The 72,089-nt window shown below is 40.4% G+C and overlaps 2 protein-coding genes, 1 long non-coding RNA gene and 1 pseudogene across 4 annotated transcripts; 2 read left to right on the top strand and 2 right to left on the bottom strand.

The window, feature by feature from the left end:
- Positions 1-19,667: 19,667 nt before the first annotated feature.
- On the top strand, positions 19,668-69,799 carry LOC127655076 (uncharacterized). Of its 2 annotated transcripts, XM_052142683.1 has the most exons (6): positions 19,668-19,815; positions 65,660-65,866; positions 65,975-66,966; positions 67,041-67,107; positions 68,337-68,505; positions 69,469-69,799. In XM_052142683.1, the coding sequence occupies exons 2-6, from the start codon at positions 65,662-65,664 to the stop codon at positions 69,602-69,604; spliced, it is 1,569 nt and encodes a 522-aa protein (XP_051998643.1). In that variant the 5' UTR covers positions 19,668-19,815; positions 65,660-65,661; the 3' UTR covers positions 69,605-69,799. The 2 variants fall into 2 exon arrangements, with proteins under 2 accessions (XP_051998643.1, XP_051998644.1); XM_052142684.1 differs by lacking the exon at positions 19,668-19,815 and having other exon boundaries at positions 64,752-65,866.
- On the bottom strand, positions 31,462-43,439 carry LOC127654569 (uncharacterized). The gene is made up of 10 exons (XM_052141773.1): positions 42,870-43,439; positions 42,193-42,333; positions 41,818-41,960; positions 41,005-41,089; positions 40,558-40,726; positions 39,529-39,719; positions 39,282-39,426; positions 37,331-37,458; positions 36,242-36,390; positions 31,462-31,522 (listed from the first exon to the last, which is right to left on the bottom strand). The coding sequence occupies exons 2-10, from the start codon at positions 42,220-42,222 to the stop codon at positions 31,462-31,464; spliced, it is 1,101 nt and encodes a 366-aa protein (XP_051997733.1). The 5' UTR covers positions 42,223-42,333; positions 42,870-43,439.
- LOC127655083 (uncharacterized) lies at positions 45,613-49,580 on the bottom strand. Its single transcript, XR_007972013.1, has 3 exons — positions 48,782-49,580; positions 47,112-47,188; positions 45,613-45,743 (listed from the first exon to the last, which is right to left on the bottom strand). It is a non-coding gene; the product is annotated as an uncharacterized LOC127655083 (long non-coding RNA).
- On the top strand, positions 53,118-55,964 carry LOC127654568 (uncharacterized protein K02A2.6-like; annotated as a pseudogene).
- Positions 69,800-72,089: the final 2,290 nt, after the last annotated feature.

Below are 72,089 nucleotides of genomic sequence, written 5' to 3'. Positions count from 1 at the left end.
TCAGTAAGAGAATGAAGGGAGGGTCAGCACTTCTCTGAACATTCCTTTGGAGGTCGTAAAGGCCTCCATTACTCTGGGCAGGAGAATGATTCCTTTGTTCCGTCACGGCTCATTTGCATGTTTCTGGCTGGGTTTATGACGGTAAGAGATTTTGGGCTGAATGACTCAAAAGATGGCAAAACATAACGTAATATCATTCTACTGAAGATCTTATATTCGAATTTAGCTAGGCCAAATTGTAAGGTTTAATTTGATACCAAGAAAAGTATGTTTGGTACACTTAATAAGGGAATATACACTGAGGCTATTAAATATGAGGCCTCAGAGTTTAAAACACACAACGAAACAGTTCTAACGAGTTTGATATACCTCAGAAATACACAACATACAGGGATTACACGTATTTCATTAGCAATATGCAGTTCTGTGTTTAACTGAAAAACAGACACACACACATTGTTGCGTTCAAAGTTTCCCCCTTCCTGTCCACACGATAAGCACGTGGTGAGCATGCGGATGTCACATGCGGTTCTCTGTCAATAGTTCATTGTCTCTTTGTCAATACATTTATTGTGCTTGTGAAGCTGGTTGGTGCTATTTCAGTAATTAGGGGGGTTTTTAACAGTAAGTTCTTGTTTGTTCGGGAATCTGTTAAGGCCACTGATCCTCCGCCATACCTTACAGTCCCCCTTTTTCGCCAGGTGGTGTCCCTGTTGGAGACATCATCGGACGACAATCATCACAATGGCGGATGGCAGGTGAATCATGAGGGTTTTGTAGCAGGTGGTTGTTCCACAGTGGGTGATGTAGACAGTAGCCACATCCAGGTCTCTGCAGCAGGTGCAGAGGCAGCAGGTGCCTTGACAGTGTGTCACCTGTCATTATGAAGTCAGTTCGTTTGAGGCAGGTGCTTGTCTTGTGGCTGCAGGAAGTGGTTATGGGCATTGTGTAGTGTGGAGAGAGTTTCAGACTGACCTAGTACTGGTAGCAAAAGGGCAGCAGGTGGCCGTTCAGCCCTTGGTTCGGCACCCAGTCACCAGGTGTCTGAAGTCTGCAGTGTTACTCTGCTCTGGCAGCAGTGCTGACTTGAGCTTGCCTGAGTGGTGTTGGGCAAGAGTCAGAGGTTTGTTCTTCCCAGTACTCCTCAGGGGAGTTCTGTTCCAGGAGCTCTTTTGCTAGTGCTAGCAGCTCTTGTAACTCAGTAACAGGCGTTTCTAGCTGTCTTTGTGCAGCCTCTGTTTGGCACCTGTTTGAAAGGTGTACAGGAGGATGTTGTTGTAGACTGCTGTGGGACGTCCTGTGGTGTTTGCTGGGTGAGGCCTTGTGTTTGTTAAAGGCCTTCTGTGTCAGGTCACGCAGTTGTTGGATAGGCATTGTGTGGGGCAGGCCATAATGCCTAAATGGTGACTTACCATAGGATGGAGGTTTCGGAGGAAAAGGCACTTGAAGCTGGCGTCCTCCTCCATCCCAGGTTTGTTGCGAGCTCGAAGTAAGCTCGTCTGAGTCTGTGGTAGTAAACATAGGGAGTTTCATGCCGACCCTGTTTGGTGTCTAGGGCAGCGATCAGTCCGCTTTTAGACTCTGAGAATTCCCTTATGATGGCTTGTTTCAGCTGCTGGTAGTTAGACTGGATGTTTTCTGGCTGTCGAGCCAGAAAGCGTCGCAACTCTGGGCTGGACGTGATCCAGATCAGATGGAGTCTATCTTGATGGTTCACACTCATCAAAGACTGCAGGTGAAAGTCAATGTCTCGCAGGTAAGCGTGGACGTCGTGGTCTCCTGCAAGCTCTGGTGTAAATGCAGGGATATGTCTGGCCATTCGGTTGAGGTCTTTGAGTGTCGCTACACGTGTCGTTTCAAGATTCGTCTGAATCAATCCTTTTCCTTCCGTGGCTGCAGAAGCTTTAAGGAAACTGTCCGATGACGTGTTAAGCATAGGGGTTTGTCTCCTCCCTTTGTAAATCTGTGCTTGGCTGGGGGAGGTTTCTCTGCTGATTGCAAGTGGGAGAGTGAGATGTCTCTCCTGCTGTGGTTCCTTTTGCAGCAGGTAAGAGTGTCTCAGTTCTCGTTGGACCATGTCAAGTTCATCTTTGGTGTTGTCCAGCTGCTGAGTCAGCACTTTAACTCCAGCTCTGGACACATTCAGTTGACCTTCACAGGCCATGATTCTGGCATCTTTGTCCAAGAGTTCAGAATTTGCTGTTTTTAACAGTGAATCTTTGTGAAAGAGTACCTTTTCCAGGTGCTCTCTGGCTGTCTTTTCCAGCTGCTCTTGTTGTTTAGCAGCTGTCAGAGCCGTTTGAAGTCTGTGGATTACCTCCTGTGACTCCCTTCTGCCAGGGTCCTTGTGTCTGTCCTGAGCCTCCATCTCTAGCTGGTCTATGCGGCTTTTAGCATGTGTCAGCTCCGTTTGGGACTCAGTGATCTGGCGTTTGAGGTTGTTTACCTCCTGTTTCAAACCTGTGAGGTTGTGGGCCAGGACGATAACCTCAGTCAGATATTTGTGCTCATACCTCTGGTTTGAGTCGTCTGTCATTAGTTCTTTTCCCTCGTTTTCCAGTTGCTTTTTGTTGTGTTGCTGAAGGTCGTCAGCAGCCATGGATAAAAGGGTGTTCCTCAAAACACCTAGCCAGTCCTTTTGGCCTGCGATCTGGGCAGTTAGGCTGAGCATCTGCAACATTTTGGCACACTTCTGGTGAGAGTAAGGGCAAGAGACTAATGCAAGATCAAACAGAATTTGGAGCTAAAGGCAAAGTGAGACAGCAAGGTGTATAATGTACAGCTAGGTTTTGCTAGGTGTGGTTAACAATTGAAATGTGTTCCTGATTATTACTATCTTAGCTGCAAATAGCAGGATGCTCAGATTTGTGTGAATCTGAGTGGCTTTGCTAAAAGAGCGTAAGCCTAGATTTAATAAATGACTTAAGATGTTTCTTTGGGTCAATTTATTTATCAGCACTTACTGATAGCATACAACAGGCTTGATCTTTGAACACATGAAGAGGAGAAAGAAAGAGGAAGAAAAGAGCTTTCCTATTAGATTGTGTCTATTAGTGGTGCTCAAAATTATGCCATAGAAATCGTCTAGATTACTAGTGTAGCTGGCTCATAAAATTTAAGCAACTTGTTGCAAATAAACACAAAATCGAGAAGAAAAGTATGTCTAGTTACTTTTGCAGTTTTATGGGGAAATAAAACCACACTAGACCAAGAGGGTTAAATGGGAAAATGAATAGCTGACTTCTATTATTAGTAAAAATAATAAAAAGACTTGAAGAAGTGATTAAAATAGCAGAATAACCTTGTATTGGGAATAATCAATAGCACTTATGATCAACAATTAGATTTGCTTTGGGCATCATTCTATAGTTGGTCACAGCTGTTAGCGTGTTCAAGACCACACAATGTGTTTGTCCCTCTATAAAGTTTAGTCAACGTGCCATTGAAAGTTCCCAATAACTATAAAAATTATTCTCTATCTAAACAGTTTACATGTAATTAAGTTTTTAGATTTAATTAACAAAGTAACTGCAAATTTAGCTGAACAGCGTTCAGTAAGGGATGCACCTGAAAGGTGCAGGTGAAGTTAGATGAGAAGAATTAAAGTTAAGGAAAGAGAAAGTGAGAATTCAGAAACCAGAAATGGGGTTAGAGGAAAATGGTTTAGATCACTTCACTCTGCATGCACACAAGCTGTAGATAAAGGCTTCATGTAAATTATGCTAGCAGCTAACTGTTGAAGCTATTAGTTAGCTTAGCCTAAGCTAAGGGGCTGCTAAGTTGGGTTAGCTTAGCCATCTAGGCTGGTTTGTTTACAAAATGGCGTCGGAAGGAAACACGTGCTATCTGGAGTGAGCACTTCCTGTGACAAGTCGTTGTCATGGGAACCAATGCACTTCAGAGTTTCAGTGAGTGAAACACAGTTTTGACCACCAGGAAGCTAAGCCTTTTAGATGCACAGATAAAGTTTAGATGAAGGACATCAATCTAACTATAATTTGTAAGGCCTTTATACTGTGAAAAGGGGAGCATCACCCAAATCTACATTTATATAACTCTGTACTGAGATTTCTTCATCAGAAACAGGTTAAGCAATCAATTCTGGTACAGTTTACATGCCGCTGAGCTGAGATTCCTTCATCAAAACAGACTTACACTTTAATACTGAAATTAGGGTTTCTCCGCTAAAATCATATTACTCGTACACTGATAACTTTTGAAAATATGCTTAAATGTGTTAAGACTCTTTCAATTACAGTAGAGATGTCAATTCAAGCCATCACCTTATCCGCATCCAAACAAGCCAGCAACTAGTGAAGCAAATGCCGTTTCGCATGTCATGTCCTATTCTGACCGGAATTATTCAATGCACACTTTTAGGTTGACAGTGGTTCAAGCTCATAACCTTTGTTTAATCATGCCCGCATCATTCTCCACCATTATGTAGCGAATCAGCTCTATATTCTTCCACCATTAGGTAGCGAATCAGCTCTATGAAATATTAATAATCAATCATAACTTGTTATAATCGATTATGAATATTTCGGTCAGTTAATCGGGTTAACTTGATGTAGCTACATTAACATTACAACCAAATACTCGGTTCATCCCGTGAACACTCAATTTTGGTTATTAATTAATTAATTAATAGAAATGTACATTTCCGGGGCAAGGGAAATGTCTTTCTTACTAAGTATTAAGAGCAAGTAGTCAAAATCTATGATTAGTGACTTTAGATATGAGCTTGAGACACAGACAACTTTACATGTGACATGAACAAGACTTTATTAACTAGACTAAACATTTAAACTACTCTAACATACATATACATACATTCATACAGTTTACCAAGGGAAAGAGGGCTGAAGCAGAATACAGGAAGGCAAGAAGTTATAGCATTGTTTGAAGTTCAGCAGATCAACAGCCTGAGCAAACCATCATATTAGTTCTGACACGCCCTTTTTAGAAAGGGGTTAAGGATACTTAATGTATCAAATAATGAGACTAAGTTTGATACTTGCATGTCCCATTTGAATTAAACTGTCCTGATGCAATTTGTTGAGGCTCCAGTTGATCTTTGATGATGTTGTCTTGATGAGAGAGAACCAGTGAGAGTCAGAGGATCTTGGTGAATGGGCAGTCGAGGCCGTAGCCTGGCACATGCTTGGGAGTCCTTGGGGCCTTTAGTTTGGCATCATTCAGCGAGAGAGTGAGAGAGCACAAGGCTCAGAGAGCAAGAGAGGCTAAGAGCAGCGAAGAGGATAAGAGTTGGTAAGATAAGAGAGAGGAAGTGGGCGCAGCAATTTTATACCCTCGGAAACAGGTCCCACCTCTCATTGGCTCGACCAATGAGAAGGGTTTGGGTTCCAGGCGGGAATTTGGTTTATTGCTCTTTGTTGTAAAATTGCCCATTGCATGTGCAAGAAAGAAAATAGGAAATATACTTTTAATACTAATATGTTGTTGTTATCGACATATCATGTACACAGTCATTTCGATCTTCAAAATACCAAGTTATAGAGACCAAATATGCCACACATATGATTTTGGTTAACCATAGTATGCAAAGTCTGAAACATTAACCCATTAGTTTGCAAGAAAACATAGATCAAGCACATTTAAGGGAAAATGTGAGATGGCACACTAGATATATGTCAATATTTATCACATGGATATATAGAATATATATATAGGATTAACAGGGTTCATTTCTCTTTCTCAGTAAGAGAATGAAGGGAGGGTCAGCACTTCTCTGAACATTCCTTTGGAGGTCGTAAAGGCCTCCATTACTCTGGGCAGGAGAATGATTCCTTTGTTCCGTCACGGCTCATTTGCATGTTTCTGGCTGGGTTTATGACGGTAAGAGATTTTGGGCTGAATGACTCAAAAGATGGCAAAACATAACGTAATATCATTCTACGAAGATCTTATATTCGAATTTAGCTAGGCCAAATTGTAAGGTTTAATTTGATACCAAGAAAAGTATGTTTGGTACACTTAATAAGGGAATATACACTGAGGCTATTAAATATGAGGCCTCAGAGTTTAAAACACACAACGAAACAGTTCTAACGAGTTTGATATACCTCAGAAATACACAACATACAGGGATTACACGTATTTCATTAGCAATATGCAGTTCTGTGTTTAACTGAAAAACAGACACACACACATTGTTGCGTTCAAAGTTTCCCCCTTCCTGTCCACACGATAAGCACGTGGTGAGCATGCGGATGTCACATGCGGTTCTCTGTCAATAGTTCATTGTCTCTTTGTCAATACATTTATTGTGCTTGTGAAGCTGGTTGGTGCTATTTCAGTAATTAGGGGTTTTTAACAGTAAGTTCTTGTTTGTTCGGGAATCTGTTAAGGCCACTGATCCTCCGCCATACCTTACATGTACTTCGCTTTCTGTGAAAAGTGCTGGCCACTTCTCCAAGATTTCACAGACATGTCACTGTCATGCACAGTAACGTGAAGAGTCATCGACATGGCAAACTAAAATTACAAAACAAAGAAAAAAGGATATTATAAGCTGCCAAATGTTAGGGGTCATTTATTAGAGAAGGCTTAACAACTTGCAGTGAATGCAAACTGCACAATTCATAAGAGAGCAAATGCTCAACCATGCAGTCTGTGGTTTGCAGAGGAACATTATATCAGTGTTGATTGCCAAGATTTTCTCAATCTGCATGAACTTGGGCAAACCTGAACAACATCCAACTGAAACCTCCATGTCTGGGCAGTACTTAATGCCATCAATGTAAACACTGGATAAAACAAGTGTGGTACTACAATTAGGACTCCACAGCTGCTGACAAGTGAACTACACACACTGTCCTTTGTACTCTTGGCTTGAAAAAAGAAATGGTGTCCATGTGATAGGCAATTGCCATTTGATGCTTCTTGGCCAGCATTAAGGGGACATTTTTTAAATTTTGTGCAACACGGATCACTTTCTTGAAGAACTTATTTTCCCCTCAAATCAAATTGTCCATAGATTTCTCAACAGCCCATACATTCCTCAAGTTTTGGTTGGAAATTGATTTTTGATAAAAATACTTGTAATACTTAGAATGACATGGACACTCGTGTGTAAATGCAGAACTTACATTTCCACTGCAGGTCATCATCTGGTACTCTACAAATAATAATAATAATAATAATAATAATAATAATAATAATAATATTAATAATAATAATAGATAATCCATCACTCAAAAGTAAAAGAAACTAAATCAGATGAATATGTTTCTTCAAATTGTGGGCCACTTACAATGTTGGACATTGAAACAGGTATTAAAAACAAAGCCTGCTGAAGTTTCTGTGCTGATTTATATTAAATAAGATATGCATAATACTAATAATGATAATAATACTCTACTTGAAAAGGTGGTGGCGATGGGGTCTGCTAAAGACTCGCTGATAAACTAAATTGAAAAGTACCTCAGAATAACCTTCTGCGCTGTGTGTGGGAGGGGAAATGCCGTCAGATGCGCATGCGCTGGACGGCCAGTCTTGAACATTTTGAGTAGTCAGTTAGTTAGTTATGGGAGCTATGTATTCGAAAATGTCAGCAACAATTAAAATTTTCAAAAACTCAACATTTTGGTTAAATTTGGTTAAAAATATTTCCGCCTCCAAACTACTATTACTATAGGTACCAAAAAATAGCAGGATCTATTAAAAATGTATAATTTAAACTCCAGATGGGAGGCAGTTACACCAACCTTGCTTTTAAATTAAAAGAACGCTGAAAGAAAGAATCAAGCAAAAATGTAACCCGCTCACACACACACACAAGACGAGACAGTCACAATGTAAATCCAAACTGCTTTTTATTTTAAAGAGCAGGCGAAGGTACAGTGGGGAAAATCCAGAGGGAGAATGGTCAGGGTAGCGTAGGGTCAAAAGCCGGGGAATCACAGATATAAACAAGGGGGCAAATCCAATGAGAGTGGTAGAGGGAAGCGAGGGTCAAAGCCGGGGTAATCAGAATCGAGTTGCGGGTAAACTAACCGGGGAGTAGGGGAACAAGAGAGCTGGCAAGCTAAGGGGTACTTAATCACAGGGGAGGTCAGAACTAGACGAGACTAGCGGGGGGCAAAGACAAGGGAAACTAAACACAATAACCAACAAGCGGGAGACGAATGTGCTGTGATATTTATAGAGACGAGTGCAGGTGTAAACAATGACAGGTGATAGGGACGAGTGCAGGTGTATACAATGAACAGGAGTGCAGATGACGCGAGTGCAGGTGTACATAATGTTCTGGCGATAGAAGTGGGCATGTGAGCCCGAGGGGGGGAGATAGTGTACGAGCATGTGAGCTCGTAGGAGTAAAACGAGCGTGCAAGCTCGAGCGAGCAAAACGAGCGTAGATGCTCGAGGGGGCGGAGCGAGGGAGCGGGAAGCGAGCGAGTACGCTCGCGGAGTGCATGTGTGTGCTCGGTGAAGCAGAGCGTGCGCGTGAGCTGGACAAAGGGGAGTGCGTGTGCGTGCTCGAGGAAGCGGGGATGGGGCAGAGGAGCGGGGTTCGTGACAAAAAAATTATAATTTTTGGAACAGCTACGCATTGTTATTTTTTCTTGCTGAAACGCTCATAGTTACACGTGCGTAATATACTAAAATATATTTTTAAATAAAGTGCAAATAAATACACTTTTAAAAAATAAACTGAATTTTCACTTCAAGTATATTTATCAAAAATCTATTTTTAGAAAATATACTAAAGTACAATTATTTTAAAGTGTGTTAAAAGTTGTATTGTGAAAATTGGTAAAAGCATGATGCTAATATACTTTAAATATATTTAAATGTATTACAATTTTGGTTAGTATATTTGCAGTATACTATTGAAAAAAATAATACATTTAAAATACAATAAAGTATACTTTTTTTTCACTAGGGTATACACAGTATCATTGTGACAAAGTGTGAAAACTTTAACTTGTATCAACTTTAATATGTGAATAGATTATTAAAGTACAGTGGACAGAATTATTGTTATGATCTGATTCATCCATCCCCATTTGAATATTCTTAAAATGTTAGGGTTTTCATTACCTACCACAATATTTTTTATTTTATTTATTTATTTATTTTTTTATTGAAGTTTAACAAAACAAATAGTAAGAACATACAAAAACGTCATTAATACAGAATACAGCATATTAAACAAACAAAGAGCCAGGGGGAGAATCAAATAAATACATTAAAGATAGAACATAACATAATGGTTTAGCAGCCTTCTTATTTTTAGAGTCATAGATGGATTTAAGGTCCTGTTGTGTCTCCTTACCAAAAGCAACAAAGGAAGGTTTAGAATGACAAAATTTGGCTTTATGAATATGATATTTCCCCAAAATGATCAATAACTTAATTAGGTATACTTCTTCCTGAGTTTTACCTTTGTTAGCATGGAGATCAAACAGCACATCCCTCCATAACAGAGAGAAATTAGCGAAATAGCGCCGTTTGCAATGGGCACGCAGCTGCGGGCCTTTGGAGAGGGGCCCCGCTGCGCTGGCATATCAATTGCCTAGAGTTGTTGACTGTTTTCTTTGCCCTGTGACAGTTACTCCCGTTAATTTGAGACAAACATGTCCTAATCAGGTCAGCCAGCACCATTGCGGTAGCATACATAAATCGCCAAGGCGGCGTGCGCTCCCGCCACCCAGGTCGCTGCCACTCACATATATATATATATATATAACTGGGAGACTGGGGCGTCGTTTGTTTTTTCATTTGCCGTGTACCCAAATTCTCAATAAAAGAGCTATTTCCTTTGTCTCTGGGGCACATGGCCCGCAAATGCCGTTCTCACGGCACTCTACTTTCAGGCCTCAACAGTCCCGGTTCCATGGATGCGGTGTCCCCGCCTTCAGCCCCACGACTGTTCCCCGACCGGCCGGTTCAGACGAGTCCAGAGGATGCCAGCATCAGACCTCCTCCTCAGTCACGAACCCGCCCCCTGCCGGATGCGCGGAGCAAGGTAAGTGCTTTGAGTTTATTCTCAGCACCAGAGCCTCGGGACGCCACGTTGCCTCCCGACGCCGCGTTACCTGTTCCGCACCGCTGCGAAGCCCCGCCGGGTACGTCCAAAAAACTCGTCCCCTTGGTGCCCCTAGCGCGGAGTTTAGAGGCGTGGCTTTCACTGCCCAACCCGTCACGCTGGCTGCACCGGACCATTCGACTCGGTTACGCAATTCGGTTTGCCAGGTCTCCTCCCTCCTTCGTGGACGTACATTTTTCCGCAGTACACGGCCAACATGCCCATTCCCTGCGTGAAGAAATCGCCTCCCTTCTATTAAAGGACGCGATAGAGCCTGTCCCTCCAACCGAAACGAAGAAGGGTTTCTACAGCCCTTACTTCGTTGTACCCAAGAAAGGCGGCGGCTTACGACCGATCTTGGACCTGTGAGTTTTCAATCGGACCTTGTCCAAACTCCCGTTCAAAATGCTCACCCAGAAACAAATTCTATCTGGCGTCCGTCATCTAGATTGGTTCGCAGCGGTAGACCTGAAGGATGCGTACTTCCACGTCTCAATTCACCCTCGACATCGACCCTTCCTACGGTTCGCGTTCGACGGCCAGGCGTATCAGTACAAAGTCCTCCCCTTCGGCCTGTCTCTGTCCCCTCGCGTTTTCACGAAAGTTGCAGAGGCAGCTCTTGCCCCGCTCCGAGAAGCCGGCATACGCATACTCAATTACCTCGACGACTGGCTCATACTGGCCCACTCCCGAGAGTTACTATGCGCACACAGAGACCAGGTGCTCAGCCACCTCAGCCGTTTGGGGCTTCAGGTCAACTGGGAAAACAGCAAGCTCTCCCCGGTCCAGAGCATCTCTTTTCTCGGTCTGGAGTTAGACTCAGTCTCAATGACAGCACGTCTCTACAACGAGCGTGCTCAGTCAGTGCTGAAATGCCTCGCTTCCTTCAAGCCAAGCACCATGGTCCCGCTAAAACGTTTCCAACAGCTCCTGGGGCATATGGCATCCTCCGCGGCAGCCGCGCCGCTGGGGTTGATGCATATGAGACCACTTCAGCACTGGCTCCGGACTTGAGTCCCGAGACGAGCAGGGCGCCGCGGCACGCACAACGCAAAAGTTACTTCTGCCTGCCGCCAAACCTTCAAACCCAGGACAGACCTCTGCTTTCTAAGGGCAGGAGTACCCTTGCAGCAGGTGTCCCGACGCGTTCTGGTCAGAACCGACGCCTCCAAACTGGGTTGGGGTGCCGTGTGCAATGGGCGCGCAGCCGCAGGCCGGTGGAACCGAGGCCCGCTGCACTGGCACATCAACTGCCTAGAGCTGCTTGCTGTTTTTCTGGACCTGCAGAAGTTTCTCCCGTTAATTCGGAACAAACACATCCTAGTCAGGACAGACAGCACCACGGGCGTAGCCTACATAAACCGCCAAGGCGGAGTACGCTCCCTCCACATGTCACAGCTCGCCCGTCGTCTCCTCCTTTGGAGTCAGCAGCGACTCAGGTCACTGCGCGCCACTCACATCCCCGACAACCTCAATGTGATAGCGGACGCGCTGTCAAGACAAAGCTTGCCTGGCGGAGAGTGGAGGCTCCACCCCCAGTCGGTCCAGCTGATTTGGGACCAGTTTGGCAAGGCTCAGGTAGACCTGTTTGCCTCCCAAGAAACCTCCCACTGCCCGCTCTGGTATGCCCGGACAGAGGCTCCCCTCAGGGCAGACGCGTTGGCACACAGCTGGCCTGTGGGGCTGCGCAAGTACGCATTTTCCCCAATGAGCCTTCTTGCACAGGTGCTATGCAAGGTCAGGGAGGACGAGGAGCAAGTCATTCTGGTAGCCCCTTTACTGGCCCACCCGGACTTGGTTTTCAGACCTCACGCTCCTCACGACAGCCCCTCCCTGGCGAATTCCCCTGAGGAAGGACCTTCTTTCTCAGGGACGGGGCATGCTCTGGCACCTGCACCCAGACCTCTGGAACCTCCACGTCTGGCCCTTGGACAGGATGCGGAAGATCTAGCCGGCCTACCATCGACCGTCATAGATACAATCAATCAAGCCAGAGCCCCCTCTACCAGGCATCTTTACGCTCTAAAGTGGCATCTGTTCGCGGACTGGTGTTCTTCCCGAGCCGAAGACTCGCAGAAGTGTGCAGTTAGGTCAGTGCTCGTGTTTCTTCAGGAGAGGCTGGAGAGGAGGCTGTCCCCCTCCACCCTCAAGGTGTATGTCGCTGCTATCGCGGCCCACCACGACACGGTAGACGGCAAGTCTCTTGGTAAGCACGACTTAATCGTCAGGTTCCTAAAAGGTGCCCAGAGGATAACTCCCTCCCGGCCTAACCTGTTCCCCTCCTGGGATCTCTCGGTTGTCCTTACGGGACTCCAGAGACCCCCCTTCGAGCGGCTTGACTCAGTTGGACTCAGGGCCCTCTCTCTCAAGACCGCCATGCTGATCGCGCTTGCTTCCATCAAGAGGGTTGGGGACCTGCATGCGTTCTCTGTTAGCGACGCTTGCCTGGAGTTCGGTCCGGCAGACACTTTCGTGATCCTAAGACCGCGCCCGGGCTACGTGCCCAAGGTTCCTACCACACCCTTCAGGGATCAGGTGGTGAACCTGCAAGCGCTGCCCCGGGAGGAGGCAGACCCAGCCCTTCCACTGCTGTGTCCAGTACTCGCTTTGCGTATTTATCTGGACCGCACACAGAGCACCAGACGCTCTGAGCAGCTCTTCGTCTGCTTTGGGGGACAGCAGAAAGGGAACGCTGTCTCCAAGCAGAGACTCGCCCACTGGGTTGTCGACGCCATTTCCCTGGCTTATCACACCCAGGCCGTGCCCCCCCCTTGCGGGTCCGAGCCCACTCCACCAGGAGTGTTGCGTCCTCATGGGCACTGGCTAGGGGCACTGCCCTAGCAGACATTTGTAGAGCAGCGGGCTGGGCAACACCTAACACTTTTGCGAGATTCTACAATCTCCGAGTTGAGTCAGTATCGTCCTGTGTTTTCTCAGGTACCGAGCCTGTAGAACTCAGTAGCACGCCCACGATCTGACCGGGTGAATCGCTTGCACCTAGCGCCCTTCCCCCTAACCAGGGGAAACAGTGCGCCTTCATTCCCAGGAGATCCCAGGTTTGGGACACTGGTTGATTCCTCCCTAGCCCTCGTGGGTGGCAGTTCAGCGGAGGAACTCGCCGACCCAAGCCACTGCGGGTACCGCAAGCTACCCTGTACTGGTATAGGTGCTCCACAGGTAAGGCCTCCTTTGGACTCCCCCCTGTGTGTAACACCACGGTTCTGTCCCCTCTGGCGAGCGGACTCCCGTGTTTCCCTTAGGCAGTCACGGCTGCCTCGGTTGCAGCCGGGGGCGGGGTATGCAAATACTAGCTGCCAACTTCTCATTGGCTTTTTTTCATAGATCAGAGGTATATTTGGTGCTCAAGAGAGACCCCTAGTGTCGCTTCTCTGACACAACGTGGAGAAAGCAACAGTAGGGGAACAGAGTTGCAAAACCTATGCCCCATTATAATGAACATTGTATGCCAACTTTTAAAATACATCACTTATCTATGATAAATACTACATTAATCTGATTCCAAAAAATAAAAGGGACACATGATAAAAGAAATCAAAAGCTTAAGTTATTTTCAATACACTAATAACCATTTTTAAATCATAATGAATGAAACCATTACATTACAATCAGTTTGTTTAGGGTCTACATTTCCCTTAATGCTGACAGAGCATTATTGTTGTATGTTGTATTCAAAAAATTTAAGGAATGCAAAAAAATGATAAATAAGCAGGATCACTTGGCACAAGTGGGAAACATTTTTGGTACAGGGGCTACATCACGCTTAAAAAGGAATGATTCATCCAAAAATGAAAATTCTCATAATTTACTCACCCTCATGCCATCCTGGATGTGTATGACTTTCTTTATTCTGCAGTACACAAATTAAGATTTTTGAAGAATATCTCAGCTCTTTTGGCCCATACAATGAAAGTGAATCGGTGCTAAAATATGTAAATCAGCATAAAAGTAGTCTAATCCATGTGCCTCATGTGGTTTAATCCATGTCTTCAGAAGTGATATGATAGATGTGGTGAGAAACAAACAGATCAATATTTGATTCCTTTTTTACTATTAATTATTCTCCCTCCTCATTCAATCTCTATTTTAACTTTTACTTCTTGTGTTTTTGGTGAATCACATTCTTCATGCATATCGCAACCTACTGGGCAGAGAGAAGAATTTATAGCAAAAACTGACTTAAATATTGATCTGTTTCTCTCCCACACCTGTCATATAAATTTTTAAGTCATAGATTAAACCACTGGAGCTGTATATATTAATTTTATGCTCGAAACTTCGGAATTTGGCACCCCTTCACATACATTGAATGTACCTACAGAGCTGAAATATTCTTATAAAAATCTTAATTTGTGTTCTGAAGAAAGTCATAGACAAATGGCATGAATGTGAGTAAATGATAAGAGAATTTTCATTTTCAACCCTTCATTTTTCAGTATTATTAAAAAATGAACAATATTTTATTATTATTATTACAAATGTCACTGTTTTATTATATTACATTTACAGTGGTCAATTCGGTTACATGTACACTTCAAGTCCAACATTTTATTGCAAATACGCTTTTTGTCCCACTGTTTAAATTCACTTTAGAAATAACTGACTTCGTTTACATTAATGCCTCATCAAGATGGCCATTGCCAGAATTACGAAGTGTATTTGACCGTTTAGGCGTGCATTAGCGCTCAAACATTAGCTGCCTGTCAATCAAACGGCATGCAGCAACAGACGTCAGGAAATAAAAAGTCAATCTTTTCTATTTCATGTAAGCTCAACCAACCAGTGGTGCTCTTGCTATCACGATTGATATAATGAATTCCCCTGTTCTAGATATATAACATAGGCTAAATATAGAAAACTACTCTAGATCATTTTATTGCCCAGCCCTATTGATAACATTGCATTGCATCTCTCACAGCAGCCCAATAATCTCAGTGATAGTTAAATTACAGGCTATGTTATAGACACACAGATTAATGCTGATATCTGGCTTGAGCAAGATAAACTCACATGACACAATCAAGCAATTGGCATTTTTCACCGCGAAAAGCCCTTCTAGGTGCGGCCAGTTATGTTCAGCTGTAAACTGCTTAAGGCATTCTCCACATCCATAACAGTTGGCTCCAGATCTGCAGCTGCCGATCAAGTTTTTTATGTACGATTTGATTGGATGGGAGTGACGAGACTCTCTCTAGCCAATCATGTTGATAGATAAAAATTAAATCAGGACAGGGAAGTAGCGAACACAGACGGTGGGAAAATAGCTCAGTAAAAGTACAGTTACAGCACTTAAAAAGTACTCAAGAAAAGGTACAAGTATAACATTTTTAAACTACTTTAACTACTTTCCCCAAGAACTGTACTTTATTACAGTAACATGAGTATTTGTAATTTGTTACTATACACCCCTGTAAAATAGCAATTTAGCATGATTACTCAAGGATAAGGTGTTGGAGTGATGGAAATGGGGCCTGTCTAGATTTGATCAAAAATGACTTTCAAATAGTGATTGTGCTGTTTTTACATCAGTAATGCCCTTACTATACTTTGTAATCAGATGAATGCCACTTTGGTAAATTAAAGTACCAATTTCCTTCCGAAACAGCAAAATCTGGACATTATTTTAAAGTGTGTGTGTGTGTGTGTGTGATATAGCTCTGGAAAAAATTTAGATCAGTTTCTCTGGATTTATTATTTATAGGTATGTGTGAGTAAAATAAAAAAATGTGTTTTATTCTATAAAGTACTGACAAAATTTCTCCCTAATTCCAAATAAAATATTTTAATTTAAGAGCATTTATTTGTAGAAAATGATAACTGGTCAAAATAACAAAAAGATGCAGCGTTTTCAGACATATTAATTTTTAAACGACACAATACTAATGGTTTATTTTGTATAGTTATCCTACTGGAAGTAGCCATCAGAGGATGGGTACATGGTGGCCATAAAGGGATGGACATGGTCAGAAACAATGCTCAGGTAGACCGTGGCATTTAAACGATGCCCAATTGGCACTAAGGGGCCTAAAGTGTGCCAAGAAAACATCCCCCACACCATTACACCACCACCACCAGCCTGCACAGTGGTAACAAGGCATGATGGATCCATGTTCTCATTCTGTTTGCGCCGAATTCTGACTCTACCATCTGAATGTCTCAACAGAAATCGAGACTCATCAGACCAGGCAACATTTTTCCAGTCTCCAACTGTCCAATTTTGGTGAGCTCTTGCAAATTGTAGCCTCTTTTTCCTATTTGTAGTGGAGATGTGTGGTACCCGGTGGGGTCTTCTGCTGTTGTAGCCCATCCGCCTCAAGGTTGTGCGTGTTGTGGCTTCACAAATGCTTTGCTGCATACCTCGGTTGTAACGAGTGGTTATTTCAGTCAAAGTTGCTCTTCTATCAGCTTGAATCAGTCGGCCCATTCTCCTCTGACCTCTAGCATCAACAAGGCATTTTCGCCCACAGGACTGCCGCATACTGGATGTTTTTCCCTTTTCACACCATTCTTTGTAAACCCTAGAAATGGTTGTGCGTGAAAATCCCAGTAACTGAGCAGATTGTGAAATACTCAGACCGGCCCGTCTGGCACCAACAACCATGCCACGCTCAAAATTGCTTAAATCACCTTTCTTTCCCATTCTGACATTCAGTTTGGAGTTCAGGAGATTGTCTTGACCAGGACCACACCCCTAAATGCATTGAAGCAACTGCCATGTGATTGGTTGATTAGATAATTGCATTAATGAGAAATTGAACAGGTGTTCCTAATAATCCTTTAGGTGAGTGTATATATACACACACACACACACACACACACACACACACACACACACACTGTTTATATTAGTGCTGTCGAAGTTAACATGTTAACACAAAATTAGTTTAATGATGTATGATGTTTTTAACACCTTTAACGTGTAATATGACCCTTTGAATAAACCGTAGTTCATGAGAAGCGAGTCAGTTTGCAAATGTCACATGCATAGACCATCGGGAAAACAGATGGTGGGAGACATTATGCTGATTCCTGCGGCAAGCATTTTATCAGTGTTGCATAGCAGTAGAACGAACATGCCTGCAAATTTGAACTCCTGCCTTGCACGGCGTGGCGCGGTACGAAAGTGCAAAGTGTGAGCGCGAGGGGATCATCTGTGTTCCATGACTGATACCGCATCCTTTAATAGCATACCATATTTTGTAAATAATTTGAATTGAGTTGTTCATTTTCTGTTGTTCAACTGTTTTGTGTGGATGACAGTAATACATCTGGAAGTAGCATATTTTGTTCACTCATGTTTGTAATGATATTGTGATTAATCATGATTAACTACAAAACAGTATGTAATTAATCATGATGAAATGTTTTAATCATTTGACAGCCCTAATAAATATATATATAAAAATACAGTACTGCGCAAAAGGTTTAGGAACTTGTGAAAAATTTTGCATAGTGAGGATGTCTTCAAAAATAATGATATAGTTTTCATTTATCACTTAATGTTTTACAAAGTCCAGTAAACCTAAAAAAAAAAGCTAAATCAATATTTGGCGTGGCCACCTTTGCCTTTAAAACTGCACCAATTCTCCTAGGTACACCTGGACAGAGTTTTTGTTAGTTGTTGGCAGATAGGATGTTCCAAGCTTCTTGGAGAATTGGCCACAGTTCTTTTTAGGCTGTCTCAATTGCTTCTGTCTCTTTATGAAAGGTCATGACATCTATTGCAGTACTGTGTTTGTGTGTGTGTGTGTGTGTGTGTGTGTGTGTGTGTGTGTGTGTGTGTGTGTGTGTGTGTGTGTGAGCGTGTATTTATCACTTTGTGGGGACCAAATGTCCCCATAAGGATAGTAAAACCCGAAATTTTTGACCTTGTGGGGACATTTTGTCAGTCCCCATGAGGAAAACAGCTTATAAATCATACTAAATTATGTTTTTTGAAAATGTAAAAATGCAGAAAGTTTTCTGTGAGGGTTAGGTTTAGGGGTAGGGTTAGGTTTAGGGGATAGAATATAAAGTTTGTACAGTATAAAAACCATTATGTCTATGGAAAGTCCTCATAAAACATGGAAACACAACATGTGTGTGTGTGTGTGTGTGTGTGTGTGTGTGTGTGTGTGTGTGTGTGTGTGTGTGTGTATTTATCACTTTGTGGGGACCAAATGTCCCCATAAGGATAGTAAAACCCGAAATTTTTGACCTTGTGGGGACATGTTGTACCGACAAAATGTCCCCACAAGGTCAAAAATTTCCCCATGAGGAAAACAGCTTATAAATCATACTAAATTATGTTTTTTGAAAATGTAAAAATGCAGAATGTTTTCTGTGAGGGTTAGGTTTAGGGGTAGGGTTAGGTTTAGGGGATAGAATATAAAGTTTGTACAGTATAAAAACCATTATGTCTATGGAAAGTCCCCATAAAACATGGAAACACAACATGTGTGTGTGTGTGTGTGTGTGTGTATGTATGTATGTATGTTGTCCATGTATTGTTTTTAGCACCCAATTCACTGGTCCATGAACCCAGGTACAAAGAAAGGTACAGGGTACAGAGAAGACATCACACGCTGCAGAGTGAGAAGCGCTCAACTTCACGTCCTAAGTGTATGTGCCTCATAAGTTTATTTGACCATCAACTTAACTGATTGAGACATTGAAACAATTTCTTAATGTGAATTGTGTGTGTGTTTTTAGTAGTGCACTACGTTTTAGTGAGCCACATTGTTAACCCTGGACATTTCTACATACGATATATGACTGAACACAAGTTGGGGCATAAATTGACGAAAAAGATCAGCACATTCTGCGAAAGGGAGAATAGCCACTTCACATTCAGTAATGAAATCAAGATGGGTATGTGCATAAGGGGCTGTCCTGTTTGTAGTCATAAAACCATGACAACGTTTTAAGATGAGAGTTTTTAGCATGGCTTCAATGTAGTATTTGACCAATAGGCATACAAAACTGGAACAGTCAGTTTTATAATTAAAAAGAAATTTGGTTTCGTTAAATGATTGTAAAGTGGGTGATTGTGGTGATCTGATTGTGTGTATGTATGTTTGTGGGCAGGCTCTCTGCTCTTTGTGTGGATGGAGGATGTCTGGTGTAGGGTAACAGTGACTGAGTTCTTCCAGAAAGATTGTTTCCAGAGTGTGAACAAATGCCCTGCTTCAGAGGTCGCCCGTCTATGTGTGTACTTCCAGGACTATGGCTTCATCAAGGGGCTCTCAATCCCAAGGTGAGAATTAAATTGTGTGTTAAATTTGGTAAGACATTATTTTGTCATGTTTAATAAGAGCACTTAATCCTTTACTGCACCATGTATAATGCATTGATTGTGTATAAAAGTTCTGCAATGCTTCTGAATCTCAAATATTTGAAGATTGGCATATCTTCCAAAGTACAAAAAGATGAAGATTCATTAATTTACTCATAAGAGTCCATTAGCTAGCAGGCCCAGACAAAATCTGCAAAAGAATGTCCGCATTTCTTCACAAATGTTTGGGCAAAATCTGTGTAATTCTACGGAATAAATTTAAACATGTTAAAATGAGTTAAACAGAGCTGAGAGTACTACTACAACATTTACACCCCCACTCTCTCTCTCTCCCTCTCTCAGTGATGGAGGTTTGAAAGGGTTGAATGAATGTCTGCGGAAACCTGATTTAGCTGCTCTGTCTGAAATGCACTACTGGGCTCCCATGGCCATCAAATGTTCTCTTAAAGACATTATTTCTTCAGACCTGGTGAGTTATGGAGATGTTTTGTATTTACTCTTTCTTACTCTTTCTAGTTGTTAGTTTTGTAGTTGAGTCAACCAAAAGCAAGACCTGAGTCAAGGTAGGACAAGCATTCTTTGGTGGCACAACTCACATTTTCTTCAGAAAATAATTTCAGTTAGATTCTTACAATTGTAAATGTATATCAACAATCATATACGTACATCTTGGATCAAATATTTTTTTTAATTATTTGATTTCAGATTAGGTTTAACACTTTGTCTGGGGGCTTTCATACTAGCACTTTTGGTGCGCACCCCAGTTCGAATGACGTCAGAGTTCGGTTCGTTTGGATGATGTGAACGCTGTCTTCCGAACTCGGGTGCGCACCCGCGAACTGTACTCGGGTCCGCTTAAAAAGGTGGTCTGGGGTACGGTTCATGTGAACTCCAGTACGGTTAGCTGCTGATATGAACGCAATCGAACCAAACCGTGGAAGTGAACCGCTATTGATAACGTATAATGTGGTCGTCAGTCTCACACGCGTCACTTTCAAAATGAGCGGAAAGGGTTTACTTTCGTGCGTGCGTGCGTGCGTGCGTGCGTGTGTGTATACACTTACCTTGACGAAAAGCGGGATTGACGCAGACGCACTGCAAGCAGAGAGATGATTTCTGCTTGCCTTCGCAAAAATTGTCTTCGGCGGACAGCCCGCTGTCTTTTGAACGATTTCAGAATTTTTGCGGCAGACAGACGCAAGTGTGTTTCTGTATCTTGATGTTAAAAAAAGAAGAACAAATGTGAACCGAGCAAGTCTATTCATTGAATTTTGACGCCTTTTCATTTCGCGGTTATCAAGCAACACGATTACGCACCAGCTGCAGCTTGATGACGCAAGCGTACCGCGGTTCGGATACAAATATATAATGTGAACACAGTCCATCGGGGGCAGGGGGGAGCAATCGAACTCGGGTTCGGAACAGGCAATCGAACCAAGTGTGAAAGCCCCTTAGTTTTCATTCCACACCCCGCGGGCAGGCCTGTAAATGTTACAAATAAAACTATGCGATGTACACAATTGCTGTGTGTACATTGGTACACATGCCACATATCTTTGGAAAGCTACATTTCTTGATTTTCTATTGATATAAACCATTTTAAGATACAATCACAACAGCAGGTACAAATATCTTTGTCAGACCACCAACATATAAACAAACAATAACTAAATTTAGGCAACTCACCTATGAGTACCTCATAGTAGTCCACTGATCCATAACTTCCCGACAAAAAGGGTGTTGTTACATTGTCAAATGTACAAACGATTAACTCAAGTAACATTTTTAGTCCAAATCACATTATTACATCAATAAATACCCACGGACTCTTGTTGCATCGTTTCAAAGTCGGTAGCTGTGCGTAAAAGCTGCATAGTATAATTTTGGAACTGTTTACACTTTTGGAGATTGAAATATGGTGAAACGGACCAGGAAAACAAGATTTTCGCTCCAAGATGTGATAGAAGACTGCATTCGATGTAAAAGCGATGAGTCTGGAGATGAAATTTCTGAACAAAATACGGATGATTTTTCATATGTTGATTCCGAGGCAGAGGAAATGTTTATGGAGGGAGGAGACATTAGTCTGGACAAGTAAGTGTTTTCTTGTATTTTATAACATATATTACTGTATATTCCGCATAAATAAGCTTTAGTTTGAAAAATTAATACACATTTTGTAATTACCTTTTTGTCGTGTGTACCCCAGTGAGTGTTTGAACTGGTTGCGGGAGTTGTTTATTTGTTTGTGCATGTGTGAGGTTTTAGTTCGTTGTTTCTTTCAGATCAAGCTCTATTGGCATGATATATGTGTTTTACCAAAATATGTTTTTGCCAAAGTATACAGTATTTACAGTAAATATACGAATACATATTTGACCTTGTGGGGACGTTTTGTCGGTCCCCATGAGGAAAACAGCTTATAAATCATACTAAATTATGTTTTTTGAAAATGTAAAAATGCAGAAAGTTTTCTGTGAGGGTTAGGTTTAGGGGTAGGGTTAGGTTTAGGGGATAGAATATAAAGTATGTACAGTATAAAAACCATTATATCTATGGAAAGTCCCCATAAAACTTGGAAACACAACGTGTGTGTGTGTGTGTGTGTGTGTGTGTGTGTGTGTGTGTGTGTCTGTCTCTTTGTTTCATTGTGTAATTGCTGAAATGTGAGGAAGCAAGCTGTAAAAAGGTAGAATAATACAAAGAGCTTTGTAAATACTTTGTGTAAAAATGTATGTAAATAGTTTGATGTGTATTTTTTATATAAACTCATTTTCCACCATGGCACTAGTTTTGACTCTTTTATATGCACATAGTTTAGTTTCAAGAAGGGAAAAAGCACTCTAATGTGTAAGCAAAACTAATAGTGGATGTGGATATGAAATATGATAGCCCTAAGTGTCATCTTTCATTAGAGCCCAAAATGATGACTGTACGTTGAAGCGTTCAAAAGAAGTAGCCTTTTTATAATAGATATATGACCATGGTTACCAAGGGTCCTTTTGGAATATCCAAAAGACACTTTTGTAAAACACCTGGGTGTACCCTTAGAAAAACAAGTGTAAAATATTACTTTTTTGTGGTATTGTTATGAAATTCTAACTTGGACAAGGTAAGGCTTCATGCTGTGATCCCATTATGTTTTCAAGCTAATAGCTACAAGTCTTCTGCAGGCATCTGTATGCAAAAAAAAAAACATTCAGGCGGAAAAACAAACTTCTATTTCATTGTGTTCAAAGTAGCACTTACAATAATTCTGACTGCTGGGGAAAAAACTTCAGAGTGTCACCTTTTAAAAGTGACCAAAACCATGCATGTACTCCAAATACACTTCTGGCTAGTGGGTACATCTAGTGGTGCAAGAATAGCTTTTCTGGACCCAGCTTTCCTTTTTTTAATGCCTGGATAATATAACACAATGCACATTATTTCATGTGTATTAATTTCACTGTACCTTATGTAAAACAGGTATAGCATAAAATATGCTGCATAACATTTTAAATAATATAAAAGAAGACTCGTGGTCTTTTAATTATTGTATATTTGTATAAAATTCAGGGCTTCTTGTGCATGGTGAAAGAAAGAGCATTGTTACAGGAATAGTTTATTTTATCCTGCAACAAAAATTGCTGTGAGGTTTGACAATTTGTCTACGCTCATACTAAATCGCATGTAAAGAGTCTTTTATGTGATATTTCACTACAAGCATAGTTCACACTACGAGTCTAAGCTTGTGGCTACACAAACAAATTGCTGAACCTCACTGCTGTTTTTAGTGCCTGGAGAAAATAAAAGCACCCTAAAAAAAAAAATAAAAAAAAAAATATATATATATATATATATAGGGCTGTTGATTTAACACATTTAATCTGTGTGATTAATTTTATTAAAAAATAACATGTTAAAATATGAATTGCAATTCCCCCAGAACACACAATAAGGAAGATTCCTGAGAAATGCAAGCTTGTAGTACCACCTGTTTACTCCAGAGGGCAGTAAGTGAAAATTCAGCTGTATGGGCAACACGCAGTTTATACAGTGAACAAAACCACCATCCAGCAGCAGCACAACACACACATGCGTTACTTTCTTGCGTTCAAACACTTGATGGAGTGCAAATTCGAACTAAGGGATCTCAAGATGTGTTCTAAATATTAAACTATATTTAACTTGACACAGTGACCTAAAAATTTATGTTTATGACGCAATGCACCGGAGACGCTACACAAGCATGTCTGACGCAGGTGTGACGGGTCCTTAAAGAAGCCCTCATTATAAATCTTGAACTGATTGACAAACTGACTTGTGAAATGGATTGCTGTGAACTGTATGCCAATGATTGGCTTATGTTCAATAATATGGTAGTAAACAATGCATTGTATTCTGAAACTGCTTTTTGTATTGTCTTATCAATTATTAACTCTTCTGCCATAAGAATGTAATGCATTTTAATTATCTTAACATTTTCTATTTTTTATATATATATTTAAAGATAACTATTTATAATTATTTCATCATTATATATTGAATTATTGTTATATGAGGAGCTTCCTCAGCAAATATTTATATATGCGATTAATCTTGATCACACCATGTAATTAATTCGATTAAAATTTTTTATCAATAGACAGCCTTAAAATAAATATATATATATATATATATATATATATATATATATATATATATATATATATATATATATATATATATATATATATATTAGAACATAAAATAAATATTCTAAAAAGAAAATGTGTTTTCCGCTTCTATATTATTTACTAACTGCATATTTGCATTGAATTCAATTTTGTTCGTAAGGCGATTACAAGAGCACAGCACCTGTGTTTGCCAGTTGATTAGCGGCACCAATGCTCTGGATTGTCCAGCTCCAGAAACATTGAAAAATGACAAAATAGCAAAATAGCAAAAAAGCTAAATAGTGCCCCCAACTGACAACTGTTATGAACAACATGACTTAAAAGTGGCAGAAAGTCTCAATAATTTGCTGCAACTTCAACACTATGAGAACGTGCAAAATGATTGACAGGTTGAAAGCATCATTGTCTGTGGCCTGCGGACACATTTTTGTTTGCTGTTTACAGAGTCTAGAGCTGTCACAGAGACAGGTTAGATACTGTATCTTACAACACTTATTACTTATATACTCTGGGAGGAACATTTTGTGCATTCCTTTGCACTGAAAGAAATTATAATAAAATTCCACTATACAACCAATGCAGATGACTAATAAGTCATATTCAGATTGAACTTTAACAAAAATAAACTTGTTAAGTAATTCCATTGTCATAAGGGCAAACATGTATTTTTAATAAAAAATAATGCAGAATACGGTTTCATATTATTCATAGAAATATTTATAGCCGTTAATCACACACCAGTGTATTTATTATCTGACTGAATTTAAGGTTATTGATCATCACTGGTGAATTGCTCCAACTCCTGAAATATGCAGAATTTTGATAATATACACTAGGGGAAAATATTTGGTAAAATTTCAAATAAGTGGCCAGAATGTACTGCTTGATACTATCCAGACAGTGGTGACTGGCGTAGCCTAATCGTTAGCCAGGCAGTCTGAGAAAGCCGAACTGCTTGCTTTTTTTGCAGCACATACCTGATTGTTTAGATGTAGAACACAGGCTTAATATCTAAAATTACTCAAAAGCTTATCATCAATATCGTGGATGTTTTTATCATGATATATAGAGATCGTTTTATCGCCCAGTCCTATCCTTGTATTCTAACTTTCAACTACTTTAAACGTCCTAGAAATGATTAGTCAAAACCAGTGATAAACTTGTGTCTTGCGCAGCTGGAACACAAGAACACGTTCTGTGAGTGCAGGACAGGTTGATGTTTTCAATGCAAAATGGATTGATGTTGACTGTAAGCTTGTTCAATGATATGAGAATATAACAAATATTACAGTATATTGATTTCTAAAACCACAATTTTTATTGTCTAATCAACGCCTTACTTGTCTGCTACAATAATGCAATATATTTCAATAATGCAATTATATTTATTATAGGCCCTAATATTATATTTATAATTATTTATATTTGTTATGTATAATTTATATTGAATTATACAGTTGAAGTCAGAAGTTTACATAAACATTAGGCATATACATTTAATTGTAGAAAACATTCCCTGTCTTAGGTCAGTTAGGATCACATTTTTAACAATGTGAAATGTCAGAAAAATACTCAAATTATTTATTTCAGCTTTTATTTATTTCACACATTCCCAGTTGGTCAGAAGTTTACATACACTTTGTTAGTATTTGGTAGCATTGCCTTTAAGTTGTTTAACTTGGGTCAAATGTTTTGGGTAGCCTTTCACAAGTTGCTGGAATTTTGGCCCATTCCTCCACACAGAGTTTGAGGAGCCAGGTTTGTAGGCCTCCTTGCTCGCACACACTTTTTCAGTTCTGCCCACAAATTTTCCATCGGATTGAGGTCAGGGCTTTGTGATGGCCACTCCAATACCTTGACTTTGTTGTCCTTAAGCCATTTTGCCACAACTTTGGGGGTATACTTGGTGTCATTGTCCATTTGGAAGACCATTTGCAACCGATCTTTAACTTGAATTAATGAATTAATTGAATGATGCCATCTATTTTGTGAAGTGCTCCAGTGCCTCCTGCAGCAAAGCACCCCCACAAAATGATGTTGGCACCCCCATGCTTCACGGTTGGGATGGTGTTCTTCGGCTTGCAAGCCTCACCCTTTTTCCTCCATACATAACTATGGTCATTATGGCTAAACAGTTACATTCAGTGGACATTTCTCCAAAGTAAGATCTTTGTCCCCATGTGCACTTGCAAACTGTAGTTTGGCTATTTATGGTGGTTTTGAGCACTTGCAAACTGTAGTTTGGCTATTTATGGTGGTTTTGGAGCAGTGGCTCCTTCCATGCTGAGCAGCCTTTTAGGTTATGTCGATATAGGATGTGTTTTACTGTGGATATAGATACTTGTCTACCCGTTTCCTCCAGCATCTTCACAAGATCCTTTGCTGTTGTTCTGGGATTGATTTTGCACTTTTCGCACCAAACTACGTTCGTCTCTTGGAGTCAGAATGCGTCTCCTTCCCGAACGATGTGATGGCTGTGTGGTCCAATGGTGTTTATACTTGAATACTATTGTTTGTACAGATGAACGTGGTACCTTCAGGCATTTGGAAACTGCTCCCAGGGATGAACCAGACTTGTGGAGGTCCACAATTCTTTTTCTGAGGTCTTGGCTGATTTATTTAGATTTTCCCATGATGTCAAGCAAAGAGGCACTGAATTTGAAGGTAGGCCTTAAAATACATCCACAGGTACACTTTCGATTGACGCCAGTTAGCCTATCAGAAACTAATTGCTAAAGGCTTGACATAATTTTCCAAACTGCGTAAAGGCACAGTTAACTTTGTGAATTTGTGACCCACTGAAATTGTGGTATAGTCAATTAAAAGGGAAAAAATATGTCTGTAAAATGTTTTTGGAAAAATGACTTGTGTCATGCACAAAGTAGATCTAGTCCTAAATGACTTGCCAAAACGTCTAGGTTACGAATGTAACCTCCGTTCCCCGATGGAGGGAACGAGACGTTGTGTCGGAGAAGCGACACTACGGGTCTCTCTTGAGCACCGAATATACCTCTGATCTATGAAAAAAAGCCAATGAGAAGTTGGCAGCTAGTATTTGCATACCCCGCCCCCGGACATACGGGTATAAAGGCAAGGCAAATACTAGAGTTCATTCAGGATTTTTCTGAGGAGCTGGAAATGGTCCGGCCACTACAGCGGCTCGGCTCAGCGACGTGGCCGGGAAGGACACGACGTCTCGTTCCCTCCATCGGGGAACGGGTTACATTCGTAAAACCTAGACATTCCCCTTCTGTCGCTCTCTCCACGTTGTGTCGGAGAAGCGACAAAAGGGGTCCAATTTAAATTACGCCATGTGCTGAGCCGTGTACGTGGTCTGACACCGGAGCGGGCAGGTGTTTTTTACGTGCCAGACAACCAGCTGTATCAGACTACACGCACCCTTCCCCAATGCCCCACAAAAGTCATCGGAATCCTTTTGGTTACCCTGACAGGGGAACAAGGCGATGCTTGTCAACCTGGGAACGGGCCAAGACTGGCTGGGCCTCTTTTCTCTCTATGTTTCTCGCATAGAGTAATAGACAGCCGGGGCCCTTACACGCACTGAGGGAAGGGGGTCTTAACCAATTTCCTATTCTTTCAGGGGGAAAAGACCCTGTGGAGACCACCCCTACCCAGCTGGGGACCCTCTTAATGGAGGCGACCCTCTTAATGGAGGCGAGCGCGATCAGCAGGGCAGTCTTAAGAGAGAGGGCCCTGAGTCCAACTGATTCTAGCGGCTCGAAGGGAGGTCTCTGGAGGCCCGTGAGGACTACCGAGAGGTCCCAGGAGGGGAACAGGCTTGGCCGGGAGGGATTTAACCTCCACGCACCTCTTAGGAACCTGATGATTAAGTCGTACTTACCAAGGGACTTGCCGTCTACTGCGTCATGGTGGGCCGCGATAGCAGCAACATACACCTTCAAGGTGGACGGGGACAGCCTCCCCTCCAAACTCTCCTGCAGGAAAGAAGGTCCTTCCTCAGGGGAATTCGCCAGGGAGGGGCTGTCACGAGGAGTACGAGGTCCGAGAACCAGGCCCAGGTGGGCCAGTATGGAGCCACTAGTGTGACTTGCTCCTCGTCCTCCCTGACCTTGCACAGCACCTGTGCAAGAAGGCTCACTGGGGGAAATGCGTATTTGCGCAGCCCCGTGGGCCAGCTGTGTGCCAGCGCGTCTGCCCCGAGGGGAGCCTCTGTTCGTCCATACCAGAGCGGGCAGTGGGAGGTCTCTCGGGAGGCAAGCATCTTGGGATCTGGGTCGTCCGTCTCAGGAGCGCCTGGGAGCCTTCCGGGTCCTCGAGGGGGTCCGTGAGATGTGGGGGCGTTGGCTTCCTGCGGGGCGCTCGACGCGTGGGCTGAGAGCTGGGCCCAGGTTGAGGCAGAGCAGCCTGTTGTTTCTTCGCAGGAGGATGCCCTCGGCAAGCAGACAGGGCATGGCCCAAGGCGGCAGGTTTGCGGCGGGGCAGGATCTGGGAGATCGCCTCCGTCTGTATCTTCACCGCGGAGAACTGCTGGGTAACGTTCTCGATGGTGTCGCCGAAGAGGCCAAACTGGGAGACTGGGGCATCGAGAAAGCGAGTCTTGATGGACTCACGCATCTCGACCAAGTTCAGCCACAGGTGTCGTTCCTGGACCACGAGGGTGGCCATTGCCTGCCCGAGTGACTGCGCTGTGACCTTCGTGGCTCTGAGGGCGAGGTCGGTCGCTGAGTGCAGTTCCTGCAGCACATCGGGATCAGGGCTACCCACGTGCAATTCTTTGAGTGCCTTGGCCTGGTGGACTTGCAGGAGGGCCATGGCGTGCAGGGCAGAAGCGGCCTGTCCGGCGGCGCTGTTATCCTTCGCTGTCAGCGAGGATGTTGTTCTACAGGCCTTGGAGGGGAGTATAGGGCGACCCCGCCAGGTGGTAGGGTTTCCGGGGCATAGGTGAAGTGCAACAGCCCTATCCACCGGGGGAATCGCCGTGTATCCGTGGATCGCTCCGCCGTCAAGGGTAGCGAGAGCGGATGAGTGAGTGGCTTTGTGATGAGAGGTGAAAGGCGCTCTCCACAGCGACGTCAGCTCATCATGCGCCTCTGGGAAAAACGGGACGGGGGGGGGGCGTGGCCGTGAGTGGCGCCCAGACCCCAGGAACCAGTCATCCAACTGCGATGGCTGTGGGGAGGACAGAGGGTTTCAGTCCAAGCCCACACTGGCGGCGGCCCAGGAAAGCATGTCGGACATCTGAGCATCAGCCTCAGCCTGGGGGTGCTGGCCCAAAGGCGGCAGCCCAGGGGAGTCATTCATGTCAGAACGCCATCTTTATAAAGACGTGTCCTGAAAAGGACGTTCAGCGCTCGCTGTGTTTGCTCTTTTAGAGGAAATTACTCTTTTAAATAAAATCACTCTTTTAAGGAAACTCTTTCGAGTTTTATCTGCGCTGTCGAAGCACCCAGGGGCAACAATGCACAGTCGTGCACAGAAAAGGAGAAAGCCGCTGTTATGTGCCGTCAAATCCAACAGCATGCAGATCGTCAGAGGAATACACGGAAACTTGGTGTGTGTGTAATTCGCAGCAGACTGCGTACACGACCATCGGCTCCGAAGAAAATTTCTGAATGAACTCTAGTATTTGCCTAGCCTTCATATCGGTATGTCCGGGGGCGGGGTATGCAAATACTAGCTGCCAACTTCTCATTGGCTTTTTTTCATAGATCGGAGGTATATTCGGTGCTCAAGAGAGACCCCTAGTGTCGCTTCTCCGACACAACGTGGAGAGAGCGACAGAAGGGGAACTATAGTTTACTAATATGAAATCTGTGGAGTGGTTAAAAAAATGAGTTTTAACGACTTCAACCTAAGTAAATGTAAACTTCTGACTACAACTGCATATATTTTAAGCCTTTCTCAGCAAATAAATGATATACAGTATGCGATTCATTCGAGTAATTAATTTGATAAAAAAATAATCAAATGATAGCCTTAAATAAAATATATGCCCATGACTGTGTAATGTCAAATGATTTGTGTGTGTACAGATTCTGCTCTCCTATGGCAGCTCCTAGAGGAAGTGAGGCCCTGTTGTTCTACCCTTTTGTTCCCCCCAAACCCAACATTGAGGTCAACGCTATGGTTTCTCATGTAAACACACCGTCAGACTTCTAAATACAACTAGTGGGTATAAAAGCACACACGCAGTGTCATTTTAAATTTAACAGAATCATTCACGACACCCAATAATGAGATTTATGTTTTTGCCAAAAATGTCCATCTTAATGGGTTTGACTATAGCAGTGGTTTAAAGGGGATGAATTTAAAGCCAAAATTTATAGCAAAATTCTAAAACAGCAATTTTATTGTAGCCAACTCAAAATAAAGTTATCTACAAATAAATATATCATGCCAAACATATTGCCGATTAGCACTGTGGCAGTCAATTTATTGTATGATGAACTGTTTCCAAATATAATGCAGCTAATGCAGCTCTCTGCTGCATCATGGACTTACATTCAAATAGGTATTCTTGTTAGGATCCACAAGGTCCTTGAAGTGCTTGGTGTTTGAATTTAGCTTTTAGAAACTCAAGTACTAGAAAAATCTGGAAAATCTGCCTGTATTCTTGAAAAGTTTTCTAGAAGTGCTTAAATTCAAACAGAACCTTTCTATACATTTAGCATGCCCGGTAAATGCATACATTTTCCACATATCTATGATTATATTCATGATATACCCCGTTCACAGCTAATATATTTGAACCACCGCAAAATTGGAAGGGGCCATCTGACTGACATAAAAAACAATCAACCACAGCTAATTTTTTTCACTTGAGGTGTGTGTACTTTTTGTATTGTTGTCAAATGTCAATGTGAATATACAAACCTCTACATTCTGAGTAATCAATCAAATATGCAACCACATTTTGTGCTAGGTGACAGAAATGTCTATTATTAGCCACTGGCCTGTAAATTGAGTTGTGTTGTGTCAAGAAGTTTAGCACCAACATAATTTCACTGCATGTTGTGGCATGAGCGCACTAAAGGAAATTAACCTTATGTATTGTCTGCATGGAATGTCACCGTCGGTTAAGTTGAGCCGTGATATTGCATAGTTGCATTTATATTTAATATGGTCAACTCTGATTTTGGTTAAACTCACAGTCTGTTTCCACAACATTCTCCATTTTAACACATATTAGAGTTAGTGGTCGACTGATATCAACTATGCCGATAAATCGGCCAATATTCTGACATTTTTAATTATCGCATGGGCTGATAAATTTTCCCCTTTGGCCGATTTGTTTCTTGAGGGTGCCAATAATCGCCTGTTTACATGTGAAGCAGCTGAGACATGTAAACGACCAGTCATGGTTCATTTTGTTGTTACATGCCATTGTGGTACTAAAACGGTGTAACACAGTCTAATTTAAACGGTCTAAATATCAGAGCCAGGACAGGCACATTTGAGCTCATAACGATAAAGTGTTAACCGGTTTCATTCTCCCTCTCTCTCCTCAACAGATCACTGTCAGCATCTCGTGCAGCACTGGCACATTTTAAGACACCGAATCATGTTAAAAAGAACTTCAAGTTTCAAAAACACGTGTCAAGACACATTAATTTTTTCCGCTGCGTCTAGATTGTTTTTAGGTTAGGAGTCACAAAAATATGATGTTCTGAACAGGTTCAGGCTGCAAAGAGGTGACTGTTACATTGTTGAACATTATACCAAATTGTTCTGCACAAAGCAAAGTTTCAGTGCTTGATAAAAGGTAAGGCAATGTTTTTTTCCCTACTGCTCTAGTGTAATGAGGGGCTGCTGTGCCTTGTTAAAAATGTTTGTTTGCAGTTACAATACTGTTACCGGTTATCGGTGAGTCTTAAAATGTCTTCAAGTTTTCCAAAATTTAAGGTCATAAAAAGGTCTTAAATATCTTAAATGATACAACAAAAGTCTAAATTATCATTTAAAGAGGTATTATATTTGGGGGTGGAAAGACAGGAATCATGATATGACCTAATGTGATTATCAAACTTCATTAGAATATGATTTAATTAAATAAATGCCCTACATCCTTCAAAGTGAAAGCGTGACAGTTGTATTTTCTCCAAGCATGTGAGCGTTTCCAGCTGTTGCAGAGCAGTTCACAATCGTTAAGCCATATCGGAAATTTATGACAAGCGATTACTGTTGTAGTTAATGAAATATGAAAGTGTTTACTTTACATTTTTTATGTTGTAATACGTTGTAGATTATTGTAGGAGTGCACATTTTATATCCCTTATTTGTTTGAGCAGCTGGAAGCAATGAAGTAGGGATGGGCGGATCAATTCTAAAGGATCGATACTTCCGATACTAATGTAGTATCGAAAATATTGATCCTCACACAAAAATATTTCGATTCTAATTGTAATTTTTTTTTAACTAGGAATATTATTGTTTGGTAACATGAATAATAATCATAAGCTTCAAAGTGAAATAAAAAGGATTAGGCTATATTAGCAAATACTTGTGCAGGATGGGAACATTTCTTCTTTCGCTTATAACATTCATGCTGAAAGACACAAGCAGACAAGCGCTTGCGCTGTCACGAGGCTCGTTCAAACGAGGGATCAGTGCCTTGTAGAGGCAATGATAGAAAATCAGAGAAACAGCTTCTGGAGTAGCCTACAGTCACACTAAAATAACAACATCTAACGGTGACATTTCTTATTAATGATAAGTGTGTGTAATTGTTGTTTAACCTGTTGATATGCACCCCCTTTTTGAGCACAAACCATGAAAATTATATACCTGAACTTAAATGGTTGTATTTACTGGACCCTTTGGAGTATGGACACAGTTGTAGTATATTTTGAAAGAAGACACTTTTGGCTTTATTTTCCAAGTTTCAGAATTAATATATGCTGTTATTTTGTAAAGAGAAGCTGAAGTTTATAGTAATGGAAATATTTTGTGCTGAATGTGTTTTTATAATCTAAAAAAAAACAATGTACCAAGACAACTGAGAAATTGAATTCTAAAGTCTATCCACAAGTCTAAAGAAGTTATGTTTCAAATTTATACAGCCAACCTGTATAGCTATTATATTATATTATATTGTATTTAGGGATGCACCGAAATTTCGGCCGCCGAAAATTTTCGGCCGAAAATGGCACTTTCAGCACTTTCGGTTTTCGGCCGAAAGAGAAAAAAGGCCGAAAATATATACCTCCTCGCCCCGCCCCTCAGTGCTCAGATTTCAATCTGGATCGATCTAGCCCTTATCACAGCGCTACCAAACAAAGGCCGATCATGTCAGCGGTGTGGAAATTCTTCAAAGTTTCTGATAAGGACATCAAATTTGCGATCTGCAGTGTTTATTCAGCAGAACTTTCAAGATATATACACTCTAAAAATGCTGGGTTAAAAATAACCATTGCTGGGTTATTTGGTAACCCAGTGCTGGGTAAATATTGGACAGAACACACGCTGGGTTATTTTTGACTCAGCTTGCTGGGTTATTTATTTTAACCAGTGTGCTGGGTTATTTATTTTAACCAGTGTGCTGGGTTGTTTCTTGACACAGTGCTGGGTTAAACACGACTACTTTTTAAAGGTTCTTTATTTTAGATAATCTACTACTAAAATAGTAAAAAGCATGTTATGCTTATTAAAAAACATTTCACAACAGTATACATGTACAACAAAGCATTTTATTTAATTATTAAATGGCCAGCAAAAACTATAATGTTTGCGTATTCAACACAGATGAACATTGCGTGCGCAGACACCAGGGAAAACTTGAAAATGAATCATGTCGAAACAAGACGCTGTGTTCTGAAGTGCATATCAAAAGCGACCTTTTTTTCACTGCCCAGGGACGAGCATGTGAAGAATCAGTGGCTAGAGTTTATATTTACAACTATACCGCACAAGTACAGCCCGAACCTTGTGCTGTGTTCGCGTCATTTTAATGACGATTGCTTTACGAACATGAATGCTTTCAAGTGTGGATTCGCGAGACGGTTGATACTGAAGGATGGTTCAGTACCAAGTTTATTTGGATCAGCTTCCTCCTCCGAATCACAACCTGTAAGTATTATTAATAATTGTTGCTTTTATGTGTTTTTTAGCATGTTAATAAGTATTTGTGTGTGTTGTGTACGTTACGCTCAGCGCAGCTTCTAGGTCTCCAATGTCAATTTTTTTGAAATATGTGAAATGTTTGTCGATGTTATTGGAGTTGTCATAAAGAATAGAGCAATAACTTGTAGTAATGCAGTGCTTTACCAATATGTTTATGCGTTGGGCTAACGCAAACAATAACTGATTGGGTGTTTACCACCGAACTTTGGGCTATGATCGTTAACATAAATCAACTCAAATTCCTTCTCTGATTTTGATTTTTTACTACAAAGCGGTGATGGGTGTTCCGTTTCCGACAATCTCTGCACAGAGTATACCAATCACAACTGACTGGGTCATCTGACCAATCACCGCAGATTAGCGTCACGCAAAGGAGGGGTTTGGAAAAAATTTGTCGTTGAACGAATCATTTGGGAGTCGCTGAGCAAATCAGGTAAACATAAATGCATATTATAAGACAACAAAAGTGTTTTTTGTCATTGCATGCATGTAAAACTGTTGTTGGGGACTCCCAAGACAATATTAGGAACATTTTAAATGCCATAATAGGTGCCCTTTAACTAGTATGTCGTAAGCTCTCCGTAAAGTGATGCGTAGTCGCACAGAATTACGTTTTTTTTTTTGTACTCCAATCAGCAGCCTTCCAATTTGTAAACAGGAACCGCGCGCATCACTACAAACTGCTGTCTCGCGTGAGCGGTCAAAACAACGACGTACAATCTAAAAAGTTATATTACCACATCTTTCATAGCCTATACATGGCGGACAAAAGGAACAGGAAGAACATTTTCAGTCATGAAGAAATTCTAATTTTAATTGAGGGCTATAAAGTGAACAATATAAGATCTTGATAAGGCTGAAAAACGCAATATGGAAATAACCTGTTTTATAGAACCACTATAGCATTTAAGACGAAAAAATTAATGTCTAAATAAATAATAATAATAAAAATAAAAAAACTATGTCTTGAAATCCATTGTTTAAACGGAATAATTGACTCCGGCCAATTGAATTATTGTCATTAACCGGCACCCGATGAGTAGCGGACACGACGCGATTACCTCAGGGTACACACTAAAAACTCCTGGGTCAAAAATAACCTATAATGGGTTATTTTTGACCCAACTCCTGGGTTAAAAAGGGACCAACTAATTTCTGGGTTATTTCAACCCAGAAAATTGGGTTATTCTTTTTGACCCAACTTCTGGGTTAAATATCTGACCCAAATGTTGGGTTAAAAAAACCCAACATTGTAGTTAAATATAACCCAATTTCTGGGTCGAAAGAACAACCCAAATATCTGGGTTTAAATAACCCAGAAATTAGTTGGTCCCTTTTTAACCCAGGAGTTGGGTCAAAAATAACCTAACTTGGGTTACTATGCAAAGATGCCTTATTTCAGCAAATAAAACTTTGTTTTACATTATATTACACACTTCAAGCACTTTTACATTTTATTGCATTAAATTAAATTGTTTATATTTAAAAAAAAACACACACACACTTGGACATACTTTATTTTCCTATTTATTTTAGGTCAGACTGTAATAATGATAAGAAAAAATAGAAAAATAAACAACTCTGAAACATTCAACAAAATAACCAGATTAAACTAAGTTCAATCCAGTTTAAAGCCTTTAGAAGGCTTTAAGTCTTTAAACATCGGTTGTGTCATTTAATGCAGTTTACAACAATTAAACAGTCCATGCAAAAGCCTTAAGAAGGCTTTAAGTCTTTAAACATTAGTTGTCATTTAATGCAGAAAAATAGAAAAATAAACAACTCTGAAACATTCAACAAAATAACCGGATTAAACTTTAAGTTCAATCCAGTTTAAAGCCTTTAGAAGGCTTTAAGTCTTTAAACATTAGTTGTAAACTGCATTAAATGACAACAATTAAACAGTCCATGCAAAAGCCTTAAGAAGGCTTTAAGTCTTTACACATTGGATGTGTCACTTCATGCAGTTTAAAACAATTAAACAGTCCTGCAATTAAGCAAGGAAGTCTTAAGGAATTTGACGGGTTTTGATTCAGATCCCTCAATCTGATACACAACTTGCTGCAGAAATTCCCATGCGGGAGCACACTGCTTAGGGTAGTTGATATCAAGAACATAAAATGCCTTGAAGCACACGTCAACTGCTCCAAGCAGTGTGCTCTGAGGAGTGCTTGACCAGCTAATATCACAAATGCCTGAGATGCACATTGCTGGGGATCTCCCAGCGCCAGAACAGAGGGGAATGGCTGTGATTGCTGGAGGTATTCCACCATATTTGTTCCAACCTAAAACAGACAGAGACAGAAATATAGATAAAAGAAAGTGAATATTGTGTAGAAGGTGAATTGTAAGCAGACTACCAGTTTGTGTTATAATGCTAAAACTAACTGTACAAGGAAGTCAAATGAGCTGTGGTTCTTAATTGGTGTGTTCATTTTGAGTGGGTCATGAATGTGTACAAGAAAATGTGGGTTGAGAACCACTGAGTAATAAAACGTAATCTCTTTTACCACTTTCTAGTCAGATTTCTACCTTGGATTAGCCTGGCTAACGTCAGACCTTGTCTCAATGAGACATGGTCTGGAAACCACATGGTCATTTTCTTGTATTTGAGGCGTGGTTTACGAATGCCCAGAGCCGTTTATTGGGCGCTACGAATGTCTATCAAATGCGCCTGTACGTGGCTCATAGCCAATCGTTTCAATTATACCAGATGATGTATGTAGAGCGACAGAAATTCGACGAGGAAGAAGATGATGGGTCAGAGATTTATGTGTACACGATGGCGTTCAGCGACTATTGCCGTTTGTGCAAGACAAACATGAGGGTAGAAGGTATATATGGACACTCTACAGACATAAACAAACTGCTTCGATTGTGTCGCATAGACATCGTCGTCGTCTTGCTGCTCCCTCCCGTTCTGTGATTGGTTCCTTTTTGAGGGAAAATCTGGTCCATGGTATCCAGGCTGCCTAGCAGCGTGAATAAAATTGGGCTGCGCGCAAGTCAGCATGGGGAAACCCAGGCTAACCTTGGATGGCATTGCCCAAAACTGAAATACAACTGTGAAGAACCTTGAAGTTGTTTTTTTTAAATCAGGATTCACCCTTTAGCTTTCACATGAAACATGTCACTTGGATTGCCTTCTTTCACCTGTACCGTATAGTTAGAATTAAGAATATTGTCTCTCAGAGTGGTGCTGAGAAACTGATCCATTGTACTTACAGGCATTTGGTGTATGAACGCTGTCCGTGACTCTTCAGTGGAGTGCCGGATACTCTTCTTCCCAACTCTGTAGACGGCCTGTGGTACCATGGTGGGTAGCAGTGTAAGGGCTAGTTCCCCTTTGGCATCTGTAGGTTAAAGCAACACTAAGTAGGATTTTTTACCTTCAAATAATGTTTATAAAATCGTTTCAGTGGTTCATCAAGTCGTAACAGGGTGAAAGGCACTTCTGGATTTCAGCCTTGGGGTCCTTTAACTGCTATATCCACACTATGCAAGTTTGCCAGATCGGGTCGCGTTTCTATAGTTCTAATGAGACAATTCCGCTTCCAACCTGTAGGGCGACCGCAGAGGAAAAAGCTCCTTAGGGTTACTTTAACAATATTCTAGGTATCAGTATGTGTGTGGAAAATAAAATGACTGTATAGAAATATGTAAATGAACAGATATTTGTGTCTCAACATACAGACAAATGTGACTAGGGCACGCAACGACGCGTCGGCGTCATCGATTACGTCGACTATGAAAATACTTCGACCACGAATGAAATGCGTCGACGCGTCACATTCATTATTTACGTTTAAATATCGAGTAATGGCGGCTTCTGCTCCAGCTCATGGTGAAAATGACAATCTGGCTTTATCACATAAAGCCAGACCACGATCATCCAAAGTATGGGAATACTTTAAACTACAGCCGAACAGAAAGGTGCTTTGTTCACTATGCAAAGCGGAAATGTCATACCATGGCAGCACAACTGCTATGAACAAGCATCTTAAAAGGAAACATCCTGTGACTCTGCGAACTCAAAGCGACGAGCCAGCTGGGTAAGTAGTAGGCTTTATTACAGTGAGTTTTTGGAGTTGTTGTTGCGGTCATACCTTCTTTTTTCAGCTATTACAGCTTGTGTGCTAGTTAATAGTGTTAATTGCTAACGGTGCAGATGTAATTTATTGGCCCATTCGGCGACAATAAAATGGACTTTCATTTATAACTTCAACTTAAATCTGTCAACGAAGCCTTCAGTGCATTTAAATTGCCCGTTTTTAAAAGTTGTGTATGCACATGTAGACTAGAGACATGCACTCCGCGGGACCCAACACAACAGAGTGCTGTGCGGGATCTGATGGCCGAGTCGTGGCGCTGGCGGTAATGCACTCGTGCGTGTGCTGGTTGCTGGGAGAATAAAACGATTCGCGGGACTCCCGCAAAATAGAAATCTATAAATTGAACATCTCAAAACAAATAAATTGTCATTCATCTGTTGCACAAAAGCAGCAAGAACAACTAAAACAAAATAGATAGACCCTGGCCTGTAAATCGTTTCTATGTATAACATGTTTGCAGCGTTTAATAATGTAGCCAATCACAGACATATGTGTTTATTTCTTGAACGTAATGGCCAATCAGAAGCATTTAAGATGGAATCTCCTCACCGCTCAAAATGGACTTTTTGTTCAGTGCTGAATTCTGCATACTGGCAAATCGATATAATGAAAGATTCATTGTGCAGTCAGTTTCATTGATAATAACAGAGATGTCCGCTTTTTAGAAATTATTAAGGGAGAAATCCGTCCACGCATGTCTCTAATGTAGAGTTTAAAAACAAACAATAACGTTATATTTACATATTAACAGTAGCCTAGGCTGTAATCTAGTGTATTTATTTATTTATTTTTATTTGAATAGGGACAGATACAAAAAAAAAAAATCAGAAAATGAATTAATAAAAGTTTGAAATATTAATGTAGAAGTTGTACTTATTAAAAGTACAAAAATATGCATTAGATTAATCAGAAAAATAATCGTTAGATTAGTCGACTAATCGAAGAAATAATCGATAGATTAATCAACAACAAAAATAATCGTTAGATGCAGCCCTAAATGTGACCAAAAGGAAAGGAATCCCAGGAGCCTTGCCATAGAACACAAAAGGTCCGTTTTAACTTACCCAGTGTCATGTCCTCAACAGTAACTGAAGGGAGTTTATTTTCCTGTTTGGCCAAGTACAGGACCTTTTCGGCATATTCAGGGAGCCAGGTCTCAAATAATTTAGGTGCAGCCTCACCATGCAGCACCAGGAAGTCCTGCAAAATCTAAAAATAAACACAGGAAACAAAGGAAAAAATTTGATATCCGCTCCTTTGATACAAAATGTAAATAAGGTATTGCTGATATATGTTCCAGTGGAACCATACCATGCCCGGACTGGTGAGATGAGGGTACTCTGTGAGGATTTCCAGTATGTCCTTGGAGCTATTACCCCGGATCCAGTTGGCTCTGGATAACACTGTGTCCTTCATGTAGGACTGCACTTGAGTGAAAGGCTCTGAATTGTGTTTCAGCCATTCCTTCTGTTGGAAGGCTCTTTCTTCTGGAACGGTTGATTCTTCAGAGAAACAAAAGAGATTACAAATAAGTTTATGAGTTTTATTCCTGTAAAACTGCATTCAGATAGGGACAGGGAAGCCGTTTTTTTCAATTAATTTCAATGAGGGTCGTGCATTTCCACGCCTGCAGCCGCAGGGGTTGCCGCAAAAAAATGCCACTGGCATCCGACAAGAGACATTGAGCCAGATTCAACTTTTGGGAAACCGGAGCCCCACGTCATGCTCCAGCTGCCTTTCAGACACTCAGATCGATCAAACCTCCACAGACAGCCTGAAATGTCTCTGATACAGAGAATATCCAGGTTGATTCACGGACTAAACTTTGATAATCTACCTGTGTGTGTTCTGACTTTGTTTATTTCATGTACTAGCTTTCTAAATCTGAGTCTGACTCGCAATTTACTCCGCAAAATAATGACACAAAGAAGTTTAATTTGATTTGTGTCCAATGATTAGAGAGATAGAGACATAACAGTGAGCAAGCTCCGGCAACCCACCTACACCCCCCACCCACCGAACTCCTCTACCACGGTTACCGGCTTCTCTGTCCCTGTCTGAATGCGCGCTTATGAAAGTTTTCACTGTTAAACTGATACATGGTATTGGCACAAGTTCAATACTGACAAATTTGAAAACGTTTTCAATACGCATAAGGGGGAAGTGTCAAAAAATGCAAAGTGCCTGTTGTTGTGGCGTCAGCTATTTTTACTTTTTCTGCCAAATTCAAGAAACAAACAACAGAGACAAACATGCAAATCTAATCCTTCCACTCCTTCAACGCCATACATTTTCTGTCATTGATAATGTAAATAAAAGACTTTTGTGAGCCTGTGTCACCTGGTATGTATGCCCTTCGTGACTGGCTGGCTTCAGGCATTTGTTGGGTGGACCCACGGTTTGACCTCTTTCTGACATTCCTTAGTCTTTCTTCTAAGAAGCCCGTGGCTGGGTAGTGTATCACTCCTCCATCCTTGATTAGCTTCCTGGCTTTTGTGTACCATATGTCCTGGGGGAAAAAAGAATTTTCATTATCCAAGAAGGACCTTTTAATCTTTTACAAAGTTTTGCAATAGAGATAACACACCAATTAAGAGAAACAAGTGTTAAAACGAAAATGAAAGAAAATTATACACATTCAAATGTATTGTCTTGCATGACCCCTTCATCTCATTAGACACCATTGCTTATTAAGTACATTCACATCTTTGTAAGAAAAAGAAAAAAGAAACGTTTTTAAGTTTTTAATCAGCATCAATTTCCATGAACCAAGATAATAAAACTCACATAGCCACTGTCTGAATTATCATTCAGGGCCGGGAATGTCTGCACCAATGATAGCGCCAGGGCCTGTTTTATGCTTGTGGATGGCCTGTAAATATATATAAAAAAAACACTTTCAGTAAATAAACAAGTGACACACAAATGTACAGCCTATACATTTACATTTCCAGATATTTAAATATATCCAGAAGTAAGATAATCTGAAAATATCAGAGACATTGAATTTCAAATACTCAACCTAATACTTTTGCAATCATCGACAGAGAACCTGAAAACAAAACCTATGTTTAAGTCTGTTGCCTAGCTTTAAAGGAGACCTATTGTGCTTTTCCAGTTTTTCAGACTTATAAATATGTTTAAAATGTTGGATCCTTATTCTGGAGGACCTGCTAAGACTCAGTTTCAGGCTGTGTGTTTTGTTGTCTGGGTCAGTTTTCCGGTTTCAAGACGTACTGTTGTATGGATGAAGTCGACATTTTTAATAGTAAACAAGCCAATTTCTGTACTTTTCATTTACTGGGTTTGACAACTTCCTTGAATGTGAGCAGAAGCGTCTCTCCCACCTCCCCTGGGCTGCAGCATGCAGCGGAAGCAGCAGCCTAAGGGGAGGGGCGAAGCACTAGATCTGAGAGCAAAGCAGGAAAAAACCAGAATGGAAGAATACATAGCCAGCTTGTATGCAATAGTAACATAGTTTTTGTTGATCTAAACTTTCATATGTGCTCCACTGAGGTCCAATACCATACTAAAAGCCACTGAAATGAGCATAGTAGGGCCTCTTTAAGTTATATCAAATGTATCCTATATTTAACATACCTCTGTCCAAACCTCTCAATCAAAAAAGACACCAGAATTTGTGTCAGAGTGATCCTTTGTTTTCTATTGATGACTCCAGTGTCTTGAAGATTATTTATTATTTCTCTGCCACTGGACACTGCAGAAAGAACCTGTCGGATATCCTAAAATAAATGACAAGAATAGTTGTTGAGGTGAATCATTGCAATTTACCAATTTAACCCTGGGATACCAATTTTGGACATAAATGTGAATATTTGATATCCTGACCTGAAGTTTCATAGTCAAATATTAGTAAAAGGAAAAGGTGAACAAGTACTAAAAAATATTTTCCTTTACCCAGAACAATAGCTATTGTGAGAGCCAAAGTTTAAACAGAGAAAAAAAAACACTTACAAGTGGTGGAACTGCTTCTAACACCAACATCTGATTTGCCGATTCTTCCAGGGGGCATATGAGGTCAGCATCATGGCTTCTGGATTCATTAGAAGTCGAAGGTTGAGGTGACGCAGCAGCTGCCGGAGCATTAGAACCCTTCTGCAGAAAATAAAATATAAGTCATATTTTAAGATCCAATGGGTTTGGCTACCTGTGTACAGGCACAAATAAAAAAAATATTACTTTGTCAGCAGTACACTCTTGTCTTAAAGGCGCTATCAGCTATCCCGGTTGGTGTAACCTCTTGTTAATGTTTGAATTATTATCAAACAAAATGGAGGCTAGCTAGACCCTCCCTCCTCCTCATCCACGCAATAACCCCCAAACCCCACCCCACATCATTCTTGTCGGTTATGGCTGTTTCAGTGATCACGGGATGCTCTGTTTGTTGCTCAGTTTGTTTTTGCTGCGTTTGTGGCTGTCTGCAGAGACCGCATTTCTGTACAGTGTTGTTCAGGGGACAGGCAGCTAGCGGATAGTGAGATGTTTGCGGTATGTGAAAAAAAAAAGTGTGACATCACTGATAGCACCTTTAAGAGACCAGTGCATCATAGATCAAGGTGAGTGTCATAGGGTTGTGTATAGTGTTTAGTTAAAAAAATATATATATATAATAAAAAAATTAAAAAACTCACTTTTACTTAGTCCAATTTATCCAATCTCAGTAGTTCAAGTAGTGTCCCCTCCAAGTTGTTTAAATATTTGTCATTCATTGAGTGATTGGGGTGATACTGATCATCTTCCAATGAGGCAGAATTACTTAAGACTAACTTAATTTGGTTGGTGTGTTCTCACGTCAACAAAGCCGTGTCAACAGTGGCAGTGGCTGTTCACATGCTTAACTGCAGTCTAAAAAAGTCTGTAGCGCAGAGAGATGTAAGAAGTGTCATCATGTTCTCTGTATGACTTGACTGCATGTAATGGATGATGATCAAGCAGCTCTTCCACATCAATAGCTAAAAAATCCTTAGTGGGGATCACACTGTACGCAAAAAGATGTTTTTCAAACCCCAGTGTTTCCCACTTCTGCACAACAAGCTTTATTCTCAAGTTGCCCATTTGCTCAAGAACCAAAATGGTTTTTATAAGCCCAAACTGAGGGTCCCCATCTTTGTCATAGGACATAAACACTATCATGCCTGATCTATAAGTGGTACCCTTGACCGTGACCCTGGCCGGTGCGTACAGCTCTGTGAAAAGTGGGAGCCCTATCAGACCACTTTGGATCTCTTTATAGCCTTCGAGGTTGGCTAAAAATGTTGTGGATCCAGGTCCAATTTCTGTGTTGTGACTTAACAAAGACCCACTCATGAAACTGTAGCACTGCATAATCTGGTGTCTGTATGCCATTGTTTTACAGATGTTTCGGAAGTTGCAGGTGACATGACTGACACGTTTGAAGAACCCATGTTTGCCTTCAAAGCGCATTGACCAAAGGTGTATCAAGGGTCCGAGTTTTTAAACACCTTTGGATAATGGAGCATGAAATGATGTTTTGGGCGCTAGATGTAAATGAGGATAGAGCTCCAAGAAAAGAGAGTGGTGGTCTTCAATGATTTTGCTCAGGTAGCGTGTTGCTGCAAGAGTAACAGATGGTGAGAAGATGATCTCCATGGACATGAGTAAAAGTAGGAGAAGCTCCCATTCCTTGGAATCAGTGGGGATCAGGTCACCTATCATTAAAGGCAGTAAGCGAAGTAGGCACCACATCTGAGCTGCAGACTGTCGCAGAGGGCTGTCAATATTCTTGAGATCACTCTTGCTTATTATCGATGGCTTGTTTCCCACATCAGAAAAGCCATAATCAAAGCTTGTAATGCGGTAGTTAATCTTATCTAGTGACATGTGCTTTTGCTCAATTAATGATTTTAATACAAGCTTGACTTCGTATGCCCCTACACCTTCCAGAATGTCATGCATTACATCCACAGCTACATTGTCTGTCACGTGGTAGAAAGACAGGCTGTTTAGGGCACTGTCCCTTTTAAGGCCCGTCTTAGAGGGGTTGTCTGTCTCCAAATCTGCCCTGTGAGTATTGGGATCACGCAAAGGGCAAGATCTTCCTGTGTCTGTACTCTCAAGACATCTCTGTGTACTCTACACAGCCGACACACATGGTTTCCACTGAAACTCTCAGTATACCCAAGAATAGCATTTAAACCCAAATTGTCCCCGACTACCTGGACAACTGTGAATTTCACTACTCCTTGAAAGTCACAGGTGTTAACAGTGATACCATCCTTCTCGAGACACTTTAATTCATCCACGATTGGAGCAACACTGCATCAATGCCGTAAGTCTTTGCATCGTCCGATTTATAAACTGCTAGCAGGAAGTGTGACTGTAAATTGGACAGGAGATCTGGTGGCAAACTCTTCAGGATGAAATATATAAATCCTAACTTGTGAACTACAGTCTTGGACCCAAGAGGATTAACGGTTTCACAATCATCATTGTACAACAACAATGGCACAGACACCTCTTTCGAAAAGAGTGGATGTGATTTACAAAATTCACCGTCAAACACATCATGTAGAAAATCCCTCTTTTTCCTTTGCCATTCCATCATTGCGTGTAAAATGCCAGGAAGTTCCAGTATCTTGACTAGAAGAGGCTTGAGCGGAATACGCTGATAGGTATCAGGCACAGCAACTTGTCGGACACTGCCAGTGACTGAATCCCTCTGCTGAACATAAGAGACGGCTTGGTAAAACTTCCTCAACTGGCTGAATGAAGTTTCCAGAGTTTGTGAAATACTTTATCTGTTTGTAGTCTGTCTCCAGTCCTTTGAAAGGCTCGGCTGCGTCTGAAAACTCCTGTCGGAGCTCTTCTACCTGTGGGCTCTGATCATGACCTAACTGACTAAACAGTGACATTGTCTTGGTTTTTAGTCTGTTCACAATGTCACCAATTAAACTTGAGGTGTGTTTAACCACATAGTTTATGTTAGTAAATGTCTGGGAAGACCTGGATCTTAGATGAGCTAGAAAAAGGGCTACTCTGTCTGTAATTCCCTCTTGCTCCAATTCATCCCAAGCATCGTCTAACTGCTCTGCTTGTACACCTTCAACTTGATCTTGATTATCATCTTCATCAACATTAAAAACATTAGCAGACTGATGCAATACATTGGCAGGCTGGGCCAGGGCCAGGTTCTCTTCGTGTTCCCTATGTAGGTGCCTTCGATAAGAACGAATGAAGGAAAATGTTCTGTTACAACTGCTTTCACAACACTGAAAATATGTTGTTGAACTATTTACATTGTGAACTGTGCGTAAATGTGATAAGAAAGTCTTGATATCACCAGGGATTAGCCTTTTGCACTTAAAGCATGTATACGCCATCGGCCTGTTGATCAGCGGTGATGAAAGCCCTTAAGCTCTAGTGGAGGTAACTTACAAATTCTCTGAAGAGACTCAGGAATTTAAGCCTGGGGCCAACTTTGCGGACAAGATTTTTTATAGTGTCTTCATCTAAAAGAAGAAATGCTTCCTCATCTATGTCTTCATCTGAAAGACAGAAAACAAGACAACATGAGTATTTAATGGCCAAGTCAAGACAATTGTGAACCACTCACCAGATAATCTTTGATTATCAAGCTAACAAATAATCACTTTTAAAGTGTTAGTTCACCCAAAAATGAAATTAATGTCATTAATGACTCACCCTCATGTCGTTCCAAGCACGTAAGACCTCCTTTCATCTTCGGAACATAGTTTAAGATACTTTAGATTTAGTTAGAGAGCTTTCTGGTCTGTCATATTGTTGTCAATCTGCATTCACGACTCCGCAGTGACGCTGGTGGCGTAAGATGCTACGTAAGGCGCCGCATCAGATATCACGTCATCAGCGTCTTACGTTAGCAGCGTCTTACGTCACCAGCGTCACTGCGGAGTCGTGAATGCAGATTGACAACAATATGACATACAATGCTCAATAACGTCATAGTTTTTCTTATTTTTGGATCAAAATGTATTTTCGATGCTTCAAAACATTCTAACTAACCCACTGGTGTCACATGGACTACTTTGATGATGTCTTTATTACCTTTTTGGACAAGGGACAGTATACTGTACATATGGAGGACCAGAAAGCTCTCGGACTAAATCTAAAGTATCTTAAACTTTGTTCCGATGATGAAAGGAGGTCTTACGGGCTTGGAGCGAGATGAGGGTGAGTCTCATCTCGCCATTTTTGGGTGAACTAACCCTTTAAAGGTGCCATGTGTAAGAAATGAGGTAAAAATATCCAAAAATGAGCTACACGCATCAAAAGAATGAGAAGAAATAAGAGCGATGATGTCATTAAAAAATGACAAGTTATAGTGCTGCAGAGATATCAACCTGAATTAGCATGCTAAATTACTAGCCACGGCCCGACAGGTGTCATAATACCAGTTTCGGCCATGGGAGGGGTACACCTACACTGAGAGTTTTCAGGCATGATCAGACATCAGTATCATGCAGTAATTTGAAGTAAGTAGTTACCGTAGCTTAAGTTACCTATGAACATATAGGTCTGGCATTGATACTAGGTAGGGAATTAGTGCTTGTATGATACTGTGTTATGTGTATCGCGGATACAGTATGAACGAGATAGTTGTAAATATCCGGATAAGTTACGGATGGCAATAAGGACGGATCTTTACTTAAGGCTATTGGGTCTATTTGATATGGGTCCACACCAATCAAGCTTATCTTCTCTTGATACCGACGAGATGAAGCCATTAGGCTACAGCTCCCCTCAACTCAAATCTGCGTGCGGCTAGGGGCAGGACAGATGTCATGTCAACAATATGGCCGCGGTTAGCTACTTCCGGTGTTTGCGAATAAGGCCTATAGAGAGATGATATAAGGGCAGTAAGAGTAAATGCTCACCTCTAAAATTCTCAATCAGCTCAGACAGCCGCCACTCAGTTAACTTGTCAGTGACAAAGCTGTCCATTTAAAATGACCTGGAGAAAACATATCAATATAGAGGTTAGCAACAATTCGAAGACTTGACCTGCTTCTTTAACCTGTTAGGCTGCAACCCCACTTTTTAAAAAATCCACAGAAATGGCATATACCCAAACTGAAACAGAAGCAGTTCATGAACCCTTTGTACTAAAAGCATAAAATATTCTTTTCTTTTGTCTGCTGCATTATTATTACTAATTAGCCTACACCTTCTAAAAGCCCTGAGGGACGTTGAGCTAAAAGCCCTGAGGGACGTTGTTTTGTCAAGCGCTGTCATGACGACAGCAACCGGATTTTTTCCTGAATGAGAGCGGCTGACGCTCATAACTCTTTCTAAACGGTATCGACTCATTTTTTCATTTCATAACACCTGACACAAATTAAGACATGACTGTCAATAAGTTTCTCAGAATACAATAATGGTCATAGTCAAATACTGAAACTTGAGTCGTATATATATTTTAATGATGGTTAGTTTGTCACGGTAATAACATTAAATCTGATCTGATAGTAACTTTGAACTATTTAAACAAAAACACGCTGGGCCACTTGCAAAGGTTAACAGGTTTTAACTCTCACTAACTTACTTCAGCCAGTTACGTTAGAGCTATGTATAACGTTAAGTTAATAGTGCTAAGCACGACGCGGCGCAGCTGGTAAGTTAACGTTAGCTGCTAAACATAACTCAACGATTGAGTTATGTCGCCACAAGCTGCACTGTACTTACCATATTAGTAACGTTGTATTATAACAATGAGATAAGTAACGTTAACTTACGTTGCAGCACATGTTATGAAAACTAGAATTTAAAGGCCGTGTAAAGTGAATGCTGTCATTTTCTTCTAAACACGTTAAATGGGTCATAAATGTATTTCTCAGAAATGTGAAAAAAGCATTTCGACCATTTTGACACATAAAGTTGTCAAAAAAGTTATTTTGACTTTACACAGACTTTAAACTAGTTAACGTTAGATGTTTTCGCGATAGCCGAGTCTAACAGTTACATGCCAACCACAAAATTAACGTTGCCACATAATGCTAGTCTCAGCGTACAGTAGCAACTAAGCCATGGTAAATGGTGCTAAACTAACTTAGCAGCGGGATATGGACACAGAAAAGTTAACATTACATCAACACTGAAAATACTTGCTTACCTTTAATGCACGACGAAGTCGAAGTTTCACCGAATAAGATCGAGCGCGAAGTGGATCGAGCGCGAAGTGACGGTTATTTCAAACGGCTGTTGAGAAAATTCCAGAACAACTGGGGGAGGGGTGACCCAGAACATGGGTTTCTCTTTGAAAAATAACCCAGAAACCCAAACAACTCAGGAATTGGGTCAAAATATTAACCCTATAACCCAGAAAATTGTTACTCTCTGAAAAAATAACCCATAATTTTAACCCAACACAAATAACCCAGAAAATGGGTTGAAGAAATAACCCAGGAGTTTTTAGAGTGTATTCATTTTTTTATGTGTTTTTAATGGTCACTTTTTCATTAATTATGTAAATCCCAAAAATATCATACTTCTCACTAGTTTAAATATAGTTTTATAGATTTATAGCAAAACATATATCATCACTTACCTTTACTCATATACTGTCCAACGTCGTCCTCCTCTCGACCGTTACGTTTTGTCCTTGAACAGCGCGAGGAGATGAGATAACCCAAACGCTGGGTCAAATATTCTAAGTGTACTTTATGTCAACCAAGGAACCCAAACGCTGGGTCAATATGAGCCAATACCGAGAATATAACCCAGCAAAATAGGTTAAAATACTTAACCCAGCGAATGGGTAGAAAAAATAACCCAGCATTTTTTAGAGTGTATATACAGAATACAGCAAGAGATTCTACAGGAAAATGTCACAACTAGCGCAGCTACACCACAACTTGAGACGTATTTATCTGAACTACGCCAGAAGCGACAATCCCCTTGACTACGGGCGCATAAACAAACACCGCTTTCCTTTGCTTGCGCGGATTGCGCACAGGTATTTATCTGCCCACGCACTAGCACAGAGAGTGAGAGACTGTTCAGTGCAGCATCTCATGTTCTTGATGAGCTTTCTGACAGGAGAGACGGTCAGAACGTTTAGCAACTTTTGTTCTTGAAGAGAAACCTGTCACTTGTACTTAAATAGAAAGCGGTTCAATATGATGTGTATAGCAATTACATTACACTTGTTCTTCACTTGAGGATACATCTGTCGTTTACAGTTGAGGTTGGATTTAGTTCAATTACTGCTGTTTTGCACAATCATTTTCACTTAAAGTGTACATACGTTTACATAAACAGAATAGAGCACTGATCTATATATATATAAATATAATTATATATTATAGATATATATAGATCAGTGGAATAGAGGCCCTCTTGCCATTCTGTGTCCTGCCTGTTGTTTTAATGAAAATTACTGTTGCATATTTAAACTTTTTGAAAGATGTCAGCTAAGTTCATTTCTTGACTCTTGTTTTGCATATAATAATTTTCTAAAACTTTACATTATTTGGATAATTGTTAATAAAATCTGTAAAATTTGATTTTTACAGAACTGAAAGAAGAAGAATATTTAATATAGTTTTAATATATTTTTTGTCCAATTTTGTTGTGCTACTTTCAATAAAAGTGTGATTTATTTTATTGGTTTGTAGTTTTTCAATTCAGATTAATTAAATTCATGAAATTAATGAAAAAGTTTTAATACAATTATACACAACATTTTTTTTTTTTTTTTTTAAATAGGTAAAAATTTCGGTTTCGGTTTTCGGCCAAGTGCATCCTGGATTTTCGGTTTCGGCCCAGAATTTTCATTTCGGTGCATCCCTAATTGTATTGTATTGTGCAATAGTAAAATATTTCTGCCTTAAATTCTTTACTTTCACACATTATTTTAAGGCTCTCTGATTAACTCACAAGCCCTTATTCGACATGAAGGAAGACTTTGAGATTGTGTTTCTTGCATTTGATCATCTCCACAGAAATAGAGCAGGACATCTCCTCTGTCTCACTGCTGCGTGCATAACCCCCATTTGGATTACATGGCCGTTAATTGAAACTGGAGTCCTTTGCGTTCACAAAATTAATACGTTTATTCCTTGCTTATTTTTCACGGGAGTTTGGCCAAAGTCTCTGTAGACAGCGTGCACATCAGAACGCTTGAGAAGTGATTCATCTTCACAACTGAATGACACAAGTGCTTTTTCCTGCGCTCATCAGACAGCATGCAGGAAAAGACGGGGCTGAATCCAGCTTCAACTGTTTGTATTCAGTAAAAGGAACTCTTGTGTTCGAAACTACACAACTCTATCACTGGCGAGTGAAATGTTAATTTCATCACTGAAAGTGCGGTATCATTTTATTATGCCTCACTTTACTTGTTGCCAGTGGCTAATAACAGATGTTTTTTGGTCGCACAGTGATTAATTTACTCGCATATGTGAGTGATTTATTCACAATATTGAGGGCTGAGTTAAGATTTGTCGTTGTCCTCAACCAAATAACGGATTGAATTCTCCCGTGCATATATCTGCGAGTGTGCGTGCGTGAGGTTACAGCAACGGGTGAGGATTTGAATGGCGCGCGCGCGCACGTGCGAGAGAGAGAGCGCAAAACACAGCCTTTTATTTGATGTTATTATGAGATTGAGAAGTGTAAAAATATTTTCGGTTCATAATGAGACCGTGGCGGGGCAAATTAGACTAGTCAATTAATGGGAAACTGCCATTTGGATTAGCTACTCATATGGACTCTCATGTTTTTGGCTAATGCAGGACACTACTGAATGATGCGCATCAGAGGGGATTTAGAAGCGGGTATACGCAATGCAGACTTTTAAGGAAGTGGGTATATGTCGTGTACCTGCGTATACCCTGCACTACATCCCTGAGTTTTACAACATGAATGCTGCTCAGATTGCATAGTTTGTTGAAGAACGATGACAGTGGGTAATTCTTTCAAGCGAGATCTCAAACTATGGAAATATATCAGTAGTTCTCAGATTTCACTTTTATGGAAAAAAGTGCTATTGGACGTTTTTCAATGAACGCTTGTAATGGACAATTGACCCAAGTGTGGCGAACAATCCAGTTCGCCACACTTGGGTCAATTGTCCATGACAAGCATTCACTGAAAAACATCCAAAAGCATGCCAATTGCATTTTCATAAATGTATGAAGTCCCGTTTTGATATTGCATGTTTTCATTTGTACTCCTGGCACAAATAACTAAATTGCTGTTTCTGGAGCATAGCTATCTTGAAACCGAGATTGAATATCAATGTTGAACCCTTAGACCTTTGAAAAGATGTATAATTTGTTAACATTAATTACATTTATAGACTGTAAATTATATATTAAATGTAAGCAGAGTGACGTCACTACCGCGTGCGGTCGATTGCGTACCAACAGGCTAATAAGTATTTTAAAAAATAGTTAACCATGGTTTTTGTTGGAGAGTGAGCTTTTGTAGATTAACCTATAGGGGCAATCTAATGCTTTTTTGGCTTTGGCTTAAGAGTAGCAAAGAAGAAAATGTTAGCAGATATTGATTCCACCTGGACTTGACTCAAGTGTATTGCTGGTTGTGTTCCCTGAGTAAATCAACTTCTTTGAACGGATTTGTCTCCTGCAAGTTATTACATTTTGGCAACAAAGATGGGATCAAGAAAAGAAATGCCTTGAAAAGGAGAAAGTGTTGGAAGGTGAATAAGTTAAATCCATACAAGTTGGAGCTTGGGAAAAGAAGATGGCCAACATGGTAGGAACAGTCACACCTTTTGATAGTCAATCTCAGTCTTGGGAAGGATATTGTGAAATCTTGCAGCATTTTTTCAAGGCAAATGAAATTACAGAAGCAGTCAAGCAAAAAGCAATATTGTTGAGCACTGTAGGAAGTCAAACATACAGTCTACTTAGGAATTTACTGAGCCCAGTTAAACCAGGAACAAAGACATTTGGTGAATTATTAGAATTGCTTAAAGGCATTTCAATCCAAAACCTAGTGAAATTGTACAGCGGTTTAAATTCAATTCAAGATCAAGAGAAGAGGGGGAAACTGTACTTGAGTATGTGGCAGTGTTAAGGAAATTGGCTCATGATTGTAATTATGGAGAAAAATTGACAGAAATGCTTCGGGATAGACTGGTATGTGGCATAAATGATGACCGTATTCAACGTAGACTGTTGGCAGAAGCAGATCTAACCTTTGAAAAGGCTTTGAAAATAGCTCAAGCAATGGAAACGGCCAATAAGGATGTAAGGGATTTGCAAGCTAAATGCTCAGAAACATCCATGTCAATGAGAGTGCATAAAACGTCAGTAAAACAAGAAGAAAGGCAAAGTAAAGCATGTTACAGATGTGGAAGCTTGCAACATTTGGCCAATGAGTGCAGATTTGTTTTTGAGAAATGTCACCAATGTGGGAAACAAGGACACATAATGAAAGTATGCAAATCAAAAAGTTTCAGCAGAGACACAAACTTTCAAGGGGGAGAAAGACGTAAGAGAGTTGTGACCAGAGGACAGAGATCGTATTATGTGGGCAGAGATGAAAAAAGTGCATCTGATGAAGAGGGTATTTTTACAGTTCACAGTTTGAAAGAAACCGAGATTCCAAAGGTTGCTCCACTGACTATCACACTGGCTGTTAATGAGTCAATTATACCTTTTGAAGTGGATACCGGTTGTGGTGTGACTGTGATGAATGGGTCAAAATTTTCCAAATTATGGACAAAGTATAAAATTCCAGAATTAAAGACCTGTTCTTTGAAGTTAAAAACCTATACTGGCCAAACCTTAACAGTGTTAGGTTCTGTGCAGGTGGAAGTTAGACACAAAGGAAACATGAAGGAATTACCTGTAGTGGTAGTACCCGGAACAGGTCCCAATTTATTGGGTAGAGGATGGATTAAGGAATTGGGCATGGAATGGGAGGCTATACATAAGATTCAAGGGGTGGAAAATGTAACCTTGACTGAAGTGCTTAGCCAACATTCAGAGTTGTTCAAAGAGGAATTGGGTGAATTGAGAGGTCCACCAGCAAAGATTTATGTGGACAAGGAAGCGGTCCCCAGATTTTTCAAAGCCAGACCAGTTCCTTATGCAATTAAGACGAAGGTAGAAGCTGAAATAGAACGTCTGTTAAAAGAAAAAATCATAGAACCAGTTAAACACTCTGAATGGGCTGCACCTGTAGTGCCGGTTTTGAAACTGGATAATACTGTACGACTATGTGGTGACTACAAGCTAACTGTAAATCGAGTTTCAAAGTTGGAACAATATCCTATCCCTCGAATAGATGATTTGTTTGCAACATTGTCAGGTGGGCAAAAGTTTACCAACCTGGATATGAGCCATGCTTACCACCAGATTGCATTAGATGCGGAGTCCAAGAAATATGTCACAGTGAATACCCACAAGGGCTTGTTTACTTACCGTGTGTTACCCTTTGGAGTTTCTTCTAGTCCTGCCATCTTTCAGAGGACCATTGAAGGAGTATTGCAAGGTCTTCCGTATGTGGCAGTTTTCCTGGATGACATCCTGGTGACTGGTCGTAATGATGAGGAGCATCTCCAAACGCTCGCCAGGGTATTGGAAAGATTGCAGGAAGCAGGACTGCGGTTGAAACGGAGCAAATGTTCCTTCATGGAAAAAGAGGTAACGTTCTTGGGCCATAAAGTAGATGAGACTGGCCTCCACCCAGTACCAGAAAAGGTGACTGCTATTCAAAACGCTCCCTCACCAAAGAATGTGACAGAGTTGAAGGCCTATTTGGGACTGTTAAATTACTATAATAAGTTCTTACCCAACTTGTCTACCGTTTTAGCCCCTGTGCACAAGTTGCTAAGAAAAGATGAAAAATGGAACTGGGAGGGGGAACAAGAGGCTGCTTTTGCTCAATCCAAGGAAATGCTCCACTCAGTACAAGTTCTGGTCCACTATGACCCCCAGAAGGATGTGATTTTATCATGTGATGCTTCTCCTTATGGCCTAGGTGCAGTTCTTTCGCATAAGATGCCGGATGGTAGTGAAAGACCCATTGGATTTATGTCAAGGACTTTGAATCAAGCTGAGCGGAATTATTCACAGTTGGACAAGGAAGGGTTGGCCATCATGTTCGGCTTGCAACGCTTCCATAAGTATTTGTATGGTCGGAAGTTTACTATAGTTACGGACCATAAACCCTTGTTGTCTTTATTTAATGAATTAAAAGCTGTTCCCCAAATGTCATCTCCTAGGATCCAGCGTTGGGCTGTGACACTAAGAGCCTATGAATACAACATCATCTATAAGCCTGGCAAAGATCATGGAAACGCAGATGCTCTAAGTCGGTTACCATTGTCAACATTGAACAGGAGGAAAGAGTCCTGATGCTGGAGAATGCAGACATAACCTTGATTACTGCAGAACAAGTGAGAGGGTGGACGCAAACCGATCCGGTATTATCCAGGGTGAGAGAAATGGTGCAACGTGGTGGGCATGAATTAATTGGAGCAGAGTTTGACCCTTTTACATCAAGAAAAGATGAATTAAGTGTACAGGATGGTTGTGTGCTCTGGGGGGCCAGAGTCATCATTCCCAGTGTGGGTAGACCAGAAGTCCTGAAACAACTGCATCAGTGCCACCCAGGAGTATCCAGGATGAAAGCTATGGCCCGAAGTTATGTGTGGTGGCCCAAGTTAGATCAAGATGTTGAAAGGTTGGTTAAAACCTGTCATCTATGCCAAGAACATAGGAACGTTCCGGCTGTAGCCCCACTGCATCCGTGGAATTGGCCAGAAAAACCATGGCAAAGATTGCACGTAGATTATGCTGGGCCATTCATGGGAAAAATGTTCTTGGTCTTGATTGATGCACATTCGAAATGGATCAACGTGTATCCCGTGAACTCAGCCACATCTGCTGCCACCATTGAATGTTTGCGTAAGAGTTTCAGTAACCAGGGACTACCGGAACTTATTGTATCAGATAATGCTACTTGTTTTGTTAGTGCTGAAGTTAAAGAGTTCCTGAACAAAAATGGAGTACAGCATGTTACTTATGCACCTTATCATGCTTCCAGTAATGGGTTAGTGGAACGGGCCGTACAAATTATTAAAGGCATGCTAAAAAAATGTGTTGAAGGAACTATTGCAACTAAATTGGCCCGAGTGTTATTCAGTTATAGGTTTACTCCTCAGACCACCACTGGTCTCTCTCCAGCTGAAATGTTGGAAACAAGGATGGAAATTGCGGTGTTCTCTGGACTTTATGCATCCTGATTTGACTAGGAAGATTAAGAAACAACAACAAAAGCAGAAAGCACATTATGACAAGAAGGCCCATGAACGCAGTTTCAGTGTGGGAGATCCAGTACTGGTTCGCAATTTTAGCTATGGACCGAAATGGATTCCGGGGAACATAGAGACTGTGACTGGACCACTTTCTTATAAAGTGATGCTTGGCGATGGGAGAGTGGTCCGAAGACATGTGGATCAAATTCATGGCCGACAGAAATTGCTGGTGAAATTTTCAGGGGAGGAAATGGATGGTAAATCTTCTGATTATGACTTTTTTGACAACTCTGCCTCTGTGGTTTGTAAAAAGACAGAGGCAACAGTGGCTGAGGACATTCCTGGGGAAGTCAATCCCTTTGAATCAGCTGATGATTCTTCTCAATCTGCTGAGATACCTGAAATGAACAAATCTGTTAGCCCTATTGTGATTATGAGAAGGTCACAAAGAACCAGGAAATTGCCTGGTTATTTGAAAGATTATGAAATTAAGTAAAAAAAAATTTTTTTTAAAAAATTAAAAAACAATTTGGGAATGAAGTTCATAGTATGGTAATTATATTGTAAACTTGGGGGGGAAGGGGATGTTGTAGAGTGAGCTTTTGTAGATTAACCTATAGGGGGCAATCTAATGCTTTTTTGGCTTTGGCTTAAGAGTAGCAAAGAAGAAAGTGTTAGCAGATATTGATTCCACCTGGACTTGACTCAAGTGTATTGCTGGCTTGTGTTCCCTGAGTAAATCAACTTCTTTGAACGGATTTGTCTCCTGCAAGTTATTACAGTTTTACTACAGTAATATTATAGCAGTAACCATGGTTAATTGTGTGGTAATTATGGTTCAACTAAATCCCATGGTTAAACTAAAGTTACTGTAGCGAAATCATGGTTAATTTTTGTAAGGGTAAACAAAACCGATGTTAATCATTTTCTGATTAGGCTCACAAAAAAAATTACTTGAATTATAACTAAATTATATTTTACATTACCAATTTTCACAAAAAGATCACGGAAATATTGGTATCGTATCGACAATATTAGACTTGAAATTATTGGTATCGGATCAAAATGAAAACAAGTGGTATCGCCCATCCCTACATTGAAGCACAAACATTTCAAAATAAGAGTCCCGGGTATTAAATTTGGACTCTTGTAGCCTTTGTCTGGCCCTCCCCATCGCAGGAAGGAAAGACTAAGAGCATGTAATATAGGCTACCAATTTTAAAATCTATTGGCAGATTAACTGGCTTTCTTTCAACATATTATCGACACAATCCAATATCGCTCGACCTCTAATTTGTATTTATTTATATAATGGCACGTAAACCAATTTTAATGTGATATATATGTGGAAAACATGTCTTTAGTATTTTAAACTGGTATATATATTGTTATGATCCCTGGTCTAGGTCAGGGTGTAACATAAACAACAAAACCAATTCCTTTAGTTAGCTTGAGTTTATTGCTATTTTCTTGCCCTCTAAGTTGTTTTCAGGGCCGTCTTGTGTTGACATTCATAAAACAATATCTTGAAAATACAGAATCAAAGAATCAAACAAGCAGGGAAAAGATTAGAAGCAAGATCTTCAGGGGTGAGCAAATGCCAAAACAATAAACCAACCAGAACTAACTTTCCCACGAAAACTACCTTTCCTGTGAATCGAAAAAAAAAGAACAAAACATACAATGAAATGCCCTATCTCCTTAACTAGCACAATAACCAGGAGAAAAATAACGGCCTTTCGGCCTACAAAGAAAACAAGGCACTCACCCCCTACGGCTTCTCAAATTAATCATAAACATACAGATACGATCACGGGGCACTGATGTGCTAAGTTCAGATCACACAGTATCAAAGTAGTTACACCATACTCTGCTTAACACAAGCTAAGAGCACATAAAATCACACGATTGGGCTACATTTTCACCGGCTGACAAACACACAGTACAACACCGGGGCAATCAAAGAGGCAGAGAGCACCCTCTACAGAAATTCTGGGGAATTTATAGTCCAAGCCTCTTCTCTGATCCAACCACCCATAGCGTTGCATTAGATCCAGGACCAATCCTAAAGGAGAAGGAGACAGCAGCAACAACAGCAAAAACAACATAGCTGCATTACGTCACAACCGTAACACCCCCACCCTTAAAATTACAAATTATTATTTGTAACCACCAAAACAATTCTTAACCCCCAAATTAACATGGCGCACGTGACAAGGCATCAGCAAGTATATTTTCACACCCCTTCTTGTGCCGAATTTCCAAGTTAAAACCTTGTATCAACAAAGACCAGCGCCATCAGTCTTTGATTCGAATTTGACATTCGAAAAAGAAAAACCAGGGGATTATGGTCAGTATACACCAGGATAGGGACATTACAAGCATCAAGATAAATTTCGAAATGCTGGAGTGCAAGCAACAGCGCAAGAGCCTCTTTCTCGATTGTGCTATATAATGTTGCTGCGATTTCGTAAATTTCCTTGAAAAATAACATACCGGGTGATCAATTCCCACAGCATCCTCCTGAATAAGAACTGCCCCTGCTCCCACCTCACTCGCATCCACTTCCAATTTAAATGGTTGTGAAAAATTTGGAGCTGATAGAACTGGGGCACTACACAGCAACGTTTTAACCGCATCAAAAGCTGACTGACACTCTGAAGTCCACTCAAACACTCTAGATTGACTCAGTAAGTTGGTAAGGGGTGATGCAACTTCAGCAAAGTTCTTGCAAAAAGCACGGTAATACCCGGTCATTCCCAAGAAGCGGCGCAACTCTCGTTTCGTTTTAGGAGCGGGAAAACCAATAATACACTCAACTTTTGTATTAACAGGACGCACTTGCCCTTGACCCACACATTTCCCAAGGTATGTCACAACAGCTTTACCAAACTCACATTTAGCAAGATTTAATGTAAGCGATGCATCACTTAGTCGATGAAAAACTGAATACAGATTTGTTAGATGCTGCTACCAGTAAGATGAACAAACGACAATGTCATCCAGGTATGCCTCACAGTTTCCTAACCCAGCCAGCACTATCCTCATCAGGCGTTGGAAAGTGGCGGGTGCATTTCGCATCCCGAAAGCCATCCTCTTGTATTCTAGGAAGTGATCAGGTGTAACAAAGGCAGAGATTTCTGAAGCCCTGGCGGTCAAAGGTACCTGCCAGTAACCTTTTAACAGGTCGAGCTTAGTCACAAACTTTGCAGCGCCAACCCTATCAATGCAATCATCCATCCTTGGTAAAGGATAGGAATTGGGTTTCGTTATGGAATTTACCTTGCGGTAATCGGTGCAAAATCGAAATTTGCCATCTAATTTAGGCACCAACAGACAGGGTGAGCTCCATGAACTGGAACTTGGCACAGCAAAACCATGTTCTAACAAATATGCAGTCTCTTCCTGCATTATTTCTCTCTTGATGGGGTTTACACGATAGGAATTCTGCTTAATAGGAGAGCAATCACCCACATCAATATCATGCTCCAACACTGTAGTTTGACTTGGCACATCAGAAAAAAGAGCAGGGAACTTTTTAATGAGCGCAATAACATCACTTTGACAAGCTTCACTCAAGTAACACAGATGGGACTTTAAATCCAATAAAAGCTTTGAATTATCCAACCGAGCACACGATACATCTCGCATTCGCAGCCCATCATCCTCAGGACAGTATACGGCTGCCATAGCTTTAGAGATGGAATCAGTGTTTTTTTTTTGCATATTCTGAAAGTCATCCTTTTGAACTACATCCCTCATTACATAGGCTTTTAGCATATTAATGTGACACACTCGGGTCTTTCGTTTTCTGTCAGGAGTATAAATGACATAATCAGTGTCACTTAGTTTCTGCTTGATGGTGTAGGGACCTGAGAACTTTGCCTGCAATGGCGACCCTGAAAGAGGAAGAAAGACAAGCACCAAATCATCTTCCTGAAAACTTCGAAAGACACTCTTTTTATCGAAGCGGGTCTTCATTTTAACCTGAGTACGGCCCAACCCCGAAAGTGCCACTTCACGAGCTCGGTGTAGGCGTTCTCTGAACGACTTCACATACTCAAGTGCAGCTAGTTTGGGGGTTGTCTCTGCCAGCAACTGTTCCACGAAACAGTTTTAATGGGCCCCGCACAGTGTGCCCAAACACTAATTCGGCAGGACTAAAACCTAAGGATTCCTGAGCGGTCTCTCGTACATCAAACATGACCAAGGGAACACCCTCATCCCAATCTTTCCCAGTTTCAAAACAGTACGTACGCAACATACTTTTCAGGGTCTGATGAAAGCGTTCCAGTGCTCCCTGTGACTCTGGATGGTAAGCACTAGAAAGTTTATGCTTTACTGACAAACAGTCCAGAACCTGAGAAAACAGCCTGGAGGTGAAATTTGTACCTTGATCCGACTGTATCACTCTAGGAATATCAAATGTAGAGAAAAATTTGACTAGCTCTTTAGTCACATTCTTAGCCCTAATGGTACACATAGGAATTGCCTCGGGATACCGCGTAGCAGCACACATTAGAGTCAGCAAATACTGATATCCAGACTTAGTCTTGGGTAATGGACCAACGCAATCAATAATAATTTTCTCAAATGGCTCCGACACAATTGGAATAGGATGGAGAGGAGCACTAGGAATTCCCTGATTAGGTTTACCAGCTAACTGGCACACATGACAAGAACGGCAATACTCTGAAACCGTTTTTTTTTCAAGCCAGGCCAGTAAAAATAGTGAAGGATGCGACTAAAAGTCTTGTTTACTCCCAGGTGGCCAGAGAGAGCATGATCATGAGCTAAACACAAAATCTGTTCACGATAATTATGAGGAACCACTACCTGAAAAACAGTCTTCCAGCTCAGATCCTTCTCTGATGGAGACCACTTACGCATAAGCACTCCATCCTCCCAAACATAAGCCGTATCCTTATCTGCTACTTCATCTTTTTGTACAGCCTCAGTGAGACATTTGACTAGAGACGGGTCAGCTTTCTGCGCAGCCGCCAGCTGTTCTTTGCCGGTCCCACACATAGACTCAAACTGGACTGCAACATCCTGGTCGAAATCACACCCCTTAGGAGAAACATCCTGCACACATTCCTCTCTATCAACTTTATCAGTCATAAATGTTTCAGACACATCTAAAACATCATCAAACTTCCTAGCCTGAGCACGGGTTACCGCACAAGCAGTAAAAACAGAAGGAAACTGTTGGCCCACATCAACCCGCTAACAAAACCCAGACACCCCTGGCTTGTCCACAAAAATGGGCTGAGGAAACACCTTACCACCAGCAATATCATTGCCTAATATCAAACCTACTCCTTCTATCGGAAGCTGAGCACGTACTCCCAAACATACAACTCCAGTGAACAAATCAGATTGGAGGTAAACAGAGTGCAAGGGAACTTTAACACAACCGAGTTCAATGCCACGGATTAGCACGCTAGATCCGCAGTATGACCGTTCTGAGAAATCGAGTGCGCTCTCCACAATAAAAGATTGAACCGAACCAGTATCTCGCAAGATCGTAATCGGCTTCAAGTGTCCCTGTTCACCTGAGAGAGATACTGAACCGTTCATAATAAATGGGTAGTATAAGTTTGTATGCGGATTAATAGAGTTCCACGCAGGGGGCGCATTATGAACTAGAGCAACTCCCTTTGGTTTCTCAGATGGTTTATTCTGATTCCAGCGCTTACAATCTGCAATCAAATGACCCGGCTCACGACAGAAAAAACACACACGCCTCTCTCCCTCACGAGCCACATTTGTATTACAAAACACACTCAAGGCTGCCTCTCTATTCTCTCGTTTTCCTCTACCCTTAAAAAAATCCCTTGAATCGTTTCTCACAGGAAATTCAACAGATGAACCATGTTTCTCTCTACACACAGACGGAGTAAAAACAGTTTTGTGCGTGAGCACAAATTCATCTGCCAAAACAACGCCATTAGTCACAGATAAGACCTTCTGCTCATTCAGATACACAACAATGTCCTCTGAAACACAACTTTTAAAGTCCTCTAGCAACAAGAGTTTGCGTAATTACTCAAATGTTGTAACCCTGCTTGCAGCACACCATTTGTCAAACAACACAGTTTTCTCGCGAGCAAACTCGCCAAATGTTTGACTGGAAATTTTCTGATGGTTTCTGAATTTCTGACGATAAGCTTCAGGTACTAATTCGTATGCTCTCAAAACAGCAGCTTTAACAGTATCGTAATTCAAACTTTGTTCAATAGGTAAAGATGTGCACACTTCCTGAGCTTTACCCACTAATTTACATTGCAATAACAGCGACCACAACTCTTTTGGCCAATGTAATGTAGCTGCTATGCCCTCAAAAGCGACAAAATACGAGTCTACCTCCATCTCTCTGAAAGGAGGAACAAGTGTAATGTACACTAAAAAATTGCTGTAGTTTTTACAGTAAATATTTACAATAGACTACTGTATTTTAAAATTTACAGTATTTTTTCCATTTTGCTGTATTTTGCCATGTGGGCGCATGCGTATTGGTGTGAATTTTAGAGGTCCAATAAGATACTGTGGTAGACCACTGTTATTGCATGTTCCTATGACTTCTGGAAACATGATTATGCAGTAAATGCTACTGGATATCATGCATACCATTGTAATTTTTTTCATTCTTTTTTTAAAAGAATGAAAAAAAGTTTAACGGCTTCACAAGTCAATAACACTAAAGTAATAGTCAACTGTAATAAATACAGCCTTTTTAGCGAATTATTTACACCTTTTAGACTCTGACATTTGATTATAGAACGTACACATAGTAGTTTAAAACTGTTGGCTTTTAAAAACTCCCAACGACATCGACGTAGCACAGTGCGTGTGATGTCATTTCGTCAATCGTCATCTTCAGCGGACATCTTGGCAGTTGGGACTTTCCACGCGCTCCATCATCACTCTGTCACCACTCAATTTTCGCGCTCACCTCATGAGATCTACGATTACCGGAGGAGGACCTCGAATGAGAGTGAGACGAAGCTGTAGTGTAAATGTGAAATCCGGTAACATCCACAATATTTTAACTATTATTTTTATTTTGTGAGGTTGCAAAATTGATAATATAGATTATTTGTCCAATTTTATTGATACTGAATTTGCTTAGTGAGTCCATTCACAGATTAACGATTAGCTGGCTATATTTTCTTCACCATGAAAGTTGGCCGGGCTGTCATTTTACTATTACATTTTTGATAACTGTTCGGTATAAAATTATTTTACATTGTTGTTGGTAGTAGACATGTAAGCTTTTAAACATTGCAATTAAATTGTGTAGGTTTTATGCAACTAGTGTTTAACTTGACTGCCAAGCCATTAGCTAATAGCACGTGTTTGTTCGATTTAAGATGCTGTAACGAAGTATTTTTTATTTATTAAATTTTATGTTAATATTACTTGTGGGTGCTTGGTATTTTTATTTGTAATTTAGTTGTTCAATAGAAAGCACATTGGAATTTGCTGTGCACATGCTTTATTGCTGTACATTTATTAGCTTGTGAATTAAGATTTTTGCAGTTAAACATGTTTATCTGTCACTTCTGTAATAATGAGAGCAGTACAATCCTGAGTTTTGTGTAGCATGTGAAATTGCATAGAAATGTGCCTAAATCAGGATTTAGATGTGGTGTACCTGATTGCCCACATATTTTCACTAAGTTTTCTTCATTGAAGTCCCACATATACAGAAATCACAGGGAACATCACCGGTCTGCTAAAGAGCATCAGGCACAGATGTGTGGAGATAAAACATTTAAATGCCATGTAGACTTTTGTGAAGTTCAATGTGGGACCCTAACACAGCTTTTGTCTCATTTAAAGAGACATATTCAGTCAGGTCTGGAGATCCGGTGCCCATTTGGTTGCAGCAGGACATTTAAGGTGAGATCTACATTTGCATCACATGTATCACGGGCACATCAAATGTGCTCGGTAAACCATCTGATAGAGCCTGCTATGACCATGGAAACTCCAGTTTCAGATGTCGTGTCTGAGAGCAAGAAATAAGAGGTTGTAGAGCAAAATTTTCCTGAAGTTGTGGATGAATCTCTTTTTCTAAGAAATTTAACCCTCTTTTATCTGAAACTGCAAGCTAAATTGCTATTACCTGAGTCTACCATTCAAGGCATTGTTGAAGAATTTCAAAACATCCATGACATTGGGCAGTCATATTTTCTTAGCAAACTGAGAGAAAAGCTTGCTTTGCTTGAATTACCAGAGGAAAGGATTAATGATGTGATTGATCAGTTGTCTAGGGAGGATTTGCTGACAGCTTGTAATAGTGGAGTTCTAAGTACAGCACAGAGGAGAAAGACTACTTTCAAGCAAGATTTCCACTATGTTGAGCCAGTCCCTATTTTGTTTGGAGTCAGTGAAAGAAATGGGAAAGAGTGCTTTGCTCAATATGTCCCAGTTAAGCAGACCATCAGCGCTCTGTTTCAGTGCCAGTCTGTCAGGGATCAATATGAGCAGATGCACTCACAAACAGCTGAAACTGATCTGTTTCAGGATGTAAAGGATGGTAAGAATTTTTCTGAAAATTCTCTCTTTCAAACTGATCCATCATCTCTGGGTTTGATCATTTACCAGGATTCATTTGAGGTGGTAAATCCTTTAGGGTCAGCTAGAAAGAAACACAAAATACTGGCAGTTTATCTTACCTTGTCTGATATTTTACCTCACAACAGGTCAAACATAGACCACATGCAACTTGTTCTTTTGTGTAATGAGCAAGATTTTAAGCACTTTGGACCAGCTCATGTTTTTAGATCACTAATTGAAGATCTGAAAGATCTTGAGGAGAATGGTGTTGTTGTGAATGATGGCAAAACTTTGAAAGCTTCTTTGTGTTCCATCGTAGGTGACAACCTGGGATCCCACATGATTGGTGGTTTTGTCGAGAACTTTAGCCGAAGCCTACATTTCTGCAGGTGTTGCACCATTGAGAGAAACTCATTCCATGCCACACCTTTAGAACCTGCTATGAAGCGAACTGTAGAGTCTTATGAGAGAAACATTCAGGAACTTGCTACCATTGGCGATAATGTAGTTGATGGAGTCAAATTTAACTCTCCTTTTAATCAGCTGAATTATTTTCATGTTTGTCAGCCTGGCTTGCCCCCCTGCCTTGGACATGACCTCTTTGAGGGTGTTGTGGCATCTGATCTTAAGTTGTACATTGATTACTTGGTAAATCAAGAGAAATGCTTTACTTTCACAGAGCTTAATCGCTATATTAAACAGTTTAAGTACACAGGAAATGATGCTGCCGATAAACCAGCTGAGGTTACCTCAGGGAGTGAGAAGCTTTGTGGTCACGCTGTTCAGAACTGGTGTCTTCTAAGACTTTTACCAGTTATTGTTGGACACCGAATTAAGGATCCAGAATCAGAAGTGTGGCAGCTCATTCTACTCCTGAGACAAGTTGTAGACCTAATTTGTGCACCAGCAATACTGGCAGATCAGGTTGCTTATCTGAAAGTGCTCATTGATGAGTACATTCATTTTAGGTGCGTTACTTTCCCTTCTAAGCCTCTCAAGCCTAAACATCACTACTTGTGCCATTACCCAGAGCTTATAAACAATTTGGACCACTCATTCGCTTATGGACTATGCGGTTTGAGAGCAAACATACGTATTTCAAACAATGTGCTAGAAAATTGCACAACTTCAAAAATTTATGCGCAACACTTGCAGAAAGGCACCAGCTTCTCCAAGCCTATTTAAGTGCTGGAAACCTCTTTCAGCTTTCTGTGCAAGTTGAAAAAGGCTCTGAATTTTATTCTGATGATTTTAACGAAGCGATCAGGGAATCAGTTGATCATTTTGATTTTCAGCCAGGCAATACATTAGTAGCTACTGAAATCACTTTGAAAGGAACAAATTACAGGAAAGACATGGTTGTTCTCTTGGCCAGTAATGATGATGGTTTGGAGGTTGGCAGAATTAAACTAATTCTTGTTCACCAGAATTCAGTGGTTTACTTTGTGTCTGAGAAACGACATGCTGTGCAGTTGGTGGATTTGGGTGTATACTGCATAACGGATGAGGACCCAAGAAATGTCTGTGTACTTCAAGAGGAGCTATTAGATTATTACCCTCTCCAGGAGTATAACACATGTGGCTTGTCTGTGATTGTGTTGCACCACTCTTTTCCATCTTTTTAAGGTATGTCTAATTTAGAGGAAATAAAACTTGCCATCTCCTCTTCGTTACCTGGTCTCTCTGATGAAACGCTTCAAAAGTTTATCCATGGGCTATCTGCTATTGGTGTTGAGACAAAAGATGACCTCCAGTATGTCAAAGAAGAAGACCTCATGGAATTCCTCAGGCCTATACAATGCCGCAAACTACTCAATGCATGGAAAAATGAAGGTATTTTTTTTAATTTAAAATTACTACTTGTTACTTATGTCTATTTGACAAATATTGTAAAATGTTTCATGTTCAAATTTAATTTTTTTAATTGGTTATTTGTGTTAGAACAATCCAGCTGCTCGAATCCCCAACGTTCATCGCGTCAAGTTCTTTCTGATATATCAAGCCCTGGATCAGAGAGTTCAAGTTCTACACCATCTCGTTCTACTGCTTGCTTTTCAGCATCTTGCGCCTGGGCTGAAACGTTTAAGGTGCCTTTTGAAGTCATGCCTTCTGGACTTAAACTTGCCATTGCAAATAATAAAAGACCATCACCAGCTGATCGAAGGAAGCTAGTAAGAATGTTAGTGGATAACATGCAAAAACATGAAGTAAACCCATCAAAGGCACAGTGTCAGATTGTAGTGCAGAATATTGTTAAGCAGTACCCGGACAGCTTTGCTGATGTTCTGTCTGATGGAACAAAAATAGGTAGTGGGTATGCCTCTTTGCTCATGCAAGTTAAAACCCGTGTTGAACATGTAAACAGAAACAACACATTAGCTCGTCGGAGAAAAGAACGACTACGATCATCATGTGGAACCATAAGCCAGAGCTCAAGAAGGCTGGCTGATCAATATGGTTGTGTCAGTTGGCAGCCAGAGGAGCTTCCTGCTGGAGAAAATGACGACACTCTAGAAGAGAAGCGCAAGCAAATGGTACTGCTTCATTCGACTGAAGGAATGTCTGGAGGCGATAGAGGAGAACTTCACAAGTTGATGGAGGTCACATATTACCGTCAGCGCCGTGATATAAACGCCACTCCACCTCCGCCACTGTCTGAACTAAAGAACTCATGGCCTTACCTGTTTTGTCTGAAGGGGATCTTTTTACATTTCCAATTGCTTACTGACATCTCACTGCTACAAAAAATCATGGAGAGCATTGAAGGGAAAGGAAAGAGGATTCTAAGATTTTGTCAAGAAAAGCCAACAAACAATGAGGTGTGTGCTGTTCTGGCAAAGTATCAAGAGGGAAATTCTCTGGTCCTGTGCATCTTGCGACTCTTAATGGCCCATTTTAAAGAGAGAACAGAATCCCTTCTAATTGAAGCTGATGTAAGTATAACATTTAGATTTTTAATGTCTTAAAGTTGTAATTGTAATGCAAAATTATTTTTGGTTTTTCTTAGGCAGCAGCAACTGCAGCCGACATGGAAAGTGAGGGATTACCTGATTCACCTGCACTGATCATCCAAGGTTTTTTGCTTTACTTTGTGTCTGTGTCTTCATCATACACACTATTCTTTGCTTTCTAGCTCTTGTACATCGATACCTCTTTGTCCTGTACTGTTTTTCACAATCACTTTAATGGCCATTTTCAAAATACAATTTTGCCACCTCTGTTCCTATATTCTATTTCACAATTCTATTCTCACTCCTATATTCCTTCCATAGGTAGCTCTCTCTGTCCCCTGTTTTTTTTTTTTTTGTTGTCTCTGAACCATTCTCTCCTTAGTAACAAAACTCCTTATTAGTAACATTAATCTTCATTATTAATCCATAGTTTATAGTGTCTTTATCTAAAAATTACATCATGATTTACTCACCCACAAGCCATCCTAGGTGTATATGAACTTCTTCTTTCAGACAAATACAATCAGTTATTTAAAGAATGTCCTGGCTCTTCCAAGCTTTATAATGGCAGTGAATGGAGGATGAGATTTTGAAGCCCTAAAAGGGCATCATCCATCATAAAAGTAATCCAGTAAAAAGTAACTCCAGGGGGTAAATAAAGGCCCTCCGAACCGATGCGTTTGTGTAAGAAAAATATACATTGTTAAGCGAAAGTCAGCTTATGCCAAAAGAAAGTAACTCCTGACATGATGTATGACGTAGGGTGTAAGCTTTAACGCCTCATGTTGTTCAAACAAATAGGGCTGTGTAACAAACTCAAGGTCTTCTCTTATATCAAATTCCTCAGAAATTTCCCTTTTAAAAATTCTTGTTTTAGACTTCTAGTTCATGTCTGTTTTATTTTTTATCCTCTGCACTCCCGTGTTCTTCGTTAGCGTCAGGTCAGAGTTCACTTTTTCAGCCATAAATATGTTGAAAGCTAGATATTTTAATTTATATGGTTTTAAATATGGATATTTTTCTTACACAAATGCATCGCTTCACTTCAGAAGGCCTGAGCCATGTGGAGTACTTTTATGATTGATGGATGCACTTTTTGGGCTTCAAAATCTTGCCCGTCATTCACTACCATTATAAAGCTTGGAAGAGCCAGGACATTTTTAATATAACTCTGAATGTATTTGTCTGAAAGAAGAAAGTAATTTACTCCTAGAATAGCGTGAGTAAATCATGGTAATTTTCACTTCATTTCATTCTTTTCAGACTATCCCTTTAACATGAGCTACCCATGAACCATACTTTTACAACACTTATTAATCTATGCCATGCCGTTTTTTTTTTTTTTTTTATAGGTGAATCCATGACCCCAAGCAAGTGGATGTTATCAGTTGAAAGGGAAGTTGTCCTGGGCCCATATTCAGAGGCATTTGTTGAGGGCCTGGCAGCAATGTTTGCGACCTATTACAACTTAAACCTTGCTTATCAGGATGATGCTGCATGCACGCTGGAATTTATTCAGAGGTATTTCAGAGCATAAAATCTTACTCCAATTTTCTTGATTTTTTTTTTTTAAGGTCAATTTAGGATTGAACTTCCATTTTTGTCATTGTAGACTAGTTAAGAATAATCAATTAGCATTCTGGATTCAATTAGCAAGAGTAGAATGCCAAGAGAGTATAGCAGTTAAGAAGTTTAGCACAAAACATTACAAATATACAACCGCAGCAAATAATCTATTACAAATATGCAAATAATTAAAATACTACAAACAATGCAAAACCATATAAAAAAAATAAAAGAAATTATAATAACAGAAAAAATAAATCAATGAAAGATAATTAATAATAATAATTTGACTGTCCCAACTTTTTTGCAACGTGTTGCAGCCATCAAAATCTAAACTTGTTTATTTATTAAATACAATTAATTTGTTCAGTGAAAATATTGGAAATATTTTCTTTGTACTTTTTTTTTCAGTTAAATAAAGTTCAAAGAGAATTGACATCACAGATTCTTGATTTTATTGCATTTTACAAAATGTGGTTGCACTCAAATACAGTACAGCTCTACCTTATCTTAAATATCTTAAGGAGATCATTTAACAGCTCCATAATCACGGCAGGCTCCCTTTAGACAATGCAGTAGATTGCAGTGCACAATGATTTACATGTTCTGTAGCCAAATTTTTAGAAATGCGCTTTTTAAAATGCTGAACATGAGGAATCCCAGCATAGAGCTCAATCTATAAATTCTGTACATAATCCGTATAATAATGATATAATCTGTACATTTTGTTTATTGTAAACATGGAAGGCTAAATATTTGTATATTTAAATTTCTGATAAAATTAAATATGATCTAACTCTTTATTAATTGAATTTAAATGTAATTTATGAGTTGTCTGACAAATTTTGTATTTTATTGTTTGTGTATACTGTTTTTTTTTTTTTTTTGATAATTGGATGTTGTGTTTTTTTTCCACAGAGGACTTGTGGGCATTAACCCGGAAACTGGATCAAAAGTTGCTGCTGGAAAGCGAGACAAGAAAATGCATGGAATGAACCCACATGTATGCACACTGTTACGAAAGCTAATGGACTTTGAATGGCTTGCCATTTAAACAAAAGTATTCCAGTGGAATTGATACAAGAGACTCTGACCTGATGTTCATGATTGAGGTTCAAGTATTCTTGCCATTTTTATGGATTTGGCAAATTAAAGGTAGGCACAGTTCAGACCATTTCTTTTGTTTATGACTGAAGTTCAGTCACACTTTAGGGATGTGTACCCTTTATAGTTAATATTTAAAAGATTAGTTCACCTCAAAATGAAAATTTCCTGATAATTTACTCTCCCCAATGCCATCCAAGATGTTCATGTCTTTCTTTCTTCAGTGGAAAAGAAATTAGGTTTTTTGAGGAAAACATTTCAGGATTTTTCTCCACACAATGGATTTCAATCGCAACCAACATGTTGAAGTCCAAATCAATGCAATTTCATAGGGCTTTGAAGTGCTTCAAACAGCTCTGCATGTTCCCAGCTGAGGAAAAGGGTCCTATCTAGAGAAACGATCGGTCAGTTTCATAGGGCACTTCAAAGCCCTATGAAACTGCATTGATTTGGACTTCAACATGTTGGTTGCGATTGAAATCCATTGTGTGGATAAAAATCCTGAAATGTTTTCCTCAAAAAACTTAATTTCTTTTCCACTGAAGAAAGAAAGACATGAACATCTTGGATGGCATTGGGGAGAGTAAATTATCAGGAAATTTTTATTTTGAGGTGAACTAATCTTTAAATGCTTTTGTTCTCAGTGGTTCTTTCCAAGGCTAAAGCTTTTCATTTAATGTGCAATCTCCATTTTTGTTTCTCCAAATATATTTTGGAATCTGGTGCTTATGTTAAACAGCCATTATTGCACAATAAATTTGTTATATTTATGAAAACCTGTTATTGTGAGTTTTATTTGACAAAAAGGCTGAAACTTACAGCAAACGTATGTTTACACTATCATAGCAGTGAAAAATCGCAACTGTAGTTAGTGAATTGAATTCCACAGCAAATGCTCTACTGTAAAATGTATAGCAGTACATGCAAGTTCATAGTTGCTCTTGTAATTTCACTTGCAATCATAAACATTATTTCGACTGTAATTTTAGTTACAGCTGTAAAGACAATTTCACAGCATAAACATATATATACAGCAGTGTGCTGTGTTTTTTTACGGTACGGTTGTAGTTGATGAGTTACAGGACTCTTGTAAATTTACAGTACTCATGTAAATTTTTACAGTACAGTTGTAGTTGATGAGTTACAGGACTCTTGTAAATTTACAGTACTCGTGTAAATTTTTACAGTACAGTTGTAGTTGATGAGTTACAGGACTCTTGTAAATTTACAGTACTCGTGTAAATTTTTACAGTACAGTTGTAGTTGATGAGTTACAGGACTCTTGTAATTTTTTACAGTCTTCCTGGCAACTGAAGTTGCCAGTAAGTTATTGTAAATTTTACAGTAAATTTCTTACAGTGTATTTACTCACATCAAGGCTGGTCACAGACGCACCAACAGAGGAGGTAATGGGTAGACTTTGATTCGGTGCAGGTGAAACTGGCAAACGAGGAGATGGTGGTCTAGATCTGGGCACAGGCACAGGTACATTAGATGGCAATTTGGCTTGCAGTTCCAACCTGCATAAATTAAATTTACTATCAACCTCTAACTCCCGAGTCCGAAAGTGAAGAAGCTGTGCATCATAATCCTGTTTTTTTAACTGCAAGTCCAACTCTTTCAATTTAATAGCTAGCATAGGATCAAATCGGGAATGCTAGGAAAAGAAAAGGTATCTCCATCAACTACTGCCTCAGCACCCGTCCCAGTTACTCCTTCCACAGATTCATCAGGCAAAATTCTAGCCTCCACCAATTTGCTATACAACTTCTCTTTAACAACTTGTTTTCGCCCCTCCCTAGGAACAACAATATTAAAGAAATCTGCAATTTGTAACAAATCAGCTTTACGACATTTATTAAATTCCTCCGTGGTAGGAGACAACGTAAATGACGTTAAATCAAATTCCATGCTTACACTCCTCAAATTCGTCCCGCACCCAAGGAAAATTACCAGGCAACAAATGCATGTGAAACTAATATCAATTACCTTCATTGATATGCAACGGACGAGCCCCCAATTTATGTTACGATCCCTGGTCTAGGTCAGGGTGTAACATAAACAACAAAACCAATTCCTTTAGGTAGCTTGAGTTTATTGCTATTTTCTTGCCCTCTAAGTTGTTTTCAGGGCCGTCTTGTGTTGACATTCATAAAACAATATCTTGAAAATACAGAATCAAAGAATCAAACAAGCAGGGAAAAGATTAGAAGCAAGATCTTCAGGGGTGAGCAAATGCCAAAACAATAAACCAACCAGAACTAACTTTCCCACGAAAACTACCTTTCCTGTGAATCGAAAAAAAAAAGAACAAAACATACAATGAAATACCCTATCTCCTTAACTTGCACAATAACCAGGAGAAAAATAACGGCCTTTCGGCCTACAAAGAAAACAAGGCACTCACCCCCTACGGCTTCTCAAATTAATCATAA

The sequence above is a fragment of the Xyrauchen texanus genome, chromosome 14, assembly GCF_025860055.1.
Source record: "Xyrauchen texanus isolate HMW12.3.18 chromosome 14, RBS_HiC_50CHRs, whole genome shotgun sequence".
NCBI lineage: Eukaryota > Metazoa > Chordata > Actinopteri > Cypriniformes > Catostomidae > Xyrauchen > Xyrauchen texanus.
Note: the sequence above shows the minus strand (reverse complement) of the source record. Positions and strands in the feature narration are given on the sequence as shown.

Bases quoted from the DNA above. Each gene is read 5' to 3' on its own strand.
- LOC127654569 (XM_052141773.1), bottom strand. From the start codon at position 42,222: ATGTTGGTGTTAGAAGCAGTTCCACCACTT. The intron at 40,727-41,004 runs GTGAGTTTTATT...TTTTTCCCCCAG, and splicing joins ATAATTCAGACAGTGGCTAT to GACATATGGTACACAAAAGC. The intron at 39,427-39,528 runs GTATGGTTCCAC...GTTTATTTTTAG, and splicing joins ATCTCACCAGTCCGGGCATG to ATTTTGCAGGACTTCCTGGT.
- LOC127655076 (XM_052142683.1), top strand. From the start codon at position 65,662: ATGTCTAATTTAGAGGAAATAAAACTTGCCATCTCCTCTTCGTTACCT. The intron at 66,967-67,040 runs GTAAGTATAACA...GGTTTTTCTTAG, and splicing joins CCCTTCTAATTGAAGCTGAT to GCAGCAGCAACTGCAGCCGA. The intron at 68,506-69,468 runs GTATTTCAGAGC...TTTTTTCCACAG, and splicing joins ACGCTGGAATTTATTCAGAG to AGGACTTGTGGGCATTAACC.